The 72,089-nt window shown below is 39.5% G+C and overlaps 1 protein-coding gene across 2 annotated transcripts; it reads left to right on the top strand.

Annotated features, from left to right (window-relative positions):
* Positions 1-44,572: 44,572 nt before the first annotated feature.
* drd4-rs (dopamine receptor D4 related sequence) lies at positions 44,573-71,647 on the top strand. Of its 2 annotated transcripts, none has more exons than XM_084406275.1 (6): positions 44,573-45,183; positions 58,262-58,420; positions 58,762-59,036; positions 62,797-62,909; positions 65,608-66,311; positions 69,132-71,647. In XM_084406275.1, the coding sequence occupies exons 3-6, from the start codon at positions 58,800-58,802 to the stop codon at positions 69,332-69,334; spliced, it is 1,257 nt and encodes a 418-aa protein (XP_084262401.1). In that variant the 5' UTR covers positions 44,573-45,183; positions 58,262-58,420; positions 58,762-58,799; the 3' UTR covers positions 69,335-71,647. The 2 variants fall into 2 exon arrangements, with proteins under 2 accessions (XP_084262401.1, XP_084262402.1); XM_084406276.1 differs by lacking the exon at positions 44,573-45,183 and adding an exon at positions 54,458-54,529.
* Positions 71,648-72,089: the final 442 nt, after the last annotated feature.

Here is a 72,089-nt window from a genome sequence, read left to right as displayed (position 1 = left end):
TCTGCAAGCGTCATGAGACAGTGTTAAATTACCTCCTCTCAAAGGAGGTATGCAAAGACCTATGTTAACAGGCAGGACATCCTATTATTGCACTCGGACCGAATGCAATGATTGGACGAACATTTTTTAGTTCTGAGACTTCTAAAGAAGCTATATGTACACGTTTTAATATTTAGACCACTTCTAATATTGATTGCTGGGAAGGGAAGAGAGATCCACCCAATAAACAAAAAGTGTTTATGAAAAACATTGCTTTCACTACCTTTAAGTAGCTCATCTTCATCTCATCCTTAATATGATCTCAATCTAAATCTCAGTCAAATCTTATCCTCAGTTTCAACTCATCCTTAATTTCATCTCAATCTAAATATCAGTCATATCTCATCTCATTTCAACTTAATCTCATCTCTCTCTGTCATCTCACCTCATTCTCCATCTCATCTCATCACGTTTCAGTTCCATCTCATAACATCCTTCATCTTACTTCAACAATTCAGCTCCATATCATCATTCATTTTACTTCAATCTAAATCTCAGTGTTATCTCACCTCTTCCTTTATCTCATTTTTTTCAAACTAAATATAATCTCAACTCCACCTCATAATCTCATTCTTAATCTAAACTTTAGTCACATCTCATTCTCAGTCTCAACTCCTCCTCAGTCTAAATCTGTCACCTATCATTCTGTCTAATTAATCCTTAATCTCATTTCATTTTAATATAAAACTCAAAATCATCATATCTCATTTTAACTCCATCTCAACTCAGTCTAAATCTCAATGCAGTCTCGCCACATCCTCCATCTCATCTCAAGTGTTATTTCATTCAACTCTCCATCTCAACTAATCTCTCTCTCCATCTCAATTCATTCTCCTATCATTTCATTCAACTTCATCTCATCCTCAGTCTCAAATCATCTTCAATCTCATTTTATTTCACGAGTTCACACGTACATGAAATCTAATAGTATTATGCGTATTTGGCTTGCTGTCCAGGGGAGGACTCCGAGCTTGGAATTTTGCCCGAACCCAGAGTACTCCCCCTATACTGGGGTAGACCCAGCCGAGTGTGAGGTGATGGGGTGGTGGAGGGATGCTGAGAAACTTGTCGTGAGACAGAAGGTGAGGAAAAGCTTTATTTATACTGGCTTCCTCTTGAGTTGATTGGTTGATTACCTGAACGTGCTCCCGAACTTTGTTACATAAAACTTCATTTAAATTTAAAACTAATTAATCTTCAAATCTCATTTCAACTAACTTCAACTCCATTTCATTTGAACTAATTTCAGTCTAAATCTCAATGTTATCTCACCTCATAATACATTTCATATCAATACAATTTAATCTCATCTAATCTTTTGCCTCAAACTCATCTCATCTCAACTCCAATTTATCTGGTCCTTAATCCCATCAATCAATCTAAATCTCAGTCTGATCTCATCCTCAGTCTCAACTCATCAACAATCTCATCTCAATTGTTTTCTCACCCAACTTTCCATCTCAGCTATATCTTTCTCTCCATCTCATCTCACCTCACCTTGTTTCAATCTCAATTCAAGCTCATCTCATCTCATCCCAATCATCCTCAATCTCATCTTTTCATTGTCATCTCATCTCTTCCACGTCTCATCTTAACTGAAGCTCATCTTCATTACTTTAATTGCATGTACCCCCTTTGTTCTGTCTTAAACCTGGACTATCAGTGAGGTAATTATGTGAAATATGGAAACAAATTACAGTTCATTCCTGCAAATGATGGCACTGGCAGCTGGCTGTCGGCCACCCTGGCAATGATTCACACGGCTCACAATCAAATGACCAAATGCCTTCACACTCCCTACACACACATCCGTGCCAACCGAGCCTCCTCTGTATTTGAGATGTAGTCTCTCCCACATATGAAATATGGCAAACATTACACAGTGATAGAGGAGCGCCATATGCCCACAGAGATTGTTGAGGTGTTAAAGTCTCCGCCAACATGAGAGAGAGTTAACCAGAGAACTTATGATGACAGTTTTTAATGATGAGAAAATCACAAGAAACAAAATGTTAAATGAACCTGAATCCTTTTACAGGTTATTCGATATTAATTTAATACACAAATCTGATTTTAAAGTGCAAGCTTATATTAAGGAAAGGACAAATACTGGATCATGTCACCTTCAGAGGACAAGAGCTGCATGATGTAAAATGACTGCAAATTAGAAATCCTTATCAAGGCCATCAACTCCATAATACAAAATCCTTTTGTCAAAATCATATATTTTCCTCCCATTCATCTGTTTTTCACACATTATTGACTCATCTGCTTTAATACTCTGTTACAATCCCAAGGCTGAGATAGTGGCCTCTCTCCCATTCTCCATCTTTTGTGTGATGTCCCTGCAGAGCCCAGATGAATATGAATGTCAAATGTCAGGGTGTCACCTCTCAGCACATGTGATGGACAACTTTTGTCACTCTACACTGCCAGAGCAACATTCGCCTGCTCCCAGACAGATATTTCCCCTCACCGGGTGTTTACGGTCCTGCCAACAGAAGCACTGAAACCAGAGCCAACAAATGAATGTGGGCGCCGCGTGTTGGCCTGGTCGTCAGTTACATCCTTCAGTACACGAAAGCAGTATCTTCAAAAATCAAGAAAACGGCTACATTTTTTTATTATTATATAGGCTTATATCAAATATAGGCTATCCATCTTCACCCTGAACCAGAAGCCTCAAATTATGTTTTACAACAAACCAATATCAATTGAAGAACACACTGGCAAAATACAAACATTTTTTTAGTTAATTGTGTTCAAAAAATAAATATATATTGTTGATTAGTCTACAGCAGTTGTTTCAGTCCACAAATTTGATTGGGTGAGTGACATTATTAATGAGTTGGTGGCGACAAGTTGTATGAGTCACTGAATTCTGAATCACTGAATCACTGAATTCAAACGATTCGTTAAAAAACTCCGATTCATTCACAAACTAAACTACGAGAGTCTTTGTGAGTGAGTCGAATCATTCACTCAACGGATTCATTTAACACATTGATTCATTCAAGAGCTAAACACTGAAGGCAGTGTGATGCTCGGAGACGAAGGACTATTGATACTCCTCCTGCGGTTTCGTTTGGAGCTGTTTGAGTGAAAATAGACTATCTGGCATGTTATCTGACATTTTAAAAGGTAAGTTACTCAATTTCTTGTTTTTTTTGTTAACTGTTGTTTGAAAGCAATATCACACTCGCAGAGTCGCATTTGTTCTGATGATATGCTTATCAGAATTCAAGCACTTACGCATGTAGTTTGATTTAAAGATGTCGTGTATATGAAATAGCAAACGCTGTTACATTTGGTTACATCTAAATAGTTATTCTAGGTGAATAAATTTACGTTCGTTGAGTAGTTACTGAAATGTAGCCTATAACGTTCTGGCAAAGTTCTCTCGGAGTAATGAACAAACGTTTTTTCAGTAACGGTAATAATTTGTTCAGAGTTCTCGGGTCTTTAATAATGTTCTCAAAAAGTTAGCAAAAACAAATACAATTGTCACAACGTTATCGTTCATCGTTTATTTCTAAAAAGTTGTTGGGTGTTCATCTAACGTTTTTTAAATGTTAACTACCTGTTTCAGGACACTCAGAGAACATTAAAAAGTAACATTCTCATAAATGTCGGAAAAAATATAAAATGCAATCTTCCCTTAACGTTCCCATAACCAAAAAAAAAAAAAAAAAAGAGAAAAGAAAAGAAAAAAGAAAGAAAACAAAAGAAGAAGAAAGGTTTTAACATAATGAAATGATTCAGAAATCATTTTTTTCCCCCATAAATTATTAATGGGAACATTGGCAAAATATTCTTTGAACATATTTTAGTTAGCTTGGATTAGTGAAACTTTTTTTGAAATTTCTAAGTAGACTATTATATTGGCCAATGCTGCAATTTTGCTGGTTCACAGTTTAACAAGCTTGAATTTGATTCAATCCATGCATGGAGAAATGTTTGCCTTTTGCCAGGATGTTCAAAATTTTGCTTGGTGAAATTTTGTGAGTAAAATCCAGGCATTTCAATAGGAATCTGCGCGCTCAAGATTTTTGCATTAGGGACGAAAAGTTCTCCACACAGATTGCTTGGTTTGAAAGTGACTTCTATTGCTGCGTCCCAATTCAGAGGCTGCATCTTTCGAAGGCCGCATTCAAAGGCCGATTGCGTCACCACGGCACGAAGAAGGCTGTCGCAAATCGAAAGGCTCCTTCAAATTTGGCCTCCAAATGAGTTCTTCGTTTCGCAGTAAATGAAGGATACAACAGATCCTTTGCAGCCCCAGAATTCATTGGAGAGAGAGCAAGCGCAAAATGCGGCATCGGCATCTCGAAGCGGCACTTCCGGCGGCATCTCCAGCTGCCATCAGTGAGCGGCATGTCCAGCCATTATGTCTATGTGTCCAGCGGCCAAAGGCGGGAGCGGCATCTCCAGCGGCCACCAGTGAGCGGCACTTCCGGCGGCATCTCCAGCGGCCATCAGTCAATTATGATTTTAACATGATAAAAAAAATCAGAGATTGCAAGTATTCTAATTATTTATAATAGTCCAACATAACATGTATGTGGCAGATTTAATACACCAAGGAAAATGATTAAATAGCATATTCCTTATTAATTATAATATAAAAGACACATTTATTAAAAACATACGTTGTTCAGTTGTAGGCTACAGTAGGCCTACAACAGATATGTTTTTAATAAATGTGTACTAGGCTACTAATATTGTTAATATTTATAATATTATTATTATTATTAATAATAATAATAATAATAATAATAATAGTATATTGATTAGTTGAATATAGCTCATATAGCCTATGTTTGTAAAGACAATTTAATTTGAAGAATAACAAATGTTAAATAAAATTACAATTAGGATATATTTTGGTGTGTTTCTAATTAATTAGCTACAGTTCTCTATGTAAAAACCTTTAAAATTAGTAATTATAATTTTTCACATGAATAGCCTAGGCTACATGATGTTCAGTTAGCCTACTTTTTTATGAAAAAATGGGATTTAATAATTTCCTCTGCGCAGAAACATAACTAATTAATTAGAAAGTGGTATCATCACACTTAGGCCTACTTTGGCAGCAGCCACAGCTGGACAAAGTATTGGCTGCTGGAGATGCCGCTACGAGATGCGGCTGGAGCGACAGCTGGCTGTTGGAGATGCCGCCGCAATTTCAGCTTTGTAGGCCTACAGCTTTTTTGAATTAATATCAGAATTGTGCAGCACATCAGAAACTCATTTCTGTATTAACTGAACTCATTTCTGTATTAACGGAATAACCGTTTATATCATATTTAATGACATTTCAAATTAATATTTAATAAACAGCATTTTCTGAAACATAAAAGTGATATTGACACTTCTTGCTGGAAACTTAAAACGTTACATAGCCTGTATCAATAGGCTACTCAGAACAATTGCAGCTTTCTCTGATGTAGGCCTAACGGAGAATCAGAAACTCAAAACTTTATTTACAAAGGATATGCTTACACATGATATAGCTATATGCTACTCTGTGGTAGCTACATAATGTTATTTAGTTAAAATGCAGTTAATAAAATAAAAAATATTGATTGCTGGAGATGCCGCTGCACCGGAAAGTCCTGCCCGCTGGAGATGCCATCAGTGAGCGGCATCTCCACCGGCCATCAGTGTGCGGCATCTCCAGCGGCATCTCCAGCGGCCATCAGTGTGCGGCATCTCCAGCGGCATCAGTGAGCGGCATCTCCAGCGGCATCTCCAGCGGCCATCAGTGTGCGGCATCTCCAGCGGCATCTCCAGCGGCCATCAGTGAGCGGCATCTCCAGCGGCATCTCCAGCGGCCATCAGTGAGCGGCATCTCCAGCGGCATCTCCAGCGGCCATCAGTGTGCGACATCTCCAGCGGCATCAGTGAGCGGCATCTCCAGCGGCATCTCCAGCGGCCATCAGTGTGCGGCATCTCCAGCGGCATCTCCAGCGGCCATCAGTGAGCGGCATCTCCAGCGGCATCTCCAGCGGCCATCAGTGTGCGGCATCTCCAGCGGCATCTCCAGCGGCCATCAGTGAGCGGCATCTCCAGCGGCCATCAGTGTGCGGCATCTCCAGCGGCCATCAGTGAGCGGCATCTCCAGCGGCCATCAGTGAGCGGCATCTCCAGCGGCATCTCCAGCGGCATCAGTGAGCGGCATCTCCAGCGGCCATCAGTGAGCGGCATCTCCAGCGGCCATCAGTGTGCGGCATCTCCAGCGGCCATCAGTGAGCGGCATCTCCAGCGGCCATCAGTGAGCGGCATCTCCAGCGGCCATCAGTGTGCGGCATCTCCAGCGGCATCTCCAGCGGCATCAGTGAGCGGCATCTCCAGCAGCATCTCCAGCGGCCATCAGTGAGCGGCATCTCCAGCGGCATCTCCAGCGGCCATCAGTGTGCGGCATCTCCAGCGGCATCTCCAGCGGCCATCAGTGTGCGGCATCTCCAGCGGCATCAGTGTGCGGCATCTCCAGCGGCATCTCCAGCGGCCATCAGTGAGCGGCATCTCCAGCGGCATCTCCAGCGGCCATCAGTGTGCGGCATCTCCAGCGGCCATCAGTGTGCGGCATCTCCAGCGGCATCTCCAGCGGCCATCAGTGAGCGGCATCTCCAGCGGCCATCAGTGAGCGGCATCTCCAGCGCCCATCAGTGTGCGGCATCTCCAGCGGCATCTCCAGCGGCATCTCCAGCGGCATCTCCAGCGGCATCAGTGAGCGGCATCTCCAGCGGCCATCAGTGAGCGGCATCTCCAGCGGCCATCAGTGTGCGGCATCTCCAGCGGCCATCAGTGAGCGGCATCTCCAGCGGCATCTCCAGCGGCCATCAGTGTGCGGCATCTCCAGCAGCCATCAGTGTGCGGCATCTCCAGCGGCATCTCCAGCGGCCATCAGTGAGCGGCATCTCCAGCGGCATCTCCAGCGGCCATCAGTGTGCGGCATCTCCAGCGGCCATCAGTGTGCGGCATCTCCAGCGGCATCTCCAGCGGCATCAGTGAGCGGCATCTCCAGCGGCATCTCCAGCGGCCATCAGTGAGCGGCATCTCCAGCGGCATCTCCAGCGGCCATCAGTGTGCGGCATCTCCAGCGGCATCTCCAGCGGCCATCAGTGTGCGGCATCTCCAGCGGCATCTCCAGCGGCCATCAGTGAGCGGCATCTCCAGCGGCCATCAGTGAGCGGCATCTCCAGCGCCCATCAGTGTGCGGCATCTCCAGCGGCATCTCCAGCGGCATCAGTGAGCGGCATCTCCAGCGGCCATCAGTGAGCGGCATCTCCAGCGGCCATCAGTGTGCGGCATCTCCAACGGCCATCAGTGAGCGGCATCTCCAGCGGCATCTCCAGCGGCCATCAGTGTGCGGCATCTCCAGCGGCCATCAGTGAGCGGCATCTCCAGCGGCCATCAGTGAGCGGCATCTCCAGCGGCCATCAGTGAGCGGCATCTCCAGCGGCCATCAGTGTGCGGCATCTCCAGCGGCCATCAGTGAGCGGCATCTCCAGCGGCCATCAGTGTGCGGCATCTCCAGCGGCCATCAGTGAGCGGCATCTCCAGCGGCCATCAGTGAGTGGCATCTTCAGCAGGCAGGACTTTCCGGTGCAGCGGCATCTCCAGCAATCAATATTTTTTATTTTATTAACTTTATTAATTATTTTATTGTCCAGCTGTGGCTGCTGCCAAAGTAGCCTAGGCCTAAGTGTGATGATACCACTTTCTGATTAATTAGTTATGTTTCTGCGCAGAGGAAATGATTAAATCCAATTTTTTCATAAAAAAGTAGGCTAACTGAACATCATGTAGCCTAGGTGTCAGGCTTCCTGGGTGGGATGAAGTAGGAGGCGAACTCGAAGATGAAGTATTCCAAGGTTTTAATTCTCAAATATAACAGATACACAAAAAACAGGGAGCGTGTGCTCAGAACAGGAACCTAACATTCAACAAACCTAACATAAGCATTGACCGACAAGTGATGAGTGAACAGAAGGAACTTAAATACACAGACAGATGAACACAAGACAGGTGACGCAGATGATGATGATGACGAACAGGCGGGTAATGAAGGGAGTGAGAACAGGTGTGGAAACAAGGAGGATTCTGGGAACTGTAGTGCAGACAGGACGATGACAGACGGTGAATGTGACATTACTCCCCCCTCCCGGTAGGCGCGTCCTCGCGCCGTAGAAAGACCAAAGGGGTGGGAGGGTGGGCGCCCTGGAGGCTGACGGGGAAGACAAGGCAAGGGAGACAAGGCAGGAAGCCTCCAGGGCGGAGCAGACTGTGGGTGTGGTCACGGTGGAGCAGGCTGTGGGCGTGGCCAGGACAGAGACGACCCCTCGGGCGGCCACGGCGGTGAGGACCCTTCGGGTGGCCACGGCGGAGAGGACCCTTCGGGTGGCCAGGGCGGTGATGTCCCCTCAGGCGACCACGGCAGTGAGGACCCTTCGGGTGGCCATGGCGGTCCGGACCCTTCGGGTGGCCAAGGCGGTGCGGACCCTTCGGGTGGCCATGGCGGAGAAGACCCTTCGGGTGGCCATGGCGGAGAAGACCCTTCGGGTGGCCATGGCGGAGAAGACCCTTTGGGTGGCCACGGCGGAGAAGACCCTTCAGGTGGCCACGGCGGTGAAGACCCTTCAGGTGGCCACGGCGGTGAAGACCCTTCAGGTGGCCACGGCGGAGAAGACCCTTCAGGTGGCCATGGCGGAGAAGACCCTTCAGGTGGCCACGGCGGTGAAGACCCTTCAGGTGGCCATGGTGGTGAAGACCCTTCAGGTGGCCATGGTGGTGAAGACCCTTCAGGTGGCCATGGCGGAGCCCTATGGCCCCCCCCCAAAAAATACTTGGGAAAAGTCCCGGGTACTAGAGAGGGCTCGGTGCTGGGCAGATCCAGCGACGAGGGCTCGGTGCTGGGCAGATCCAGCGACGAGGGCTCGGTGCTGGGCAGATCCAGCGACGAGGGCTTTGTGCTGGGCAGATCCAGCGACGAGGGCTTTGTGCTGGGCAGATCCAGCGATGAGGGCTTTGTGCTGGGCAGATCCAGCGATGAGGGCTTTGTGCTGGGCAGATCCAGCGATGAGGGCTTTGTGCTGGGCAGATCCAGCGATGAAGAAGGCTCTGAGCTGGACAGCGGCGAAGAAGGCTCTGAGCTGGGCAGGACCAGCGGCGAAGAGGGCTCTGAGCTGGGCAGGACCAGCGGTGAAGAGGGCTCTGAGCTGGACAGCGGCGAAGAAGGCTCTGAGCTGGGCAGGACCAGCGGCGAAGAGGGCTCTGAGCTGGGCAGGACCAGCGGCGAAGAGGGCTCTGAGCTGGGCGGAACCAGCGGCGAAGAGGGCTCTGAGCTGGGCGGAACCAGCGGCGAAGAGGGCTCTGAGCTGGGCGGAACCAGCGGCGAAGAGGGCTCTGAGCTGGGCGGAACCAGCGGCGAAGAGGGCTCTGAGCTGGGCGGAACCAGCGGCGAAGAGGGCTCTGAGCTGGGCGGAACCAGCGGCGAAGAGGGCTCTGAGCTGGGCGGAACCAGCGGCGAAGAGGGCTTTGAGCTGGGCGGGACCAGCGGCGAAGAGGGCTTTGAGCTGGGCGGGACCAGCGGCGAAGGGGGCTCTGAGCTGGGCGGGACCAGCGGCGAAGGGGGCTCTGAACTGGGCGGGACCAGCGGCGAAGGGGGCTCTGAGCTGGGCAGGACCAGCGGCGAAGGGGGCTCTGAGCTGGGCGGAACCAGCGGCGAAGAGGGCTCTGAGCTGGGCGGGACCAGCGGCGAAGGGGGCTCTGAGCTGGGCGGGACCAGCGGCGAAGGGGGCTCTGAGCTGGGCGGGACCAGCGGCGAAGGGGGCTCTGAGCTGGGCGGGACCAGCGGCGAAGGGGGCTCTGAGCTGGGCGGGACCAGCGGCGAAGGGGGCTCTGAGCTGGGCGGGACCAGCGGCGAAGGGGGCTCTGAGCTGGGCGGGACCAGCGGCGAAGAGGGCTTTAAGCTGGACAGGACCAGCGGTGAAGAGGGCTCTGTGCTGGACGGGACCAGCGGTGAAGGAAGCTTCAAGGTCAGCGGAATAAAAGAAAACAAAAGCTCTGCAGGCATGACGCTGTCTGTCACAGGCGCAGCGGGCATAACGCTCACAGTCTCAGGGGCGGCGGGCATGACGCATACTGCCTTGGCTTCGGCAGATCTGGCGTGAAGTGCAGGCTCGGCTGGACTGGCGTTAAGTGCAGGCTCGGCTGGACCGGCGTGAAGTGCAGGCTCGGCTGGACCGGCGTGAAGTGCAGGCTCGGCTGGACCGGCGTGAAGTGCAGGCTCGGCTGGACCGGCGTGAAGTGCAGGCTCGGCTGGACCGGCGTGAAGTGCAGGCTCGGCTGGACCGGCGTGAAGTGCAGGCTCGACTGGACCAGCGTGTTCAATGGCTTTTCTGACTGACATGAAGGCTGGGTCGAACATCTTCAATGCCAGGTCTGCACTGTTCGACACCAGCTTACGAGCTCGGGGCCAGAGGATCCCCGCAATCAATCTCCCCATCTTCTTTCTTCTTTACGGTCGGTCAATCTGTCAGGCTTCTTGGGTGGGATGAAGTAGGAGGCGAACTCGAAGATGAAGTATTCCAAGGTTTTAATTCTCAAATATAACAGATACACAAAAAACAGGGAGCGTGTGCTCAGAACAGGAACCTAACATTCAACAAACCTAACATAAGCATTGACCGACAAGTGATGAGTGAACAGAAGGAACTTAAATACACAGACAGATGAACACAAGACAGGTGACGCAGATGATGATGATGACGAACAGGCGGGTAATGAAGGGAGTGAGAACAGGTGTGGAAACAAGGAGGATTCTGGGAACTGTAGTGCAGACAGGACGATGACAGACGGTGAATGTGACACTAGGCTATTCATGTGAAAAATTATAATTACTAATTTTAAAGGTTTTTACATAGAGAACTGTAGCTAATTAATTAGAAACACACCAAAATATATCCTAATTGTAATTTTATTTAACATTTGTTATTCTTCAAATTAAATCGTCTTTACAAACATAGGCTATATGAGCTAGATTCAACTAATCAATATACTATTATTATTATTAGTATTAATAATAATAATATTATAAATATTAACAATATTAGTAGCCTAGTACTAGTACACATTTATTAAAAACATATCTGTTGTAGGCCTACTGTAGCCTACAACTGAACAACGTATGTTTTTAATAAATGTGTCTTTTATATTATAATTAATAAGGAATATGCTATTTAATCATTTTCCTTGGTGTATTAAATCTGCCACATACATGTTATGTTGGACTATTATAAATAATTAGAATACTTGCAATCTCTGATTTTTTTTATCATGTTAAAATCATAATTGACTGATGGCCGCTGGAGATGCCGCCGGAAGTGCCGCTCACTGGTGGCCGCTGGAGATGCCGCTCCCGCATTTGGCCGCTGGACATGCCGCTCACTGATGGCAGCTGGAGATGCCGCCGGAAGTGCCGCTTCGAGATGCCGATGCCGCATTTTGCGCTAGCCCTTACTGATTCATTGTGCGCCTCTGATGACACATTGGTTTTTAGAGAATTTGTCGAATTACACTTACTGAAATATCTAATGATACAAATGTAAAAATAAAGAAAAACCTTTAAAGTGGTTCAAATGTTTACTTGTAGCTTAAGATGCGATTATATATAGTATATTCTTTATTACAGAAATGGACCATGGTGAACATAATAGAAAGTTTGTGAACCCTGTTTTGTTTTCAGACAGGTAAATATAACTTTTAAAAAAGTCTAGTACAAATGCTACTGCCGCTCATCAGCGGCAGCTGTCACAGTTGCTAGGCGACAAGAACAATCTTCCGTAGGGCTATAACGTCCCATTTAACAACTCTTGGGCTGAATCCAAAATCGCCCCCCTAAACCCTCATTCGCTATTCCCTACGCTAGTCCACTAATACTGTTCACTTTGAAGGAGTGAATGAAAAGGAGTGAGCAAATTCGGACGGTCGTTGAGTGTACATTGGCCGTACTCTCATTATTGCAGTGCAATGTGGGATTGAATAAGTGCACTCAATAACGTCCACTATGGTTTCGGACACCACTACAAGTTACTGGGTTCTCACTTTTCACGTTTTCTGGGTTGGTAGATGCACCGGGGACCCGATTATAGCACTTAAACACGGAAAATTCAGATTTTCATGATATGTTCTCTTTAAAAGGGAAAAGAACAAGTAGGGACCTGTCATGGCAGTGCTGAATGACTGTTTAAGAAAGATGTCGATTTTGTAAAGACCTCAAGTTAGATGAATAAAAAATGGCGTAAACAATCCAAGCCCTTTAAGTAGTAATATGAACAGTTTCCCAATATCATAAGAGTTTCCAGCCGTCTCACCAGCATCACTTCTCATATACCCAGTCATGGTCTTCCTGTTTTAATTAGTGGTGCTGATGGCAGCTGCAGTGGGTACCTATGAACAGCGAGTGAGTCAGGGTGAAGGAGGGTTAACTGATTGGAAAAGCAATCACAGCCCACCGTAGCTGCCTGATTAGATGATTATCTGCAGGGGTTGGGAGCTCCAGGAGCAATCAGCCGTGGTTGAGGAGGAAACGGGAGCAGGTGCGAGGGAGTCGCTTTCATGGAAGATATGAACATGGAAGCTGACATGGCCTGGAATACCGAACATCAAAATTTGCCGTGATCCAGGGAACTGCCTCCAGCTGGCAGTGATGTAACAACTTGTTGGATTAGAACACTAATGGCAGGCAACCAGGCAGGAGAGGGTAACATGAACACGAGCACAAAAGACCAGATGGCATGTAGACAGCAAACAAACCACCTCAGCAACTTACCTTAAATTATTACGTTACACAAATTAACTACATCTTTATTAGCGGTACAGCAGTCGTTTTGAAAATGTGTAGCTTAACAAGCTATTTTTGGCATCACTGCTTTTTATGGCACATTATTAGGCTCATACAACCGGAGGAGTTTAGATAACGAAACACTCTCTCTTATTAGAATGTCTCAAAAAGCTTTGGAAAATAGGCTACAGGTCATTCAATCAGATGGTTCATTTCAATGAAGCTGTTAAAAAGTATTTTTTTCCCCCCAGTATTTTCCGACTCGTTCTTCTGAACATCAGTGTAATAAAGTGCCTGCAGAGGATTTTGCATTATTAAGCAAGAATAATATTTTGATAAATCCTTTTGAACAATATTTTAATGATGGCAGTTTCCTTTAATAATGCTATAGGCTATCTTCCAATGATACAGACTACTACTATAATCATTCAGATCCCTAATTTAATTAGTTGAAACTAATTTGTCAGTGAACATGTGAATGAGCATGAATGTGCAGTTGATAGATACCAGATTCCATAAGAACAAATATATAGCTGGATTCATTTTAACACTGAAATTGAGACGGCTGTGTCACTACTGAGAAATACGAGGAAACGTGAGGTTCCAACGGTCACTTCTAAATGGATTGGCTGGGGAAGCCATTGACTGACACCAGAGGATTTTTTAAATGCCTGTCTATCTCCACCACAGGAGGATGACTAATGGACATTGTGGGGTGCAAACACCATTTAGAAACTCATAAAATGTATTCTGCTACAGTAATGATTGGAAAGAACCCCCCCCCCCCCCCCCCCCGCACTTTAATGACCAGACTGCCATGATTGACATTTTTTGTGCTAGTAATGAATGGACTAAATGCTAAACCCCTTGGACCGCTGAGGGTCATACAGCCTCTTATTAGAGGTATCGCTGAATAGGAATAGTGAGATACAAGTAGATTAAATTATACTCATCATAACCGAAAGGCACTCTCTTGGGGCCAACAGCAATTATCATTCACAGCCATCAGTGTATCTCAGCTTAGTTGAAAAGTACTTACAATAACTTTTACAATAACACAGTTTTTAAAAGTGAATAGATGGTCGTTAAACAGAACTAATGTTTAATCGTTTGAAGGCGCTGTGCACAGTAAACATGAAACCAGCTGCATTTGTGTGCAGATACTGCAATGAGCCCCTGCATTAAATGCAATGTTAAGTCATCATTAGAAGCTTATTTTATACATGCAGTGTTAATGGGATGATGATTACTTGCATGTCTGAAAAGGAGAGTCAAGCTTATCAAAGTCCCTCCTGCTGGTTTAACTCGAGTTGGTCTGTAATGTAATCTGCTCTGGGCTTTTGTTCTCTTAGCAGGAGCTTCGGCAGCATCTGCCAGACAGCTTTCTTCCTCTTATGAATAGTATATTCAGTTTCAGTTGCACACATTTTCAGTTGCAGGAAAGAGTATGTTCAATAGAGAAATTAAAATGTATAATTGTAGAGTAGACCGTTGATAGATCCTTCGTGTTACTTATTTGAAGAGCAGAGGGAAAGTTAGCATAAATTTGTGATTAAAACCAGTGTGGTTCACATTTTTCCTTTAACTTTTTATGCATTTGGCAAATGCTTTTGTCCAGAGCACTTTTATAGTTGACACGAAACAGAAGTTCTTTTCTTTCCTATTGTGACGTATATCCGAGTGAAATGGCTTCTCGAACAAGAAAATAAAATAGTGCAAGACTTGATTTTGTCCATCGGAAATTGATTGGATTCGTTGTGGTATGCTATTGTTGCTGCCAGTAATTGGACTAAAAAGCCCATTTAAGGAAAATATATGTCCCATAATTTATGATAATGATTCAGCCACATAATAAGGTGGCAATAGAGACACTCTATGTAGTAGCCTATATGTATATTATAGTTCAAAACGTAATTTATTCCTGTGATGGCAAAGCTGAATTTTTAGCATCATGACCTCACTCTTCAGTGTTATATGATCCAAAAAATATGCTGATATGCTTATCAATGTTGAAAACATTGTGCTGCTTAATGCTTTTGTGTTTTTTCAGAATTCTTTGCTGAACAGAAATAAAAATCTTTGGTAACATTTTAAATTTCTTTACTATAACTTTTGATCATTGCATTTTTCCAGAATAAAAGTACTCATATCTTTAAAAAACAAACAAACAAACAAAAAAGTACCCCAAAATATTGAACTGTAGTGTATTTAATATATGAATCTTCACAAATCCTAACAGTGGGTCTTTTCACAGGCGGCTTTTAACCCTATAATATGATCCTATCCGTTACTGAAAAACTGGTGATTTATTGACCTTCAGCAAAATGAAATTCACACATGGAACAGGCTGGGAAAGTCCTTTTCCTTAAATTATTTCATTATCTACATAAACCAGAAACATAAAAAAAAAAAGATCTTAAACAACAACAACAACAACAAAAACTCATACATCTGGAACATTTCACATTACAGCAAAGCACAGGAGTTTAGTAAACTAAAGTTGATGTTTATTGCTTTGGAAGAAAATAAAATGAATTGGACTTTTATCTCAGAGACATTTTGCCCTGTTGTACCATAAGATTTTGGACTTTTTTTTTTTTTTTTTAAAGAAGAATTGGCTCAGGAAATTACAGCTGTCCCTTCTCTCTGAGCTCTAAAATTCCATTTCACAGTCCGAGTCTAATCCAGATGCCGTCATCCAAGGCCTAGTCAGGGTCTGAGTCACCGAGTTACCATGTCTTCGGCTGTTACCTATGTGTGAGTCTCTACTTGAGACCCACACAAATTGCACCTACTCTGAGCGATGAGAGCAGAGCTTTAGCAGGAACAGTGCTGTATCCAGCCATCGGCTTTAGCTACAAAGCTTTTAAACATCTTGGCTCCCAAAGTTCAGGCCAGTCGGTAAGTTTGTGAAGTTGTTTTTAGATCCATTGAGAGGTTGTGACATTTCTCCATTAACCTCTCTCTTGCTCTTTATCACCTTCACCGAAGCCATTTTTAATGTCACGCTGTCACATTTTGGATGACGGCATTTTTCCTTCCCTTCGCTTCACACACGCTCGGCTTAAAAGTGCACTAATTATTGCTATAGCACACCCTTTCCCTTGCTGAAAAATCAAATAAGCCCATCTGTGTGGTTTAACGGTATGGATAGGAGCCCAGTTTTGTATGAATGCTGAAACGCAGTGTTTTTTATTCATCAATTTGACTAATTCACAGCTGATCATCACACAAAAATGATGCAGTAATTTCCTTATTGCATGAATCAAAAAACTAAACAAACCTGCTGTGTTTTGCCAGAGATCAGTAAACGTCAAACATCTGTAGATGTGGCTCACATGCTCTAAAATAGAAGTCACATTGACTTTAAATAAAAGGAAGAAAAAAAGAGAAATCTAATGGCAAAGTGAGTAAAATGAATCTTTAACTGCTTTAGTCTTGAGCCTGCATTACAATAAGGATGGGTGAAGCCACTTTTCTTTTTAATCATACCAAAAGTACTATCAAAGCCAATATTGCAGATACTGATGCCAAAACGTTTATTTATTTGAACAAGATGGGTAGTCATTTAACATTAAAATCGTAAGTTGAATAATCGTAAATGGACAAGCAAAATATATGATTGTATATTATATTAATTAATATACACTACTCTCTGTTGGATTGTGTTGTGTTGTTTCAATGTTGGGTTGTTTCAACCGATGTTTGGATCAAATATGGACAAACCCAAACATTAGGACAAAAATGTAATTAAAAAAATGTAAACCAACAGCTGGGTTTGTCCATATTTGACCCAAACATGCTGAAACAACCCTGCATTTTTTAGAGTTTGGGGTCAGTAACATACACATGTATATGTGTATATACATACACATGACATGTGTATATATATATGTGTATTTGTGTGTGTGTATATACACTCACCTAAAGGATTATTAGGAACACCATACTAATACTGTGTTTGACCCCCTTTCGCCTTCAGAACTGCCTTAATTCTACGTGGCATTGATTCAACAAGGTGCTGAAAGCATTCTTTAGAAATGTTGGCCCATATTGATAGGATAGCATCTTGCAGTTGATGGAGATTTGTGGGATGCACATCCAGGGCACGAAGCTCCCGTTCCACCACATCCCAAAGATGCTCTATTGGGTTGAGATCTGGTGACTGTGGGGGCCATTTTAGTACAGTGAACTCATTGTCATGTTCAAGAAACCAATTTGAAATGATTCGAGCTTTGTGACATGGTGCATTATCAGAGGATGGGTACATGGTGGTCATAAAGGGATGGACATGGTCAGAAACAATGCTCAGGTAGGCCGTGGCATTTAAACGATGCCCAATTGGCACTAAGGGGCCTAAAGTGTGCCAAGAAAACATCCCCCACACCATTACACCACCACCACCAGCCTGCACAGTGTAACAAGGCATGATGGATCCATGTTCTCATTCTGTTTACACCAACTTCTGACTCTACCATCTGAATGTCTCAACAGAAATCGAGACTTATCAGACCAGGCAACATTTTTCCAGTCTTCAACTGTCCAATTTTGGTGAGCTCGTGCAAATTTTAGCCTCTTTTTCCTATTTGTAGTGGAGATGAGTGGTACCCGGTGGGGTCTTCTGCTGTTGTAGCCCATCCGCCTCAAGCTTGTGCGTGTTGTGGCTTCACAAATGCTTTGCTGCATACCTCGGTTGTAACGAGTGGTTATTTCAGTCAAAGTTGCTCTTCTATCAGCTTGAATCAGTCGGCCCATTCTCCTCTGACCTCTAGCATCAACAAGGCATTTTCGCCCACAGGACTGCCGCATACTGGATGTTTTTCCCTTTTCACACCATTCTTTGTAAACCCTAGAAATGGTTGTGCGTGAAAATCCCAGTAACTGAGCAGATTGTGAAATACTCAGACCGGCCCGTCTGGCACCAACAACCATGCCACGCTCAAAATTGCTTAAATCACCTTTCTTTCCCATTCTGACATTCAGTTTGGAGTTCAGGAGATTGTCTTGACCAGGACCACACCCCTAAATGCATTGAAGCAACTGCCATGTGATTGGTTGATTAGATAATTGCATTAATGAGAAATTGAACAGGTGTTCCTAATAATCCTTTAGGTGAGTGTATATGTTACTACATAAAAAATAAAAGTTGTTGGTTGCTTCATGTCGTCAGATATTCTCTTCCTGTCTAAGTGTGCGGTCTTTGGCCAGAATAAGCTAACAGTCAAAGGCAAAAGTCTGGCAATGTGAAGCTCTATCAAACGGCACAAAAACCTATTATAATAAATGCCAGCATTTTGCATCCACCGATATTTAGTGGAGTGAAATACCTCAACTCGATGCTTCTTTTCTCTTTTGACTTGTGGCCTCTCTTTTCTCTGTTTGAATGCATGATGTGATTGAACGTTGTTTGTAACTACTAAGTGTCGAGATGCTATGTGAGGATCGATTCTGTTGACACGACTGCAGTATTGTTTATTTCAGGATTCATCCACCATCCCTACATCAAAATTGGTGTGTCTTTTTGAGATGGGTTCAATACAAGTTAAGCTCAATCAACAGCACTTGTGACAATGTTTAGTATATCACAAAATAAATTGTATGTGTCCCTCCATTGAAACACAAGGCACTTACAGTGGAAGTGAATGGGGCCAATCTGTAAACATTAAAATACTCACTGTTTCAATTGTATAGCCTCAAGATGTAAAGAATATGCATGTTAATTTAGTGTAAAAAAGATCACATAGTAACCTTTCTGTACTAAAGTTATATCTCATTTTAGACTTTTTTGCATGACAATTTGACACATAAAACCCTAAAACGACTGACCTAAAAGGACAAGAACAACTTTACATCTTTAAACAAGTTTTAAAAATATAATGCAAATGCTTGCATAAAATTAGAACCTTAATATTTTTTTCATTTAAATCCTCCAAAAATCTGTTTTAAATTTGTTTTTTAAAGATGATTTATTTTTGTGGTAGCTAAAGTTGTTTATTGAGCTTAGCTTGTACCGAACCAGAAATATTCCTTTAAATAAACATAAATTGCAGATGAGAAAGTCCAGAATCATGTAATGTCCTCTTTTGGTCATGGCACACATATATTAATATGATGAAATGGTAAGATAAGAGTCATGGTAAACCATTAGAGGTTGGTCTTTATGAGGGTCAAGCTATTAAAAGGTAATTTTTTTTTCACAGCCTATTGCTGAGGGCAGTAAAACCCGCTGTGTTTTTTCTCTTTTCTTTTAGTGAGGCTGGAGTTAAGTGCCAGATGTTCCCACTTAATGACGACTAAAGTGGCAACCTGTTTTTGACTGAATGCACATCTTGCCTGTGCACTTTATGGCTTTTCTGTATATGCGCATACCGAGTTGTTCACAGATGACATTTTGTGTCCTCTCTGTATGTGTGTGTGTGTGTTTCTCAAACTTGAAAACTGCTTTCTGTGTTGCGAGAGCCACCTGCTCATCTACTTTCCCCCCTCAGTGCTGCTGATAGTCTTGGCTGGGTGTCTTGAAGGGATAAGTACATTTCCAGTCCACAGTCGTCTAAATCTTTCCATTTACTCTCTCCATTTCACACCATCAGTCCAAATATGCTGTTTGGAAAGCAAGTCCCTGGGCAGTCACAGCTACAGGGATGCAGTGTTACATTTAGCAATGTTATATCAGCCTAATCTTGAGAATTTGCTATTCGAACGTATTTCGGGCATTTGGATCTGCCAAGATGCAGTCAATGAATAACACTTAAATGTAGATATATGTACGCACAGTTTTAGAATCATAATTTTAACAAATTTGTTATATTGTATTAATATTATAGGAATTATGTATGCACAGTTTTAGAAACAAACATTGTTACAAAATCTTTACAAATTCTTCATTATTGTATTACAGTTTTTCTCGATTGCTTAAACACATTTCTTGAAACCATGCCTCGTATTCTCAAAACTATAAACACAAATCCATAACGTCTCACCCAATTCCCCAAACATCCTATTTTCAAGTCAAAATTAAGCTCTACACTCAAAACCATTCACTTTTGCTGAAAAACCAAACTTTGCCCTCAGACAGGACACACAAGCCCTCAAAAGCACACACACTACAACATTGTCTAAGACACTGGTGCAATAAATTCAAAACAACATTTCCAAAACTGGTAAGTTATATTGCTTGTGGTTCCCCCCCCATCACAAACCTTTTCACATGATGAACACAAAAGACACAACCAATGGATACATTGGCACATTTTTATTCATTCATGTACTACACAGTACAACACACACACACACAAATTTTTTTTTTTTTACTCCTCTAAATTTGTTTTTATATTTACTTACAGTAAGATGTGTGTGACCATCATATGACAGTAAAAGAGCACACAAAAACCATATTCTAATATGGAATTGTATTGGAATGGTAAAGAGTGTTGTTACGTGACAGGAGGGCCTCCACTCAAGGAGACAATATGATGAACAAGTCTAAGAATGTTCCACATATGGTTGAAATACCATCATTGGCCTAGAAAGATAACATTCTGGGAGTCAAGACTATAAAGGATGAAGGATGCCCTCCCTTCAATGTCACACTCTGCAACCACTCTGTGTGACTGTATGACTGCTGACCTTTTCTTGCAAGAAAATACACCTCATCAAAGACTATTGGAAATGTTTGTCTCTTATTCAGTGATAGAATTTTGTTTGCCACCACTCCTCCCTGAAGGTTCTCGAGGCGACGGTAAAGCGACTCAAATTTGGCCTTACTCGTAGCCCAGCTTTGTCTTCTTGTCCTTGCCCTTCCTCCTCCTCATTCTTATCCCTCTTCCTTCATGTCTTTCTGGGTCCATTGTTCCAAAACTCAATAAACTGATTTGGGGCCTTTTATATATCTATTGAAGGTTCTGATTGATGTGTGTTAAATTTTGACTCTTAGTGTTTCCACGTGGGTAATTGTGTGCTAACTGAGCTGAAGCTGTGCTGACTTGAGTGAACAATTTTGAATGCTAGTGCTTTCTAAATGACAACATGGTCTAGGCAATGAGAAACGAAGGGATTTGTGTGTAGAGTTTTGCAGTGACAGTTCAACAAATCTGACTCATGTGTCAAAACAGGGAATAGTGTTTATAGTTTAGGGAAATGGGTGTGCTTTTTGATAAATGGCATTATGGTTTTGAAATTTTTGTTCAAAAGCCTGGTTATAGTGTTTAAGCAATCGAGAAAAACTGTAATATATATATATAAAAAATGTGTGCACTATAGGTACATGTTACAATTGTACATTTTATATACACAATATAGGTATTTTCTTATATCCCATGGCAAACAAAATAAAAATGAAGTGAAGTAGCTAAATACATAATGTCTAAATGATGATAGAATTGTCATTTATATGAACATTTTAAAATAAAGCCAGAGTGATGGAATCCTTTGAAACGAGTTGAATGCTGCAACTAAAATCAAACAGAACAGAATGAAATAATGAAGGTTATTGAAATAAATGTGATGCAATGAAACTTACATAATATTATTGATTAATTACAATCAAGTTATTAATTCCATGAATTTAGTGTTCTACGAACCTAACAGGTTACATTTGTAAATCTCTAAAGTTCAGATTTAAAATGATCTCATTGGTATTTCCTAGATATAATGATGTAAATAAGAGCTGTGAGAGGAAACCTCATTCCCTTGTCATCGAGAGGTGCATTCGTTTTAGAGGCTGCAGTTTTTAGTGCCATTACAATTAGATGGATGAATAGATGCTCCTCAGAGTTTTCTCCAAGTTGAATTTTCTCTATTATACTGTAGTTTTTAAACGAGATTACAACAGTGTCACAAACTCAGATTTGTTAAGTTTGAAGCACTAAAGTAGCGATTTCACGGTGAGCAGGACACGAATGTCAGACATGTTTTCAGACATGCTTTCAAACCCATACTCTAAAAACCTGTCTTTTTGTGAGAGTGCTTAAAAATCCATAAGAGATCAGTGCATGTTTTCCTTTGATTCTGAAACTCCAACCTCTCCGCTCATGTAGAGAATAAAAAAAAAAATCAATTTGCTTGCTTTGCAGTCATCGCTGGTGTGCAACAATTTCAGTCTGTAGCATTTCGAAGATCAAAGCGGAGGATTGAGATTCTTTTGTTTGAGTGTTTCATGGCTGCTCTGTGATCTTCAGAAGGGGCTGTTAGTTCAGCTCACACAGAGTGTTCCCGCTGAGCGTTCTCATCATCTTCTCGAATCATCTTAATTTACTGTGCAGGGGAACCACGAAGAGCTCTAAGGCTTCCAGGCTGAATGAAGTTAAAGGGTCAGAAGAGGCCCTTCGGAACAGACGTGAAGGATAATAATGCGATTACCATTGAATGCTTCTCAGAAATGACTCGCGCATTTATTGTCTTTAATGTTTTGTATGTCAGTTGTGTAACCTTTTATCTTTTATTGAAGCGGTAAATCTTTGTGTTGTCCATTCTACTTTTGCTGGAACAGTTTGTAGACTCTATGGCTAAATGAATAGTCAATACAGGTTTAACTCAATCAGCGGTATTTGTGGCGTGATGCTTCTACAAAAATCATTTCGTTTTCATTTGAATGATTATGAATATGCCCCATTCTCTTGCATTTTAAGTGTCTTGTTTTTTAAGAACAGGCGAGAAGAGTCTGAATATTTTTTTCAAAACAATTTGCATTATGCTGCATAAGTGCTATTGATTGTGCTTAACTTTATTCAAAAATTCATTTATCAAAATGTAAACTTGTTATATAACAGGACTTATTACAGACTTCTTTCTGTAAAATGCATGTCATCATTTACACACCCTCATGTCATCCCAAACCTATCTGACTTTCTTTCTTCTATTGAACACAAAAGGCAAGATGATGTGAGGATAAGGAAATGATGATATTATTTTTTTGCACCTCATATTATTTTGTAAGTCATCTGCAATACTCAAGATGATATTTAAAACCCAGGTAAACACTAGATGAACATTGCACATAATTAGGCTTCCTGCAGAACCGACTTCCTCTATCTTGAAAGGCTCCTGAAGTGCAATAAACAAACCTTAACGCACACCCTACAGACATTATAAAAATTTCAGTTGAAAACTTGTATCTCTGCTCTTGTGCAGACTGTTAGTGCCTTCATTAAAGGTTTTATGAGTTAGCCTGCTGTTTGGCACTAGATTCAGACTGTTTTCTTCCTCTGCATCAGAGGATAAACTCCAGTAAACTTCCATTTGAGCAGCGTTCATTCCTTTCAAAACATTTCTGAGATGTGAAAAAGATGTCTTTTCCATTTTTGCTCTTTTATTCTCCAAACTTGTATTCTTTTTACTGATGTTTGCCTTAGCCTTTGAGCAGTCGTTTAATCAGAAGCTGTTTTCATCATGAGACAAGTTTGCTTTGGGGGATCCTAGCGGGCTTGTATATCTTAGCGCAGAAGTAAACTAATGACTTGCTTATAAATACCTGCACAGTGATCATTAATTGAGTTTGTGTGTGTGTATGTGAGAGTGAGCTTTGCACAAACCTGCCCTTGCTTTTAGTATTGTAACTATAATTGAATTGTTTCACTAAAACAAATAGGGTGGAATTAAGCACTGATTTGATGCAAATGTTGCATCATTTTCAAATGTTTCTTTTCATAAATGAAAGTGTGGCCTAGTTGTTAATGTGACACATTGAGTTTTTATTATTATTATTTTTTAACTACCTTGCTAAAAATTCCAGCATAAACCAGCTTGAATTCCATATTGGTCCAGGCTGGTTTATTCTGGTTAGAGCTGATATAGTGCTGATCTAGCTGGTGGACCAGCATAGTCATGCTTTTCTAAAAACAAAACTGAGCTGGCGTACCTGGTCCACCAGCTCTCCCGCTTCTCATGCTGGTCCCAGAATTCAAAACAAAGCTACCTTATGCTGGTGACCAGCAATGCTGAATTTTTCAGAAGGTATTGAGTCGCCTCTGGTGTTTTTGTTTTACATTGCCCTTTATGTGGTAGATATACTTCACATGATTCATTTCTGATTGTTTGTTTGTACAATATGTTTTAAGAAATATTCTGGATTTTGTAAGGTTGACTAATCTGATGCTAATCATGAGTTAGCATGCAGCTAGCAACTAAGTTAGATTGAAATTGGTGTTGAAACCTATTAGCATTATCAATATGGGCCATCACACGTTTTAGCTGCGTTCACATGGACCCTAATAATCCGATTGTAATCGGACTAGTATACAGTCGGGATAAAAAAGTCATGTAAGGGGTGTTTTAAACCTCACCTTGACCTTGCTTCAGAAATACTGCCACAGTGTGTTTTTGTGAGGATCATAATTTGTTGCTCCAATATATAATATGAGTCTCAGATATTATTTCATTACTCTCACAGTGAGTGTCATTTGATCTTATGAGGCCCTGATGAACCTCATTAACTAATTGTCTTCGTCAGGGGGACTACATGCCGTTTCAGATAGTAGAAGTGCCCTCTCAAATCCTGAAAGATTATTTTAATGCATCCATCCATCAGTGCTCTCAAAGTCTCAATGCATTTAATTTGATGCTCAATAAAAATAAATTGCAGCTCATAGCTGTTTTAGAGAATGTTGTTTTATCTACAGCTGTATTTAAATGTTGCGTTTGGGAAGCCCCTATAACTTTCACAATTAATTTCCTCATCTGTAGGCTGTTGGTAAAATTTAGAAAGACAAACACTGTTGGCCAGATGTGAAACCAGAAAACAACTTGAAATGTTACTAACCTCTTTATTTTCTTCCGCCAGGTGTAGCATGAAATGGCAGATATGAATTCTGAATCTTCTTTGTGATGAATGCCAACATCATTTACTGCTCTTCGTCTCATTGTTGCATATCAGAGGGTTGTGATTCAAAGCGCCCCTTGAGGTATGTTTTTGTTCCCCAACCTGGAGTAAACCAGAGGCTCTAAGCATTCTGGGAAATGTTTTGCTTTCACATAAAGGACTTATTCAGAATACGTTATGATGAGGAACAATGTGTCTTCAGGTGCAAATCATCCTACAAAATGTCTGGTTTGCATTGATATTGAACACACAGCAGACACAAAATGCTGGTTAACACTGAATAAAATGGAATAGCTTTCCAGTTGCCTGGAATTTTATTATTGCAATTTGCAACATTACATTAAATCATATTATACTGTATTTAATAATAGTTTGACCCTGCAAGCACCAACTAAACTAGACTAAAACAAAACAATGAAGCTAGAATCCACACATTTAAATTCGAAACGCTATATAACTGAATATAACTGCAAGTCACTTATGATGGTCATGGACTGCATGGAACTGGCTGTGATTGGAGATCAAGGTTATCAATTCCCTGTGGATACTTGCGACATATATGCAGGTGAGAGATGAACTCAGATATGCTGAATTCCACACTGTCTGGATGAGTATGGCAGATGAGATGGTGAAAGGCTGACAGCTGAGATGAGCAATGCCTTATATGACAGCAAGTGACTTTAAAACCTCAGATGTAGTGTTTCTGAGCTGTTGTATAGGTTTTTACATAAAATCAAAGCTTTAAGCTTTGAACAGTCAATTTGGTAATTATATATACATAAGTGTATTATTTTCTTAATGTGTGTGTGGGTATGTAAGATTTTTTGTAAAGAAATTCATTTAATTCAGCATGTGTTAATGTTAATATTAACATTCATGTGTTCATGATGTTACAAAACATTTCTATTTCAAACAAATGCTGCTCTTTTTAAACTTTCTATTCATCAAAGATTCCTGAAAAAGGATAGGCTATTATAAAAATATTAAGCAGCACAACTGTTTTTAACATTGATGAATGTTATATATGTATATATATATATATATATATGTGTGTGTGTGTGTGTGTGTGTGTGTGTGTGTGTGTGTGTGTGTGTGTGTGTGTGTGTGTGTATATATAATTTGCAATTACCAATTGGTGACCAAGAAAAAAAATTCTTACAGATCTATTTTATTTTTTAAATATCTCATAATAGGAAAATGAAAAGAGAACAAAGGTGCAGGAGAAACTGCAAAAACCTCAGCATCATGTGACATTTTTGCGTGAGACAACTTAAAGTTCAGGTACTAACTACCAGGTGGTGCATGTAGGCCCGGCCGCCTCTAAATCACACGGATGATTTCATTGAGAAGACGTCATTAGCAGGCTTATTTTTAACTCCCCTATCTGAAGTTTAGGCTCTCACATCATTGTCAGAAAAAGAGACAGCACGAGGCGGGAACATCTATTCCTGTGTGCCAGAGAGAACAGCTGTTTCATCCACATTCCAACAACGCTGGTCTCTTTATAACATCACATACAGCTCTGGACCAACAGGAATACAAATCCTTGACAAACAAAAGGCAGTTAGTTCATGTCTTTATATTGATATTCAATACATATTCATATGTATATTGTACTTTGTAATGATCTTTGTAATGAATTCAAAATGATCAGTGTTTGTTAATCCACAAACCAGATGAAAAGGAGATTGCAGCATGAGCCTCTCTCTCTCTCTCTCTCTCTCTCTCTCTCTCTCTCTCTCTCACTTTATTTGTATGACTCTCAGTTCATTTTTGTGTCTGTACGAGTCACCATCTAGCCTGAATGTGATGTTACATGAGTACTTGTTGCTCTGGGGCTACTAATTATTTTTCTTCTTACAACTAAATTAAAAGAAACAAGTTTATATGAAACAATTCAGATTACTTAAAACAGTTTTGTGAACTCAAAAGAAATACAATTAATTATTTTGAGTGTTAGGGTTTACAGTGTAGTTTTTACAATAACTGGGTAATAAGTTATTACTACCCCTATAACCTTGACCCATGTAGTTACCTTATGTTAACCAGTACTTTCTTAGGTAAGTACACTGCAAGTACACATAAGTGTATTGTAAAATAAAGTGCAATCTTATTCTATAATTGATGAACATTACACAGTTATTGAACCAAACTAAATCAACACCGAACTGATTTAAACTGAATAATGGTGGTTTATTATTGTCTTTACTAGCTGCTTTACAGCATACTTGAAGTTTGTTTGCACCATTGATTGAATCATTATTGTCCTGTTTATTCCTGTAAAGCTGCTTTAATGCAGTCTGTATTGTGTATAAAGCGCTATGTAAATAAAGATGACTTGACTTAAAGGATCATGTTACTGAATATATGCAGCCTTGGTGAGCATAAGATGAAAACATTGACAAAAACAAATGTAAGAAAAACTGAGCTTTATGCAAAAGATTATGATTTACTAGTGCAGACAGTGATCAGCCACTGTATACAGTTGGATACCACATCAAAATAGAAACGCTTACTAGAATCAACAGCCCAGTGACTCAATTTCATCACTGTCAGTGTGAGTAGACAGATTTACTTTTTTCTCACTGCCTTATGTGATGTGGACATTTGGTGTATCTATTCCTTCTCTATTAAAACAGTCTGTCAAGATCACACACCAAGCAACAGCGTAGATAGCCATCATCTACTTAAGCCCCTTTCACACAGAGATTCCGGAAAATACACGGATAAAGTGACCCGAGATTTGACCCGGGTTCGTTTGATTTTGGTTCATTCACACTGCCAGTGATTTTCCGGAATCAGAGAGTGCGTTCACACACAAGCCGTAAAAATCCCGTAAAGACACGTGACATCGACGTGACATGTAATGTCTCAGCAGCGTCTTAAGTTTGCTGATGAGCTGCGATTTCTCCCTCGAGAAACCACGGTTATACATTTTTTTTCTCTGATTCGATCATAAACTTGTGCATTACGTACTGTTTCACTAGCTGGCGAACGATCCCGGCTTCAGCGCCATCACTACGACACGGCATTATTACGGCTTTTGTTCACACAGCGCGCGCTCCGGGACTGAACATGGCAATGTTACTAGGTCCCCAACCCGCATCTTAACACCCTGATTGGGTTTAATGTTGTATGTAATGAAGTGACTGAAAGGTTTTTGTCTTCCACCATTTTCTCAGCCTCCCACCTCTCTCCCTCTCCAGAGTGTAAAATCGTTGCAAAAGAGACGTTAAAACACCGGAAACGTGCTCAATGGATGGCTTGATATCTAGCATTAAGACAGTTATTCTGCCTGAGTGAAATATTGGCACACTGGGGCCACTTAAAATGCTTAAGCACCCCTCAGTATGCCGCAAAGTCTGCCTGCCAAATCCAGAGGAGCTGAGCTCCTTAATGCATCGCCTTTCTCATTGCACTCTCTGTGACTGCAGCCGTGTGACACGCGCTCTGCATGCATCACCTGCAAAGAATAAAAGCTTCCAGGGAGACATAACACTTCTTTAGCGAGCAATCATACATGTAGTCAGAGAAGGTGCAAACAACTTTTTGCTTATGTTGCAAACTTAAATGGCAACAATATTTAGTCTTGTAGTGTGCCTGCCTTATAGGAATATTCTGGGTTAAATTCAAGTTAATCTCATTCAACAACAGCATTTTTGACATAGGGATGTTGATTACCACGAAAACTATTTCGACTCGTCCCTAGTTTTCTTAAAAAAAAAGAAAGAAACAAAATCAAAGTTACAATAAGGCTTTTACAATGGAAGTGATTGGGGCCAAGTTTTAGGGTTTTAAATGCAGAAATGATAGATGGATGGATACATACACACATACTTTATGGATACTTTATGCATACTTTATACTTTAAATTGTTTGACCATAACAGCCATAGTTACAGGAAAGTCTTCAGACAAAAACATATAGTAGGCCTACCATATTTACACAATGACAAATATAGACACATACTGTTGTACACATATAACACATAGGACACATAAACACATATGCCTACAGTAAGTCCACTCATAGTACACATATCTTACAGTAGATACAGGACATTCAAATAGAATAAAAATGTGAAGCTTATTTTATAAAAAGACTTACATTAATTCTGTTAACGATTTTGTATTATTTGAGCTGTAAAGTTGTTTTAAGTTTAAAATTGGATATAAGGTTACACAGAAAATCTAAGTGATATTTTTCTCTCACACTAAAATCATCATAACATAACACACACACATATATATATATATATATATATATATATATATATACTCTGTAAAACAATTCTAACCTCCCCAACTCAAAATGTTCTAGTGACTGGTCACATCTACATTTTTCAGTTGGCCCAGGTGAAATTCTGTAAATTATAAAATTCAATTTACAGAATTTCACTTGGGCCAATTGAAAAATTTATATGTGACCAGTCACTAGAAAATTTTGAGTTGGGGAGGTTAGAAGTTTTATGTCTTGTGGCTGTTCTATTGAGTATTTTAAAGGTTGATGGACTGGCCCTATCCACTTCTATTGTAAGTGCCTCATTTTAACTCCAGTTTACTCAGAAAAGGACAAGTGGAAAGAAATCTTTGTGGTAATCAACATTATGCCCAAAATGCTGTCGATTGAGCTTAACTTTTACTGAATCCGGAGTATTCCTACCAGATCTACAGGATACATTTTCAGCTCTGCATCTTGTGGAGGACTGTTAAAATCTTAATGTCCAATTTGTGTATCTTTCAAGGGTTGTTGCGGGAACAAAATGCGAGAGAACATGATAAAGCTTATAACTGATAACTCCCATAAGGAGTTATAAGCTGATAACTCCCATAAGAAATAATTTTCACTGTAAATTATTAATTTCTCAAAATAGCTACTCACAAGAGCAATACAGAACAAGGGTGTGTGTGTGTGTGTGTGTGTGTGTGTGTGTGTGTGTGAGAGTATGTGAGGAATATAGCTCAAGACATTCATTCAAATCAGGAAAACACAGCTAAGAGCTGTTCAGCCTGGTGCAATTACTAATACCAGCAATGAAGGAACAAACTGAAAATTGGTGATGGAATTGTCTTTCCTCAACAAGTCACACATTTTGAGCTTTTATTCATGTCTGTGGCATGTAGCAAGTTCAAGAAATAGGATTGCAGTGTGCAGTTCAAGTTATTATTATAATCACTTCAGATGTTCAGAGTTGAGTTTCATCTTGCAGACTTGCACAGCTTGCCTCCCTATAGCCCAAGTGACTTGCCACCCTATATAGCTCAGTTAGATACTTGTATTAAAAATATACAAAAATACATTTTAAAATGCAGAATTGTCAGATGGGTTCTTTTTATGGGTTCTGTCTATAAAATAAAATAAAATAAATAAAATACATTAAATTAATTTAAATTAAATTAATCACACTTTTGATTAGGGTTATTAACTAACTATTAACTATGATTTTTGCCTCAATAAACTCTGAATTACTGATTATTAATAGTTTGTAAGGTAGTTGTTAAGTTTAGGTATTGGGTAGGATTAAGGGTAGAATATTCAGAATAATGCATTAATATGTAATGAAAGATTTAGATTTTTTTTTTTCAAATGTCAAACATCGCTTTCCCTCTTTTTTAATATGAGCATTCTTAATTTTTCCTCTCAGTATGACTAATGAGGCTTAACAAGAGCAAAACTTCTACTAATTTTTCAGTTTTCTTTTTCATATTTGAACCCTTTCCAGCAGTGCCTGTAGGATTTTGAGATTCATCTTTTCACACTGAGGACAATTGAAGTCACACATTTTGAGCTTTTATTCATGTCTGTGGCATGTGGCAAGATCAAGAAATAGGATTGCAGTGTGCAGTTCAAGTTAATATTAAAATCACTTCAGATGTTCAGAGTTGAGTTTCATCTTGCAGACTTGCACAGCTTGCCACCCTATAGCCCAAGTGACTTGTATTGTATATGACTAGTATAAAAATATACTAAAATACATTTTAAAATGCAGAATTGTCAGAACTTCTTATGGGTTCTGTCTATAAAATAAAATCGAATTAATTAAATACTATGTTTTTAAGCTTCCTTCCTTCCTTCCTTCCTTCCTTCCTTCCTTCCTTCCTTCCTTCCTTCCTTCCTTCCTTCCTTCCTTCCTTCCTTCCTTCCTTCCTTCCTTCCTTCCTTCCTTCCTTCCTTCCTTCCTTCCTTCCTTCCTTCCTCCCTTCCTCCCTTCCTCCCTTCCTTCCTCCCTCCCTCCCTCCCTCCCTCCCAGTCCCAGTCCCACTCCCACATTCTTCTTTCAAAAGATCTACAATCATGCTGATTGCGATTCAGAGAATGAAAGATTTCTGGCAATTTATATATATATATATATATATATATATATATGAACTTTTATAGCACTGTTACCTATTTATATTATCATATTATTTAATATATTAAATAAAAAAAATATTAAAATAAAGCAAAAATAATAGAAGTACAGTGATCATTTTTTAAAAATTATTAAATATGAACTCCTTTAGTTGCCAAAAGACCAATAAAAACGAATCCTCTTTGTAGTGCCTGCAGCAGTCATTTCCTTTTCCACTGAAAATAAAGCACAGTGTGCTCAACAGGAAGCAAACATTTGAGCAGAGAGTGTGCCTCTGGCCCGTATTAGGTCAGTATCCTCCTATGAAAATGGCAACAAGGTTTTAACCTTTACCTCTGCTGGGTTTTGCTGGAGCATATTGAATTAGAGAAGTCACATGGACATGGTCGAGCAGAAACATTGCACTTCCTGTCTGTTTGAGTGGCACCACACTGCCAGAAAACAGTCATACTGTGTGCCCGTATGACGGCTTTCTGGCAGTCTGGTGCCACTCAAACAGACAGGAAGTGCAATGTTTATGCTCGACCATGTCCATGTGACTTATGTAATTCACACTGGGAAAAATCTTTTCACTATAACCCCCCCCCAACAACAACCAAACAAAAAAAGCAAAAAACAAATGTTTGTATGTGTGTATATCAGGGTGTCCGAGGAATCAAAACAGGCTCAAACAATACTTTATATGAACACAAGTATTACATAACATCAGATAGCCTCTAAACCACTCGGTTTTTTCCCCCACATGAGTCGCCGGTAATCAGTTTCTATCACATGGTCTCCATACCGTGTTTATCTCTGAGCCCCAGCCATGAAGTCCGGATTAATCCGCCCCTGCTTTCCCCTGGAAACGGGAGTGCAAATAGGAAATAATGGGAATGGAGGGTATGTATGTGTGCATGTGTGACCGAGCGAGTAAGTGTTGGTGTGTGTAAAGAAGGGTCATGTGTTTTGAATCTCTTATTCACTCATGGAGTCCAAAATAGATGACACTTAAATACCATTAAGCACCCCCCCGCCGCACCGCCTTTCGAACGTCCTCGCCACGCTAACAAGGAACTCTGGAGGTCAGTCAAACCATGCTATGTGTGACAGCGAATGACAACCCCAATCTCAGCCTTGCATTCACATGCTGATCTTCTCTTGCGTGCAGGATTACGGGGTTTTGTTTTTTCAGTGACGTGGCAAATTTGCCATTTCCAGAAGGCTTGAAGAAGGAGAAAGGCCACGCCAGCAGGGCACCTGTGTAGAAAGAGACGTGTGCTTTTCACAAGGACCACTGATTGAAACACAATAGTCAGAGGGAGGTCGCACACACACACACACACACACACACACACACACACACACGAACACACACGCGCACACACAAAAACAACAGGGACAAAGGATGCAGGTTTATCTGTAGTGTCCTTCAGATACAAGGATTGAGTGAAAGATGACACACAGACAGGTGTGTGTGCATGTTTATGTGTCTTGACTTCTCCCAGTCTATTGTGTCCTTCAATAGTCATCAGTGAAAATGTGTGTGTGTGTGTGTGTGATCTCAGGCAGATCGAACAAACTGAAACAACCATTTCTTACTATGAAACTGTGTTTTTTGCATTCTAACATAAAAACGGATTCATTTAACTGATTCATATAATTTTATGGACACTTTTGATTAGGGTTATTAACTAACTATTAACTACTGTATGACTTTTGCCTTAATAAAATCCTAATTACTGATTATTAATAGTAAGGTAATTGTTAAGTTTAGGTATTGTGTAGGATTAAGGGTAGAATATGGTCATTCAGAATAATGCATTAATATGTGCTTTATAAGTACTAATAAACAGCCAATATAGTCATATGCATGCTAAACCGCAACTGTAATAGTGAGAATAGAACCTAAACTAAAGTGTTACCAATTTTATTATTTAATATAATATCTGTATGCAAGAAATGCCAAGGTCAGGGGTAATGGGATTTCGATTAGGTGTTATATAACACAAGTGGGTGACGATGGAATACTCAAAGTGCGACCAAAAGTCACCAAGAAATCAAAATTGACAACCTGTCGCTCACATGAGATCGCATCAATACCAAACGCCAACAATCCAATAAATCCCCTGGTATTTATATAAAATCAAATCCCGCATTTTTTTTTAGTTCAAAAAGTTGTTCAGATGTCGCAATGGGGGAAGAAAAACTTCTATTTCATGACTTTTTAACATACCTGTCTGTATGATGATAATGGGCACTGAGAGGCAGCAAAAATCAAAGCAAATCTAGGAAGTCTGCCAGTTTTTTTTTTTACAATTTTACTGCCAGTTTTTCTTCTGTCTTCACACAGATCACATCACTCTACCTCAGCCATTGTTTGACAGGAAGAGTGCAGTTGCATTGTTTCATCCATGAAGTGAGAGAAGTCATAAAAAGGACTGGAAGCGTCATGTCCCCTCAGATTTTTTGAGCTAAGTGTAATTTTAATCCAACATCCAAATACTGTATTATAATTATTTTAATCATTAAGGGTAACACTTTATTTCGATGGTCCACTTTAGACATTCTACTATTATAAGTAACTTTGCAACTACATGTCTACTTGCAATCATTAGAGAATTAGTAGACTGTCTGCTTAAAATCTGCTAACACTTTATTTTGATATAACATATTTTGGTCCCCCAACAGATATTCTACAGTAAGTAACTTTGCAAGTACGTCAACTACTAACCCGAACCCTAAGCTACTAAAACCCTGAGAGTAAATTGACAGGTAGTTGCGGTGATGATACACAGGGCAACTTTTTGAGCAATGTTGCTGGGCAATCTTGCCGAGCGATTGTTGCTTGGGCACTTTCCCATTGAAAGTGGGCAATACATTTCTATCTGGATAATTTTTATCGGTCGTGGGGCCTCTGCCCGTTGATGGTAACATTGCCCAGCAACATTGCTCAAAAAGTTGCCCTGTGTATCATCACCTTTAGTTGACATGTAGTTGCTTAGAGTTAGTAGAATGTCTAAAGTGGACTATTGAAATAAAGTGTTACCTTATATATATATATATATATATATATATATATATATATATATATATATATATATATATATATATATATATATATATATATATTTTTTTTTTTTTTTTTGTACAGTAGGTAAAAACATTTTGTTTTTGGATAGACCAGGCACACACACAACCTGTTCACCTGTAATGTTACATTCCAGCAAACTTTGTAGTTAAGTTTACAAGAATATAATTCAAAGCCAGTCACAAAAAACTCCCCTTTAAAATCCAATCAGAATCTATCCGACTGACTCTCAAACAAAACACACATACATGTGACCGCTGTTGTCTTTCCAGATAAATGAAGGAGTGAGCGAGTGATCTAAGTGAATAAAATGTGACATCGCTCTCCCCTAGCGCACTCTGCCTGCTGGGCTCTCAAAACCCAGTCACCCAATTAAGGCCTGGTGTGTGTGTGTGTGTGTGTGTGTGACTTAATGGTGGATGCTGAGAGCGTGTGTCACAGAGTGAGAGTGAGAAATGGTTGAATTCACTGGTCTTTTTTGGTCCCTGCCATTTTCAGTGTTAGGTCAAAGACAGAAAAAAGATGAGAAAAGAAAGAGGGAGCGAAATATGAAAGGACAGAGGGAGGACAAATGAAGGCGATCTCTGTGGTAACTGCCTGAGTGCACAGATGAAAGAGGAGAGTCAGAGACCGTCAAAATGAATGAGCATAGGTGAAGGTGAAGTGATCAAGCCCTCCTCTCGCCTCTCCTTTTTCTCTTTCTTCTTCTCTTCTTGCCTCCTTATCTCATATCCTCTCCTCTCATCATTTTGCCTGGTCTCCTTGTCTCATCAGTTCTCTTAATTTTACCTCTCCGCGTCTCTCCTATCCTCAGTTTTTCACCTCTCCTCCATCGCTGTCTCCTCCCCTCATCATTTCTCCTCACCTTCATCTCGGTCCTCTTCTTGTCTTTCTCTTTTCTCACTTTCTTGTCTCTCCTTATTACTCATCATCTCCTAATTTATCGCTCCTCTTTTTGTCATTTGTCTCATTGCTCCCCTCCTTGTCCTGTATTCTCTTTTCACCTAATCATTTCTCATTCTTCATCTCTGTTGTTCTCTATCTTGTCTCTCTCTCATTTTCTTGTATCTCCTCTCTTAGTCTCTCATCTCCTCATAATTTCTCTTCTCCTCCACCTTTGTCTGTCCTTGTCTCTCCTCACCCTGTCTTGTCTTTTTGTCTCAACTTTATCTCCTCTCTTAATCTATTCTCTCCTTTCTTCCATCCTCTCTCCATTTCTCTTCTCATCTCATCTCTCTACTCATAATTTCTCCTCTCCTCGAATCTCTGTCTCTCCTGGTCTTTTCTCCTTGTCTCACTTTCTTGTCTCTCCGCATTGCTCCTTTCATCATCTCTATTCAATTATCCTCTTCTCTTTAGTCTTTTCTCTCCTCTTCTCTTCATCTATCCTCAGCTCTCCTTTCCTTTTCTCTCATCATCTCCTTTCTCCTTGTCTTTCGTCCTCGTCTCTCTTCTCCTCGTATATCATCTCCTCTACTCTTCTCTACTCCTGCTTTCTCCTCACCTCTACTTTCCTCTCCACGTCTTTCTTTTTTTCTTCTCATCTACCCTCACCTCTTCTTTCCACTCCTTTCCTCTTCTCTTTGCTCCCCTCCTTGCCCCTTCTCTCATCATCTCTCTCCTCTGTCTTCTTTGGGTCTCTTCTCTCCTCAACACTTTTCCTCCATCTCTGTCTTCTCATTGTCTCTTCTCTATATTCTCCTCTCCCTGTGTCATTTTCTTGTTTCTCCTCATCATTTCTCCTCTATTTCCTTCTCTATCTCTCCTTGTCTTTCTTCTGTTTTCCTGTCGCTGTCTTATTATTATCTTATATCTCCTCTCATAATCTACGGTATGCTCTCCCTGTTTCGACTCTCTTTTCTCATTTCCTTTTCTCGCCTCATCTTCATGTTTCTTCTCTCTAATCTATCCTCTCGTCTCTCCTCTCCTTGTCATTTCTCCTCTCCTCTCCTCTCTCTTCTCCTCCCCTTAATTGTCATCTCATCATTTATCCTCTTCTCTCTTTGTAATTAGTCTCTTCTCTTTATCTATCCTCTTATCTTCTTTCCTTTTCTCCCCTCTTTTCTCCTTGTCTTATGCCCTTGTCTCTCTTGTCCTCATCTATTCTCTCCTCAACATGTCTTTCTTCTTTTTTTCTCTCTTCATCTCCTTTCTTCAATTTCTCCTCTCTTCTACTTTCCTCAACTCGTCTCTTTTGGCATTTTCAAACAGATGTTGAGAGGAAACAATGGGAGGAAAGAAGAAAAGAGGATAGACAAAGTGGACAGAATACGTGAAAAATACAATGAGGAGAGGAACCGAGTAGAATAGGACAGGAGAGGATAGATGAGAATGTTGTAGTTAACCACAAGACCAAATGAAAGATTTAGAAAATGTCTTTTTCCAAATGTCAAACGTCGCTTTCCCTCTTTTTTAATATGAGCATTATGAATTTTTCCTCTCAGTATGACTAATGAGGCTTAACAAGAGCAAAACTTCTCCACAAATGACACGTCCTTGCTGAGATTATAATGGTAGTTCCAAATCAAACAAGGCAAAAAGTGTGCAGGTAGTATTTGGAGTTTGACTGATTCAGCCTTCAAATGTCTGCTTAAAGAATGACATGCACCGCGGCATCTGACTGAGAGAGACCAACACAAACACATACAGTCGTGCTCAAAAGTTTACATACACCTTGCAGAATCATACAAAAGACATATTGAATTAAAAATAAAATGTATTAAAATGACACCGTACAAAAGCTTACATATTTGATTCTTAATACTGTCTCTCATGACCTGGATGATCCGGAAAATGTTTTTATTTTATTTTATTTTTTTATGGTTGTTCATGAGTCCCTTGTTTGTCATGAGCAGTCAAACTGTCCAACGTTCTTCAGAAAAATAATTCAGGTCCTGCTAATTTTTCAGTTTTCAAAATCTTTTTTCATATTAGAACCCTTTCCAACAGTGCCTGTAGGATTTTGAGATTCATCTTTTCACACTGAGGACAATTGAAGGACTCAAACAAAAATATTACAAAAGGTTCAAACAGGGCCGGAGTGGGGCCACTTTTCAGCCCGGGAGTTTCAGGCCCAAGACCGGCCCACTTTTTCCATGGTGGAATTCCAAATTAGCACTTTTTCCAAATTGGATAAATTAAGCAAAAGTTCAGCTTCCGTCCTTCGGATGAGACGTAAAACCGAGGTCCTGACTCTCTGTGGTCATTAAAAATCCCAGGATGTCCTTTGAAAAAAGAGTAGGGGTGCAACCCCGGCATCCTGGCCAAATTTGCCCCTTGGCCTCTGTCCATCTTGGCCTCCTAATCATCCCCATATACTGATTGGCTTCATCACTGTCTCCTCTCCACCAGTAAGCTGGTGTGTGGTGGGCGTTCTGGCGCAATATGGCTGCCGTCGCATCATCCAAGTGGATGCTGCACACTGGTGGTGGTTGAGGAGATTCCCCCTTCCATGTAAAGCGCTTTGAGGTCTCAGAAAAAGTGCTATATAAATGTAACGAATTATTATTATTATTATTAAATAATAATTCACTTAGACTTTATAAGAAGCAATTGCAACTTTATTTCATGCAATTCTGACTTTATATCTTTCAATTCTGACTTTATAACACGCAATTGCGACTTTATTTCACGCAATTCTGACTTTATATCTCGCAATTCTGAGAAATAAAGTCAGAATTGCGAGATGTAGCCTAAACTCGCAATTGTGAGATAAAGTCGCAATTATCTTTTAAAATGTTTTATTCTGTGGCGGAAACAAGCTTCCATACCTCCTGGCCTCTTCCTCCCATCCATCCTCCCTGACGCGTACTGTTACGGTAGGGTAGCCGCCTGAGAAAAAGTTTTAGAAAAGACGGGCTATGGACCCAACCAACTCTATAGGAGGGGAGGGGAGAACTCCCTCACATGGTACAACCCATGCAGAGGCTGCGCGCTGCGGTGTCAGAATGCGGAACGTGTGTAGCCTAATGTAACTAACGTGACAAATGTGAAAAAAATAAAATAAAATCCTCGACCGGCCCAAAAGTGAAGCGGCCCACAGGGAATTCTCCCGATTCTCCCGATTACCCACCCCGGGCCTGGGTTCAAACATTCAATGATGCTCCAGGAGGAAACACGATGCATTAAGAGCTGGGGGTGAAAACTTTTGAACAGGATGAAGACGTAAATTTTTCAACAAAAAAAAGTCATTTAGTACTGCCCTTTGGAAGCAACAGAAGATGCTTACATGTTTCCCAGAAGACAAATTAAGTACAATTTACCTTGATCTTCAAATTCAAAAAGTTTTCTGCAGGTCTTCCAGGTAACAGCAACAGAACGGGGTAATTTTTATAAATTCAGCTTTTTTTTTTTCTTGTGGACTATATGTAAACATCTTTTATGTAAAATGTCTTATTCAGGACATTACAAAATAAAAGACAAGATGCATTTTGTATGATCCCTCTTATTTGATCAGATTCTGCAAGGTGTATGTAAACTTTGGAGCACGACACGCACTCGAACTCTGTTACTGGTGTTTCTCATCATAAAACATAATTAAGCAACAAATAAACTGTGACCCTGGAAACAACATTATGGCACACATTATTGTCTCTTTCAGGTGTAGGATATGTAACTAAATGGAAAGGATGCTTAAGGTACAAGCAGCTTCACACTCGCTCTTCTTCACACATACCGAAATGGCAACAGCGTCAAAACCTCTGCCACATTTGAGGTTACGGGAAGAAAACTCAATTAATTTTTCACGAAAGAAGAGGGTGGAAGGAGTGAGAACTAAAGATGAGAGAGGTTAGATAAAAGTAGCTCTGTTAGGAGGTGTGTGCAGATGGCATGATGACTACTATCAGCTTTTTAGAGATCAAGAATGAGTCAAATGCTACAGAAAAGAGGCAAAGAAAGAAACAGCTTTATGTATATATTCTTATTCTTATTTTATTTTATTGTAAGTTATTATTATTTTGAATGACAAATGAGTATGTATAATACCTACAATAAATAAAGAAAAAAATATTTGAATCATTTTGGGGGACATACAGTAGAAGTGTTTCAAACGAAGACAAAAACCCTTGAAAAAACAATGAAATTCCTTACATGAAAATCTCGTAGTTTGGAATAATCATATCTCATATTTTTTTTTTTTCAAAACCATCTAAAACCAACATGACCATTGTCATTTCATTGTCTCTAATTTTATTCTTTACATTGATGCTTTGGTAATGTAAAGGTAATATAAAAGAAAGACTATACAAAAGAAAAATGTTACAATATGTTTTGCATGTTATGACAGAGATCAGACATCACACATCGGACACCTCTGTGCTGAGTGAAATCATAGTAACACAAACAGGAATATGTTTTGAAATTGTGTTTCCTAGATCATAACAAACTCTCTCCCTTCCTCTGCTAAAGCCTGGGCTCAGTTAGTCTCTCTCTAACAGTTGTTAACCAGGGAGGAGTGATTATCTAATCAGTGTAATTAGTGGGTAATTAAAGTTTGAAGATTTGCGCAAGTTGTTTACTGCAGTGGCTTAACTGAACTTGGGATGCTATCTCAAAGAAACAAATCACACAGTGCATTCTCTGCCTGTGTATTCAAATATATAGTCCGACCAAGGACGACAGGAAGAATATTTAATGCTCACAAGACATGGTGTTTTAGCTACCCATAATTAAGCTGTAATAAGGGGGGAAAAGACACTCAGTCCCTTAATATCTCTAAAAAGTTGTCTTTAAAATTTTTTATTAATACTTTACTATAAGTTTCATTCGTTAACATTAGTTATTAATCGTATCTGATGTTAATTTCAGCATTCACTAATACAATATACAATAAAATGTTGTATCTGTTAATATTATTTAAATTTATTGTAAATTAAATTTTTTAAATATGCATTATTATAAATACATTAATTATATGTATTATTAAATATAATAACATTTTTAATCACACACACACACACACACACACACACACACACACACACACACACACACACACACACACACACACACACTTAATCTATTTATTTTAAAATGTTAATAAAAATGTAATTATATTTAATTAATAATACATTTAAAAAATAATTTACTTCACAAACAAACAACCAAACGACTGTGAACATGGGAGATCTTGCAAAATCTCGTTCATGGACCTGAGCTAACATAAACGAACAATGATAAGTTGTATTTTTATTAACTAACTTTAACAAGGACTAATAAATATTGTAAAAAAAAATGTATTGCTCATTGTTAGTCAATGCATTAAGCAATGTTAACTAATTGTAAAGTGTTACCAAAATTTGATTTACCGAAATCCGTTTAATTTTTCATATTGTTTTGTTCATATTTTTTTCCTTTTATTACGTACAGTATTTTGCTATATTCTGTACTCTGCTGCTGTGTAAACATAACCGGCATCACACTCAGTCAGCCTTTCCAGAAAAAAAGGGTGACCTTAGCTTATAGGTAAGATTGACTGGTCAAAGTGCTGCCCTTTTTTATTTATTTGGGGTCTCGTGCAGCTCATATTTGATAGGATTCCTGTGCTTTATCAGCATGCAGCAAATGTTCAGCAATCCATGTTTTCCTTATCTGTGTTTAAAGAGGTTTAGCGAAGTTCCAAAAACGCTTGTAAATCTACACACACATGCGCAAAGTGGTCCTCACATGCGCAACCTGCAGGGTCTTTCACATTGCCAGCAAACTGTATGGCCAAAGGGGCCGGAAGTCATTTGAGGCAACAATAAGCGACTGTTTAATACAAAGTTAATACTTAATGCAGTGCAGTGGCTCTGAATGTAACACTGTCCAGTGGCAATAGCAGTGAGAAAAGTTCCAGAGGCAGTCAAAATGCTGGTGGAAAATCAAAAGAGGAGGCTCATTACCCAGTCAATTCAATAACTCCTTTCATGTTCACATACAGGCCACAAATCAGCCTGAATGGATCAAACTTTTGAAAACGGATGGACTAATTACAGAGTAAACAACTCACCCACTGAGATATTACCGCTTTCAGTCACGTCAGAAAAATGTACTTGACATGACTTGAAACGTGAAATGATCTGTAAGCGAGTCATTTTTCAGCGAGCTCTCAGCTCTTTCAAATTAAAGCTGCACCTCTGTGCCTGCAGTCATTGCAGTGTTTACAGAGGATTTGTTGACTAATGGTCTGACTTGACGAAAAACAGTTAGAAGCAACAAATAAAAACTACATTTATTAAAGATACTGCCAATATTGAAATATATAAAATGTTAAAATATATAAAATGTTTTAAATTCATACATTATAAGACTCTGATTTGATTTAAATTAATAGAAACTTACAAAAATATACCAAAATGATTGGCAACGTTTGGTGGTGTTAGGAAACGTTATCTAGGAAATGGTATAAACATCAAATCAAACAAGAAATGTATCTATAAGCACTACTGGGGTCAGTAAGATAAAAAAATTCAAAATAAATTCTGCAAGGACACAATAAATTGATCAAAATATTAAGCGGCACAACTGGTTTCAACATTGATAATAATAATGTTTCTTGAGCAGCACGAAAAAAATTCTAAAGGATCATGTGACACTGAAGACTGGAGTAATGATGCTGAAAATTCTGCTTTTTTTTATCACAGGAATAAATTCACTGAAGTCGTGTTATATTTCCGTTATCTGTCAGCTCGCTTTCTTTTTTTTTCTTTTTTTTTCTTTATTTATTTATTTATTTTGTATTATTATACAGTACATAAGGTAAACACAGAACACAACAACAGAACACAAAAACAACAATAAAACAGCAGTAATAATAACAGTAAAAAAAAAAAAAAACAGCAACGACAAATAATAATAGTAATATGTAGAAGTATTAAATAGTATTTAAATAGTAATAGCATGTATAATAATAATGATAATAATAATATTTTGTGGTGACGGTAACAGTAATATCAGTGATAGCAATGACAGTAATAATACAATAATGATAATAAGGATGGTGATAAGTTGTGTTGACGGCAATAGTAATATCAATAATAATAATATATAACATTGATAATGATAAAAAATAACAGTATTGGTATTCATACTAACACAAAAAAAAAAGATACTATTGATATTGATAAAATCAATAATAACAATAATAATAACAACATGTATATCAATAATAATAACAGTAATAATAGTAATACTAAATATGGCGATGATGATAATATTTTGTATTGCAATAGTTATATCAATAATAATATAACAACAACAACAACAATAGTAATAATAATAATAATAATAACAACAATAGTAATAATAAAGTTTTTTATTTTTATTTTATTTTATCTAATAATAGTAATGCTAAAGATGGCGATGATGATAACACTTTGCGATGACGGCGACAGTGATATCAATAATAATAATAGCAGTAATAATGATGATAATAATAATAACAATAATAATAACAATAATATTATGTCAATATTATATTAAAACAATAACAATAATGTCAGCTCGCTTTCTGATTGGGTATCGTTTCTTTTCACGTGACAATCTACAGAGTGCGTGCGCGTTTGTCCTCGGGGTTCCCCTCACAAAACAGGATTTCTGATCGTAAATATAACATGTTGGAAATTTACGATTCGTGATTGCTGCGGCCCCGATGTTATTCCGAGCAGATTCAATCACTCGTAACACACCTCACACCACAGGAAAATCTGATAAGATTATCCAGCCCGATCTCATCCCAAGGCGTCATATACTGACGCTTTTGACATTTCGTCTACATCCAATGCATATGGCACCCTTTAGCATCAATAGACGCAGATAGATAGGGGCCAGAAGGCGCCTCCTAGCGGTCTAACCCTAACCCTACCCCAGACCTAAACCTACCCATAACCGAACAAAGCTCTGTGCGTGTCATATTGACGCTAAAGGGTGCCATGTGCGTTGGATGTAGTCAAAAGTGTCAGTATATGACGCTCTAGGATGAGAATGCGTTGGATTATCCGTAGAACCATCAAGATAATCAGGACTTTACCTAGGATTGTCGGAAGGAGAGAATTGACCCTTCGCTAAGCCCCGCCCTCCTTAGTTACTGTTGCTACGCCTGACAAGCTCTCGCACCTGGCACGTCTATTACAGTATGTATGCACCGGTGTCAGACATTCCCAAGGAGATAATTAGTCATTTTTGGCGAACAGGTGAAAATCTGAGAGAGCAAGACAAAAGGGACTGCAGTATGCATTCGAGGGATTTATCCACGACATGATATGCAACCGATTAGAGAATAATTGTATCAATTTTTAAGCTAAAGCCTAGATCGTTATGTCCCAGCGCAAGCAGCAGCCGCCTCATAAGCTGACCATTCAAATGGGAAACACACAAATTGAGGAACAGCTATGTTCATGCACAGCAGGGTAAGTGATATAATTATAAATCAAACATCTTATCCATAAGTCTTGTGGAATAAACACAAGACATTAGCCTGACCACTTTGCAATGATAACATTCTCCAGCTTATATTTTTAGCGCGCCAGGCTACTGCTCACACGTCGTGGGTCTAATCTACAACATTTAGTTGTGAATGGGGCCTCCCACACTGCTTGATCCACGCCCGGCATTTCTTCGGGAAGGGAAAAAAATCCCCTCCCCCGTCCAAACTTTTAGGATACCTGGTATCAGATTTGCACAATCCATACGCACAACGCATTTTTCCCTCGCTCGAAAGCTTGCCAGACCTCCCGGCGCCTAGTTACGGTTGCTAAGCCACGATTGGCCTGTGGCGGTTTTCGGGCGTGGCTTAGCGAAGGGTCAATTGGGCCCACAATCGTGCCGATTATCTTGTAGTGTGTGGGTGCCTTAAGACATTTTGTTGGCAAAGATAAAGGTTGTGGGCTGAGTCTGGGCAGGTATTACCCTGACAAATGCATTTGTTGGAAGGCAATGGGTTCACCACCCACCCATCTGGTTTGTCAGATCCATATATCTCTCACTCTTACACAACATCCCACCCCACACACATACATTTTCATCTGTCCCTTAAAATATCCACTTAAGGGTAAATGAGCACAATTGTGTTTGCATTACAGGTCATACGCCAAGCTCAGGAACGTTTACTGTTCTAAAAGCTCAAACAGATCTATATAAAAGCAACCAAAAAGGGTCAGAGCAGGGCCGGCCGCCAGGACCAAAGCAAACAAAACCTAATTGGTTGTTATCAGATAGATAATGCAACTGAACACTGGAGTCAAAGAAGCCATCCCTGCCTCTTCCCTTTGAGCATATTTACCAGCGAGACATGAAGGACATGCCTCACATTTAGTACCCTCTGTCCTGGGCTCAAATTGAGCAGTTTTGCGTGTCAGAACCCGAAGCTCACACTGGGTCAGTGATTGGTCAACAGCTGTTCTGAGACACACATCACAGAGAGGGAGCTCAAATTATTCATCTGTCAACCAATCACAGCCACAAGTGCACCACGGCCAATTAAACGTTGGGAGAGAGAAAGAGAGACAGACAGAAAGCACGAGACCGAGTGAGAAAAACTGAAGAAAAAGAAAGAGAGAGAGAGAGACATGTGTAAAGAGGACCGATGAGAGAAAGAAGAAAAAGATACACATAAATAGACCAAGAAAGGAGTCACAAGGTAAGAAGGAAGAGAGAGAGAGAGAATGTGAGAAAGAGAGAGGGAGTAACTGATAGAGAAGCAGAAAGCATGTGGCGCACAGACAGAAGAGCGGAGAGAATGAGAGCGCTCTCTCACCCCGTCTCCGCAGACAGCAGCTAATGAACTAAGAGAGCGAGAGACGGCACGTATAAAACTAGCGGATACGCTACCTGAGGAAACTTTCTGACACATAAGAGTCTGTCAGAAAAGATCACTGCGTTGCACACAGGAGAAAGAAAAAAAAGCTCAGCTGGAAGACGTGCTTCTCTCATGGAGAAAAACGTAAAAGCTGAGACAATGGGAGACTGAGAGGGACACTCTTTTGACCTCTGATGCGCTGACACCTTTGGGGACGGGAGAGTGCGTTTAATGGATTTCTGACATTTTCCTGTGACAGTTTTCTGTCCATTTTGAGTTTCAGGTAAGAACATTTGTCTCAAGTTTTTCTATTTACCTGAATGCTAGACTTAACCGTAATAACCTAAAGTGAGGCAAATAAACTAAATGAGGAAAACATGACAAGATAAATGGTGGTCTGTTCATGTTAGATTTTACATGTTCGTTTTGGGTGAACCAGAAACATTTGCCTTTTAAATTATGCAAATGACAAACAAAATTCATGAATATGAATGAACGCAGACTTATCTTCACAGAATTTAGACAGGGCTCAAGGTGTATCAGTACAAAGCTTTTCTGCTTGAGTGAATTCTCCCTTTTTTCTGCATTTGATCACAACTACAAATGAGACTAATAGACATGACCTGAACCAAAACGCTGGAAAAGTGACAACCAAAATATGATGAAATCCTCAGACTGCTCAAAGCTGCTATTTTGTTCATGCTTTCATTAATAATAACTATATATATATTTGAAAACATAAATGACAAACACTAAAATAATATACTGAGACACATTCACATAGATATTAACATGTGAAAAAAAGACAAAATGGGCCGTGTTTAAATTTAAGACAAATTTCAAACAAATTTAAGAAAACAACTACTAAAATAAGCAAAACATCTAAACCAAGTGAAGAGAGACAATAATTACATAATTACATGGATTAAAACAATTACAGGTGTGTTTTGAGAAAAGTAATTTAAACTAAAGCTAAAGGCAACCATCAGTACATTGAAAAACAGAAACTGGATGCTGGTGAAAGATTTGTCTTAATATTTTATGTCCAACTGTATTCACAAAAAATCAGAATATAGTGATTATTTTTGAGTAGTGACTCCTGGTCCCCAATGCCCTTTCACTAAATCTAAATCTCATCATTCATCCAACACAATCTCATGACAATTTGCAAGTATTTTATATTTTGATGAATTGGTGGCTAATTTGTAGGAATGAAGGTTGACCTTCATGATGCTTGCTTTTTTCTTCTTCTAAAAATCATAAGTTTTTGTACGAATCACATCGTACAAATTCATACAAATTTGTCAACTTGTAAAATACTTGTTTTCTCATGAGATTGGGTTGGGTCATTCACACTATTCACACACTCAAATTAAAGGTACAATATGTACAAATTTTGCATTAAAATATCCCATAATCTCAAGGCCAGTGTTATATATTTTGTTAAGTTGATTACTTACAATATCCCAAATGTTTCCAACTATTTTTAAATCGTGAGAAAATTGCGATTTTAACCACGGAAACGGGGCGTTAGAGCAGGGGGGAGCTGGGAGTCGCCAGTCAATTGCATCATATCCGCGTTACCCTCGGTTTCCGCTCGTACTGCGTGGAGTCCTAGACAAATGCGGAAGTTGTAGTTGTAGCGTCTATCAAGCAACAAGCGTTAGCTTGTTTCGTGCAGTCGTCATGGAGCACAATTATTCTTTACCGATTGCAGCTGGTTCTGTCGACAAAGCACGCTTAATTTTATATTTTCCAAATGTAGCATTCGGTAATAGTTATGTTTATGTAAGGAAAGTATTATTGCTTTAGATTTGTGTCTAGTTTATTGACATTGTTTATCACGTCTGGTGTTTATGTTATGCATAAAGATTAATCAGTATTTTGGCAAATGATGTGGGTATGTTCGAAATGTACTTTTACAACAATTGTTTAGAACACGTAAAACTGCGCCGCGTTATCACAACAATGAATTCGAAATACAGTAACATCTATGATAACCAGTTTAGTATTAAACCTTACTTTTCTTGCGGTTAATTCATTTTAATGAAATAAAAGTGTGATGAGGTTCAAGAGTCAGGAAGGAAGAAGACGGGTCGGCGTGACTGGGACTCGTACTTTATTAAAATAAAACAAAACAAACAAAAGTCGCACACAACGCGCATTCACCGTGGCAACCGCGACGGCACAAAACAGTTCAAAAATGAGAGCTCGGATCCACCGGTTTTCTTTCTCTGCGTCCAATTTTCTCTCCAGTCTCTCTCTCGTTCCAGCGAGCGGCTTATAAGCGGTCTCTCCACGCGGATCACTGCAATAAGACACAGGTGTTCGTCATTTGCACTTGACCTACTTGCTCGTCTCTTCTCTCTCCCATTACAGACCGCGCTGAACCACGCCCCCCTCGCCACAAAAAGCATGTCATTATAAAAATAAAACTTAACCTCATCCATGAACATGATTTTTCGATTCCCGTCTGACTGATTTACATCCACGGTGGAGTTTAAAACGACAGTTCCCATCATTCCACGCTCCTTCACATCGTCGTCAAGCTACGCCGTTGTTGTTGTTTGGAATGTAGCGCCCTCTAGAGGACAAAAATTCTTGCATATTGTACCTTTAAGTACAAATTTAAGCTCTGATATGAGCATCAGTTTTTAGAAACCATAGCAACTAACTCAACACACACACACACACACACACACACACACACAGTGCCCGACCGTGGGTCCGGTGCCAGATCAATCTTTCCCCTCCACCCCCCACCACTGTCACGCTGTTGTTGCTGTGCACACAGCTGGTCAGAAAGACACATTAGGTTGTCGTTTCCTCTGGTGATAGACATTCAGTGAAGCGGGTCCAACAGCACCATTCTGTGTTCTGCTGCATTCAGACAGGTGGCTGTAATGCAGTCCGGGCTGTTTAGCACCTGTTGCTCAGTACGTACGAACTGCCTTCAAAGAAACACACTCTGACAACATGTCAGCATTCACACAACTCTCACGCCTCCGCTCGGCATCTGCAGAACATTGATCAAGTCTATTGCACTTGCCCAAACGTTCATCCAATGACCCCATCAGCCCCTTAAAGGAAACCTGTGGCTTTTAATTGCATCTATGGTCTTGCAATGCCACCGCCCTGAGATGTTATGGTTCTCTACATGATTGGTAAGAAACACAGGGAATTAAATTATTTATGCGATCTGGCTCTAAAATCCATAGGTTGGTTGCTATGGTACTGCGGAGCGCAAGTGGGCGGACTTTTTATTTATTGCCCAACCTAGTCCCATAGCAGCCTCTTCCTCCCATTGTTCAGTGTAATATACACAATTATGCTACATGTCTGAAGAATCTCTTGAGAGGTGCAGGAAGTAGATCAGTATGCTATTTAAGGCCCTTGGTGATGACTGTCAAACACCTCTCAGCACTGAGGGTTGAGAATAGATTATATCATTACCATATGCTTGAGGAGGAAATGCATTGGTTGCATTCAGTATGTAAAAACACACATGAAACTTGCGGAGAGACTGAGGTCAGGAGTAGAATGATTCTTTGGCTGATTTTTCTAAGAACAATGTGGTCCTGGAAAAACACTGCTGTCGAACACTGTCCAATACTCAAATTGGATTCTTAATAATTAATTTTGGGGAACTCTCTTTGAAATTGTAGCTTGCTAAGCTCATAATTTGAAGTAGTTAAGCTACATTTAAGGAAATTAAGATGACAGCATGTTTTTTATAAATAAAAATATAACTTGTAATTTATGATTGAATAAAATCTGTATTTTTGAATAATTCAAAATTAATTTGAATGAATGAATGAATAACTGAATCTCAATAAGGGTAACACTATCAAACTTGAACAGAAAAATTTACAAAGAGTCGTATCATTTTTGGAATCTGTTGATTCAATAGAATGAATCAGACTTTCCAGTTCTACATAAGAGAGAGGATCACTAAGGATACAATTTCTCACCTTCTCACCTTGAGAAAGAAAGGTGAGAAAGAAAAGGTGAGAAATCAGACTTTCCAGTTCTACATAAGAGAGAGGATCACTAAGGATACAATGATTCACTATAATGAATTCCAGTGCTATATATGACAGAGAGAGAATCATTCATTTGGAATGAATCAGATTCACTACAAATCAGACCTTTCTAGATTAGAGAGAGAGAGAGAAGATCATTTAGGATTCACTAGAATGAATAAGATTCAGTACAATGAATCAGACCTTTTAGTGCTAAATATGAGAGAGAGGGGATTCATGTAGGGTTCACTACAATGAATCAGCCATTCTAGTACATATGAGAGAGAAGATCATTTAGATTTCACTTAAATTAATCAGATTCACTACATTGAATCAGACCTTTCAGTGCTACATATGAGATAGAAAGGGGGAACATTTAGGATTCACTAAAATGAATCAGATTAAATTAGTATATATATATATATACACACACAACACTTTTGTTTTTGCCCCCGGGTTTCATGAGCTGAACTCAAAGATTTAAGACTTTTTCTATGTACACAAAAGGCCTATTTCTCTCAAATATTGTTCACAAATCTGTCTAAATCTGTGTTACTGAGCACTTCTCCTTTGCCAAGATAATCCATCCACCTCACAGCTGTGGCATATCAAGATGCTGATTAGACAGCAGGATTATTGCACAGGTGTGCCTTAGGCTGGCCACAATAAAAGGCCACTCTAAAATGTGCAGTTTTATCACACAGCACAATGCCACAGATGTCGTAAGTTTTGAGGGAGTTTGCAATTGGCATGCTGACTGCAGGAATGTCCACCAAAGCTGTTGCCCGTGAATTGAATGTTCATTTCTCTACCATAAGTCGTCTCCAAAGGCGTTTCAGAGAATTTGGCAGTCCAACTGGCCACACAACCGCAGACCACGTGTAACCACACCAGCCCAGTCAGAAACCATCTCAGGGAAGCTCATCTGCATGCTCGTCATCCTCATCGGGGTCTCGACCTGATTGCAGTTCGTCATCGTAACCGACTTGAGTGGGCAAATGCTCACATTCGATGGCGTCTGGCACTTTGGAGAGGTGTTCTCTCTTCACGGATGAATCTCGGTTTTCACTGTAAAGGGCAGATTGCAGACAGTGTGTATGGCGTCGTTTGGGTGAGTGCTGATGTCAACGTTGTGGATCGACTGGCCCATGGTGACGATGGGGTTATGGTATGGGCAGGCGTATGTTATGGACAATGAACACAGGTGCATTTTATTGATGGCATTTTGAATGCACAGAGATACCATGACGAGATCCTGAGGCCCATTGTTGTGCCATTCATCCACGACCATCACCTCATGTTGCAGCATGATAATGCACGACCCCATGTTGTAAGGATGTACACAATTCCTGGAAGCTGAAAACATCCCAGTTCTTGCATGGCTAGCATACTCACCGGACATGTCACCCATTGAGCATGTTTGGGATGCTCTGGATCGGCGTATACGACAGCGTGTTCCAGGTCCTGCCAATATCCAGCAACTTCACACAACCATTGAAGAGGAGTGGACCAACATTCCACAGGCCACAATCAACAACCTGATCAACTCTATGCGAAGGAGATGTGTTGCACTGCGTGAGGCAAATGGTGGTCACTGACTGACTGGTTTTCGGAACCCCCCTAATACAGTAAAACTGCACATTTTAAAGTGGCCTTTTATTGTGGCCACACAATATATATATAATGTGTGTGTGTGTGTGTGTGTGTGTGTGTGTGTGTGTGTGTATAATGTGTGTGTTAGAGAGAAAAAAGATAATAATTTATGATTCACTACAATCAGATTCACTAAAATGAATCAGACTTTCCAATATATTAGAGAGTGAACCACATAGATGAGCACGTTTGATTATTCCCTCAGTTTACACAAATTAGAAAATTAGTACAGGCAGGAGCGGGTGAGTTTAAACTGGGGATCTTGACTGGGTGCTTCTTCTGAACTTACTTAGAGATAAAACAGAGCTGAATCTAAATCCTGGTTAAAAGGGCAACCCACATTGTTGGATGCCAGGTCTGTAAATCCATTGAGAAGCTGAGATCAAGCAGGAAAAGGTCAATCATATCTTGTACTTATATAGGCCACTTGGCTCCGTCTGGCACAAAGCCGACGGGGACGTAAATACCTGGCACTGAGAAACATTGAAGCTGGGGTATTTCGAAGATAATCTGACCATGGAGAAGAGAGTCTGATGTGAGTGTTTGAGTGTGATAGAGATAAGTTCACTCATTGAAGAGCCATCCAGGCAGATGGTCCCTAGATCACAGCAGGGGCCACTCTCATGGAGTAAAGCAAGGCTTGGTCGTGACGAAAAAGAGGAAAGAGAGAAAAAGAGAAAAACGAGATGCGTTAAAGAAACAGAAGGAATTCATCAATATGATGATCCACTTCATTTTTTACTATATTGCTGTCTATGTTCAAAGACTTCCATTTATACTGTATTAGAAAAACTGCAAGCTTGATTTGCAATTCAATTCAATTCACATTTATTTGTATAGCGCTTTTTACAATACACATCATTTCAAAGCAGCTTTAAAGAAAATGCATGTCTACATTACAATTAAGAGTGATGTTATCAATTTTTAGACAACATAGGCAACATGCCCCCCCCCCCCCCCCCAAAAGGCTTTTTATAAGCTATTAAAATATTATCTAGATTATCAAATGAATTAATAACCAAAAGCCACTATGATCCAGAGCCCTCTGTTCCTCAGACTGATTCCAACCCATATTATATCTAATCTGCTTCTGCCATCGGAATAATTATTTCACTTTAAAATTGCTTTGTCCCATAATTTCATAATTTCTTTTTCTCCATCTCAGACCTTCTAATTGACAGTCCGAGGGCGGCGCTTATTAGAGTGTGACCTCACATTAATCGCAGCTGTGCTGGGTCCACCGAACCGTTGAGTTTATTCACAGCTCTAATGATATTTCACCATGTTGGGTGCCTACAAAATGTCCCTAACTGGAATAGAGGAGATCTCAGTTAACTTTTGTGAAAAGGTTCACAAAATATAAAGCGTGGGTTATCTCCGTAATGCCACACCCTTCACACACACAGCACAGCAAAACCTATTTTGAATTGTTCGGAATTGTTTGATTGTGTGTCGAATGCTAATTGGCCACACGAGAGAGTGAGATTGTGAGAGGGACTCTAGATAAGCCAGCAGTTGATCTAAAACATGAAAATCAATGACCAAGATCTCACTGCAGGGCAATTGTCATGACACACATGTAGTGGATGAAATACATTTGACAGTTTTTGTTCATATATCTGTCAGCTTGAAATGAATTGAAGCTGAAATCTTATCAGGATCTGTCTTAGGATGACGCCATTTGACAAAGTGAATGCCCATCGACAGCTTTTGTCGATTACATCAGAAGCATGTTTAATTAACCCCTGATATTTCACAGTGATTAGCTCATTATTAGCTTAATGCATGGACTCACATACACATATCAGTTTGTGGGAAATAAAGTACCAGTGTTAGCACAGCTGAGAAAAATAAAACATTTCCATGTAAGAGAAAGACGTCCAGGATTTCATGCGCCACCCGCTAATGCTGCTACAGTATATGTATATAATACCTAATCTTTAATTTTTATCAGTTGTTAAGGCTACCATTTCAATGGCCTCAGTGCTAGAATTAGGCTGGTAAGCATGGCCTATCCCTAGCTGGAATGCCATATCTACACCATTAAGGTGTGGTCAAATTAGCCAAATTTTGGATAAAATTTGGAGGACAAAAAATGTCCATTGTCCGTAGTGTAGCAATGCATGAAGCACAGCTCACACAGAAGTCATTTTAAAACCAAGCAGCTTGGCTGTTGTTTAACATGGCAAATCCACGAGACCAGCAAAATCTGTGTGGGAAAATGTTTCGCCCTTGCGTGGAACTTAATTTTTAAACTTAATTTTAAATTTCCCAAACTTTATTGGGATATAATTTTCTTGTGGATCCTGACTGATGAGTCAAATGACATATATGGCTCAGCTGAATGTCTAAAACATTGACAAAGACAGCAGACACATACGTGCCTGCCAAGAAGTACCATTGAGATGAATGCTAATGCTAACAGATAGCCTAACTTCCATCAGATATTATAGATCCCTTTGCTCAAAGCTACCTGTAATAAACTAAAAAAGTACTAAATTCTAATTTTGATTCGAAGTGAAATATTTTCAAATGCAGATTATTTTCGTAACCTATACACACATGTTGTGTTTTCATGTTTCATGGGGACTTCTCATACATAATGACTTTTATACTATACAAACTGTGTATTCCGTCCTCTAACCCTAAACCTACTTTCTGCATTTTTACATTTTCAAAGAAACAAGACTTAGTATGATTAATAAACTGTTTTCTTCCATAAAATTTTAGGGTTTACCAGCAGTCAAAAAATAAATTTTTGCCTCTTGATAAATTTAATGAATTAAAATAAGCTAAAGTAACACGATTGTTTAATATTTTGTCACAACTTAATTGAATTGTGTTCAATCAACCTAATATATTTAAAACTGAAGTTTACTTAATTAATTTGTGTGAAAACTACATGAATCATTTTTGTTGATAACTAACTGGGCAGTGGATCTGTAGTTCCCAGCATGCTTTGCAAGGGACTGCATTAGGAGGGTAAATTTAGGGATTAAAGTGTTATTTTATGTGTTTTTCTGTAAATGGAAAGATGTTGTTTGTTAATGTTAGTGTTTAATATTCAGTTATGTTAGAAACTTAGAGGACTTTCTGTAATGTTTTTGAATTTTGTGGTTACCATTATGCAGAAGAGTGGCGACTGTGTTTAGTGTTCAGCATACACTGTACATGCATTAAACTTCTTTCACAGACCTGCATAAGTAATATTCAATATTACTCTGTAAAAAGTGGTTTTAATTTAATTGAACACTTGTAGCTTCTATCATTGGAAATAACTGCAGAGTCAAATTAGCTAAAATTATAATGTTGGTGATTTTAGGCAGAGCAAAAATTAAATGTAGTCAACCTGACTAAACTTTATCTAGCAGGAATGACTAAATGAATTTAAGGTCATACAACAAGATTACAATAAATCATTTCAAACAAATTAGATTTTGTTGGAAAAATGTAATTCATTTTCGTGGAAAAGTTTTCCTTAATTTTAATCAAGTTCGTTCAACAGCTTATTTTTTTGAGTGAGGACACACACAAGCAGGCGCACACACACGCACACAGTTAAACAACTGTAGCCATTTGCTACCTTGTGACCTTATCCTCTTGTTTTCGCACTTTCCCTTCACACAAAAAAACACATACTTTAATACGCCATCCCTTCCCTTAACACAGATCATTGCCTCGCCTCCCTCTGGAGCTTTTATTGTCGCGGTGAATATCTCCACATTTATCTCTCCTCTTGCTCCCTCAGTGTTTTCCTGTAGAGCCTCATGGCTATAAATCTTCAAAAAGACATCCAGCCACACAAAGGAAATACCACAGGCCATCACCTGATCTGTCGCCTCTCAAGACGTCTCATGAATCAAACCATTTAAGGGTGAAAAACACTTTCTGTCAAGATTTTTCCTGAACCGTGACATAAAAAGATGACCAACTCAAATAGAGAGGCATTGACAGGTGAGATGCCTCAGGTTCACTCTCTTCTTTTCTCTGCTGTAATTTAAAAATAATGAAATCAGTAAAAGACACTTTACAAACCTTCAATAATAAGGCAACACTTATACTATGCAAACATTATTATTGGACTGAATGATCACAATGACAGTACAAAAGTTTTTGAACACCTATGAAAAGACTGGTGCTCTCTGATTAGCTTAGAAAAAATAACTATAATAAAGAGAGAGGAAAGGCAGTAATTAACTTGATCACTATTCATTGTCCCCGTTAGAGGAATGTAGCTGCTCTGAAATTCCTTGTCTATAATTAAAACCGGCTGCCATCGCTGGTGACGGAACCTTATTGGAGGTGAGGACGATATCTCAATACTAAAAGACGCTTTTAATTGAGCATAACTGAGAAAGGGAAAGCAGTAATGGTTCGGAAGTCCAAAACAATAGTAAGAGAGAAATGAATGCAACATATGGCCATAAATACATATTTCCCTAACAGAAAACATTATATATATCGTGTTTTTTTTGTTTTTTTTAAACAAAGGAGGACGTCCTTTGAATATCCCTAAATTTCATGTTAACAGGGTTGTACGCAAAGTGTGGGACAGAGCTAAATATTACCATTTTGATTATAAAAATAAGTTCATTCATTTATATAATCTACTTGCTATAATGAATTAAATATCAATATTCTGTACAGACAGGATAGGATTCAGAAATGTTATGTTTAAAACATGGTAGTTTTCATAGTAGCATTATCTAACATGTAACATCTTAAAAACAGAGTTTGCAATTCCAATGCTCTTAAGAGAAGTAATTGGAAATAGAAATGTACAGTTACACTTTATTTTAAGGTGTCATTGTTACAGTGTAATTATATATTTATTAATTAACATCATGTACTTACTCTAGGGTTAGGATAGGATTAGGATTTGGTTGAGGGTTAGTTGCATGTAATTTTGCGTAATTTACTGTTATTATTACTGTGGTAAGTACATGTAACATATGTAACAAGGACACTGTAAAATAAGGTGTTACCAAATGTACATTGAAAGTTGCTGCCTTAAATTTTTAAGTACAACCAACTTGGATGTCATTTATAAGTTGAATCTTGTATAACCTATAACATTTTTAAAAATGCTTAACTTTTTTTGATGAGTTAAAGCAAATTTAAAAACATATGTTGTCATAATGTATTGATCATATAATTTTTTACATTGCACTGTGCTCTTGGAAAGTGCAGAACATGAACGTTCTCAGAAGGTCAGAGAATGTGAAGCCTCTAAATGGCGCTTCTGCTAAAGAGACTAATTCTTAAATCATTCCACCTGTAATGAAACGACCTTTCTGCATGAACTTAATCCCAATAAAGTGTCTCATATTGGCCTCATATGTGGAAAATCAAACAGTTCATGCTTAAAGGTGGAACGTAATGAGATGCAACCTTCCGAGTCCTTCTGCTCTAGGGCGGATGTCAATGTGACATTGGCATTTTAAACTTTCTAATGAAATTATTTTAGGTCTCCTCTGGCAACAAGACAGATGGAAGCTATTTGTGCTTTGACGACTCTCGGGGAGAGACGTTCTGGGACAGGGATGAGATGGCTGTTGCAGGTTTTGTTATCCGTGTGCCTTGTCTGAAACGTTCCGGTCTGACAGACTTACACCAGGGTGTGTTAGTGACTTTTTCTTCTTTCCCCTGCTGTTCCCATTACCCAGGGATGTCACAGGATGACATTTACAGGCAGAACGCAAGGTACGAGAGGCATGGGGATAGATTACCAGATTGACAACTGCCAGTGGCACGCTGTGTTTGTTTACCTTGGTACTTTGGGAGAGATTAAAGAGTCATCACACAGTGCTTTTTAGATTTCTGTTAATACCCGCACAATACGGGCTACGTGATCCATGCAGTGAGAAAACTTTGTGGCGCATGGACACAAACTAAACAGCATATTAATCTGACACTTCTACAAATCAATTGACAGTTAAAGCAAAACTTACTTTCAAATCATAAATGTGAATTTTGAATTGAAATTGGCCACAACCCACTGCATGTTCACTCTCAGAAAAATTGGTACAAAAGCACTGGGATGGTACCCTTAAAAAGGTTCTAATATGTACTATTTAGGTACTGATATGTACACTTTTGGTACCAAAATGCACTCTTTAGGCACAAAGGTGTACCTTTTGAAAGTGACAGGTTTTGTACCTTTTCTTATGAGAGTTTTGAATACAGTGACGGGAAGAGGAATTTCTTAAATAAATAAATAAATAATCACAAAAATAATTCTGACTAATAATGCCAATATAATAATACAATTAATAATCATTAATTGATATGTAGAATTAAATAAAATTAAATTACACAATGTTATGGAAGCTTGTTTTGCTCACCATTGAGTGAAAAAGTCAGAATTGAGAGGTTTCAATTGTGAGAGTCTCACAATTGTGACTTTATTTCTCAGAATTCTGACTTAATTTCTCAGAATTGCGACGCTATATAACATAAACTTGCAATTGAAAGCCATGAAGTCTGAATTACGAGATATTACCACAATTTTAAGAAGAAGAAAAAAATCTGAATTGTGAGATAAAAAGCCCACTTTTTTGTTATTCCGTGGCGGAAACAAGCTATATAGACTATTAATCGATTATTATTATTGATAGGATAAATAAAGCATCTTCCACCATTTCCCATAAAATTCAATTGTATTAAATATAAAATATGTATTAACTACCTAGAGGTGGCATTTAAAAAATGTGTCATTAATATCATCTAATATTTCTATAAATACCTCACACGTAATTCATGCTGATAATAAATGTAATAATTTTAAAAACTACATAATTTTTTTTTTCTTCCAGTTTCATTCAATTTAATTCTACTTCCTTGATTTCAAATTAGAATTACAAATAGGAATCATGTTTAGAGATTAAATTGGAATTTAAAAGGCGTTCTCAATTTAGTCCGCAATGGCACACAACCTCGCTAACTAGCTCTACTAGACCTCTATGAGAAGAAGCAAGAAATGATAACATCGACCCGAGAGGAGACTTCTCTAATTGAACATTTCTATTAGTTACCAAAGGGTGATGTGAACTGGAACGGTTTGATTGGTTTTTATTTATGTACATGCTCACAAGTGCCTCCCGTCTTTATTGTGGTACACACACACACACACACACACACACACACACACACACACACACACACACACACACACACACTGGAGGTTGTCATAGAAACCTTCACCTGTTGTTGCGAGAGGGGAGAATTTCAAACAGTCCGTTATCACAGAAGCAGAGCATCCTCTGATCCCATACTCCAACGTGTCTAACAGGGAATAAAGAAACCCAGAATTGGCCCAAAATTTTAATTAATGATACATATCATATGCCCTTGCACCTCTTTAAATACTAATTCCAGAATGACACAATGATATAATCAGCTTTTAAACCTGCATTTATAGGGACCAGACCAGAAAACGAGTTACTGTGACGTACGATAACAACTCAGTTTCGGCACATTTTAGCTTGTGCGTGAAACCACACAACCTTGTGACAGCAAAATGTGAAGTCTTCACAGATCTTCTGTAATTCAAGGGTGTCAAACTCCATCTTGCGTTCCTTTTTAGCTTGATTATCACATCTACGCCATGTGCATTGCTGATGATGCCTATATAAAGCATAAAAGAAAATTCAATTATCACATTTCTTCTCTTTCAACTCTTATCAGATCGCATGAATGAAGTGTTAATTCTTTCAACATGGCCCGTGTGTACCTTGACGGAGAGAAACGCCACTTCCAGAATGTGATTAGAACCCTCTCAGACGCCAGACATGTCGACAAAATCTACAATCCCCAACAGACCTGTCTGTTCGTGACAGTTTCAAGGTAAGAACTTTGCCTAGAATGAAAACGAACAAGGCGAAGCAAACATCAGAATGAATTTACACCATAAAATTACAATTGTGTTTGCAAAAAGATGACAAATGGAGAGGGAGTGTGTAACTGTCGAAAAAAAAGAAGACATATGACAGCATCTCCAAGCACTCTGCATATAAATGACTGTGAAATGAGGGCGCTTGTACATATTTACGGCTTCATCTTGTCATAATTCCTCTCCTCGTAACATATGGGCAAGAACGCAAACACGTATTAGCATACAATACACACGCAAATTCCCATTCATCTCCACAAACAGTCCACACTGTGTCGATCTTTCCCTCTTACAGATGTTGAATCCGGGTTGGCAGCTGAACTTCGGGGCACCATGGCCAATGTGACACCCAGTATAGACCCAGAGGTGGCCCACGAGGGGTACAACTACTTCGCGTTGATATGCGGCGTGCCTCTCATCCTCATCATCATCTTGGGGAACATCCTAGTGTGCCTCAGTGTGTTCACTGAACGCTCCCTCAAAACCGCAACTAACTACTTCATCGTCAGTCTGGCCGTTGCCGACCTCCTGCTGGCCGTGCTGGTCCTCCCGCTCTACGTCTACTCTGAGGTGAGTGCCGATGACAGGCGGTAGACGGTCTAAATCCCTCCTCTATATCTCAGACTACTGATTTACTGATGCTTGTGAACCTCACTCGCTCAAGGCAAATTGGATGTTATGGAGTATATTGTCCCCCAATCATCTGTCCTTTTTTTAAATCAATGTTGAAAAGATTTCAGTAGAAGACGCTGGTACATTAAGCATTGAGCGCTACAGAGTCAATCAGGTGATGTTGAACTTGTAATGATTGGTCGGTGAAGTGTCACTAGTGGACAAGCGGAAGGTTTAAGCTGAATGAGAACTGAATCAATAAATGAGTCACTCAAATATCTACATTGTACCAAACAACCAGACTTCTTCTCTAACATAATTGAAACTGAAAACAAGCTGTTGAACTCGTGGACGTGAGCTCAGCAATGTTCAAATGAAGCCTACGGCTCTGGCGATGGTTCACAGATCATCTGTTGTAGTAGCGCCGTATGCTTTGTTTCACTTGAAACGGGCCTCGCAACAGAAGGGGCCTCCGCTTGCTCTTGAAAAAAAGCCCCACCCCCCACCATCACGCAGCGCACACACCATGGTCGGAAATTAACTAGGGCTTGGGGCAAGAATGGCACCAAAATTAATAAAAATGCTTCCAAAAGCCAAGATATGGTGCAAAAAAAGAGTCTTCATATAAGTTCTTGTTTTTAATATTTACAAGCAATATCACACTATAGCCAAAGTGCTGTTTTCCCGAATATCAGCACATATTCTATTCTGATTTTATACAACAAATTCAGTAAACAACAAGTTTATAGGCTATTAGGTGACTTACATTTTAGACACAATATTGTCTGTTTTCCCTCTATTTTGTCAACGAAAATAGTTCCAAACAGTAGAGCCATTGCGCGTCTCCGAGCAACACAGTTTCAGTTTCGTTACTGAATGAATCCCCGTTTTTGAACAAAACGTTCTAATGAATGACTCGACGACTCACACAGGCTGAATCCGAAATCACCCCCTAAACCCTCAATCCCTATTCCCTACATTAGTGTCCACTAATACAGTTCACTTGAAGAACTGAATGAAAACGAGGGAGCGAATTCGGACGGTCGTTAGCTGTACACTCGCTGTTGCGGCGCAATGTGGGATTGGATGAGTGCACTCAATAACGTCCACTATGGTTTCGGACACCACTACAAATGGATGTTCCCTTGAATAATGCCCTAGGGTATAGGGGGCGATTTCGGATTCAGCCTCAGTCACTTCTGCTTTGTCCCTGAATGAATCAGCCGTTTTGAACCAATCGTTTGACTGAATGATTCAATGACTTCAGTGGCCTCCAACTGTTTCTTTGAAATGGGCTTCCGAATCGCAAAGGCCGCTTTTGATATGTTGTTAGGTTTGAACTTTCTGAATATCAGTAGATCTCATAAACTGCATCCTGTTTTACTTACTTAATTCATTGAGGAAAATAATGTATGCCATCATTTTGGCTTGATTTTATGCATCTGGAAATGATTTGACTGAAATGGACTCTGTGACAGGTTTGCATGGATGAGGTTAAAAGTAAGATGGCTTGACATCAACTGCAAAAGGAAAGTAATTTAAAAGGCAGTTATTCAAGTTATTCAAATGTTATACAATTTGTTTTTCTTTGGAATATTTGTGCATCAATGAAATGTTCACAATAACCCAAGGAACATTTATTAAGATGTGCAGGGTCAGTTTTCTTTTCATGCTGACTTTATGCCATACAGTGTACACTTTGTGCTTCAGGAAAATATTTCTAACGTCTGAGTTGCTGCCCTTGAAGTTTGTGTGTCTGTGAAGTGAATCTTGATGCAGTGAGTGATTTCCCTCAGAGACTTCTTCTCTTTATTGTATGGTTAGTGAGTGAATCAACAACGGATTTGGTTAATGCTTTGAATGAATTCAAGTGCAGTCAATCAAGACCATAGAGTGAAAAACATCTTCTTCCATATGATCCTAATGACTAATGTGACCTTGAATCTGACTTTATAGAATAGCCCATTCAAAATTGTTGCCATGTTGAAAAACAATCTTGATTATAATATTCATATTTTTATATGTAGTATTATAATTGAGTAGTGAGTATTGGTATTTACACTCACCTAAAGGATTATTAGGAACACCTGTTCAATTTCTCATTAATGCAATTATCTAATCAACCAATCACATGGCAGTTGCTTCAATGCATTTAGGGGTGTGGTCCTGGTCAAGACAATCTCCTGAACTCCAAACTGAATGTCAGAATGGGAAAGAAAGGTGATTTAAGCAATTTTGAGCATGGCATGGTTGTTGGTGCCAGACGGGCCGGTCTGAGTATTTCACAATCTGCTCAGTTACTGGGATTTTCACGCGCAACCATTTCTAGGGTTTACAAAGAATGGTGTGAAAAGGGAAAAACATCCAGTATGCGGCAGTCCTGTGGGCGAAAATGCCTTATTGATGCTAGAGGTCAGAGGAGAATGGGCCGACTGATTCAAGGTGATAGAAGAGCAACTTTGACTGAAATAACCACTCGTTACAACCGAGGTATGCAGCAAAGCATTTGTGAAGCCACAACACGCACAACCTTGAGGCGGATGGGCTACAACAGCAGAAGACCCCACCGGGTACCACTCATCTCCACTACAAATAGGAAAAAGAGGCTACAATTTGCACGAGCTCACCAAAATTGGACAGTTGAAGACTGGAAAAATGTTGCCTGGTCTGATGAGTCTCGATTTCTGTTGAGACATTCAGATGGTAGAGTCAGAATTTGGCGTAAACAGAATGAGAACATGGATCCATCATGCCTTGTTACCACTGTGCAGGCTGGTGGTGGTGGTGTAATGGTGTGGGGGATGTTTTCTTGGCACACTTTAGGCCCCTTAGTGCCAATTGGGCATCGTTTAAATGCCACGGCCTACCTGAGCATTGTTTCTGACCATGTCCATCCCTTTATGACCACCATGTACCCATCCTCTGATGGCTACTTCCAGCAGGATAATGCACCATGTCACAAAGCTCGAATCATTTCAAATTGGTTTCTTGAACATGACAATGAGTTCACTGTACTAAAATGGCCCCCACAGTCACCAGATCTCAACCCAATAGAGCATCTTTGGGATGTGGTGCAACGGGAGCTTCGTGCCCTGGATGTGCATCCCACAAATCTCCATCAACTACAAGATGCTATCCTATCAATATGGGCCAACATTTCTAAAGAATGCTTTCAGCACCTTGTTGAATCAATGCCACGTAGAATTAAGGCAGTTCTGAAGGCGAAAGGGGGTCAAACACAGTATTAGTATGGTGTTCCTAATAATCCTTTAGGGTGAGTGTATGTTGTGCATATATTTATTTATTTTATTCCTTTTTTATTGTATTATTATTTATAATAAACATGACTGTAAATGTGAATTAGCCAAAGGCTACTTTTAATCTATAGTCCCTGGACAGAATGTTATAGTAACTTTAGAGATAAAATCTAAAATTGAAATGACAAAATTATTAAAATTTTGTTATAAACATGCAAGAAATAAAGAGAAAACTATGAATGTTCTTTAATATCCCACTGTATTTTGTGCTAATACTTAAAATAAATAAATAATAAGAATTATATTTAAAACTAATTTAAGAAAATCACGTTTTGATTAAAAATAAATTATTTTCCATTTAACATGCATGCAGTTGACGCCCCTGACAGGTATGGATGAGTGTGTGTGTCCTGTTGTCTTACACTTCTCTGTCTATGCTTGTGTGTGTGGCTGTGTTTTAGTTCCTGGGAGGAATTTGGACCCTGAGTATGTACATCTGTGATGCCCTAATGACTATGGACGTGATGCTCTGCACTGCTTCCATTCTGAATCTATGTGCAATTAGTGTGGACAGGTGAGAGACGCAGCCCACACACACTCACACACCTGCTCACGACCACTTTCTAAAAATAGCACAAACTTTGACTCGAACTTGCTTGAAATGAGACCCAGTCACTCGTCAGCATTACAAATGCACTGGCAGCATGTACGCAAGCTGCAGAAATGATGAAAATATATAGAATGAACAGGGTAAAAAATTATTTACAGTGTGTTCTGTTGGAATTGTATTTGCCAATAAATACAACAAATATAAAGAGTGGCACATAAAAGAGTAATTTGCATATTATGGGGATAAATTGAACAAGTAACGCTTTACTTTTTATCTTTCTACATGTCACCTTTATGGAAGCCCATTTCATCCATATAAAAAAAGTTATGCTTTGACATAAAAAGTCGGAATTATGAGACAGAGGGCCCTATTTTAACGATCTGAAACGCAAGTGTCAAAGCGCAAAGCGCAAGTAACTTTGTGGGCGGGTCTCGGCGCTGTTGCTATTTTCCCGGCGGGATAAATGACTCTTGCGCCGGGCGCAAATCTAAAAGGGGTTGGTCTGAAGTAGCTTAATTATTCATAGGTGTGGTTTGGGCGTAACGTGAAATAAACCAATCAGAGCATCATCTCACATTCCCTTTAAGAGCAGACGCACTTTTTCCTTGGCGTATTGCTATTATAACGGCGGATTTGCCAGGCGCGCGTCAAGAGCGGTTCACAGCCGAGGAGACCAACGCTCTCGTCACGGCCGTAAAAGAGAGAGAAGTGACATTGGGGATGGGAGAAACACACCCAAATTAGCTTCGGTTAAACAGGCATATAATAATGTGGGTAAATGTGTAAGCTAGATGTATGCTTTTATAATAAATTATTATATTTATATTAAATTGTCTATCTATCTATCTATCTATCTATCTATCTATCTATCTATCTATCTATCTATCTATCTATCTATCTATCTATCTATCTATCTATCTATCTATCTATCTATCTATCTATCTATCTATCTATCTATCGTTTGTAATAATATGATTTGCAAAAATTAAAACTGCTGCTTCTGTGTAGATTAGAGAATCACAGTGTATGAGCTTTGTGCACTCTATACATTATGGTCAAGCATGCGCCCTTAAAATAGCATAATGAACAACGCGCAACGCGCCACTGACTTTAGACTAGGTTTTTTCTGGCCAGTGGCGCAATTGTTTTATGGAACAGTAAAATAGCACCAGGGAACGTTTGCGCCGGAACACGCCTCCTTTTTTGCGCTGAACCGCCCAGGGAGCGCAAGTTCATTCCCTAGTTTAGCGACGTGCTTCTGTGGAGGGAAAAGCGCGCTTTGCGCGGGTGCAAAATAGGAATGAAACATGCGTCGGTGAACAAAGTCAATTGCGCTGGGTGCAAGATAGGGCCCATAATGTTGAAAATATGAGATAAAAAGTCATAAATGTGGCATAAAAAGTTATAATTATGACATGAAAAGTCTAAATTTTGACAAAAACAATTATGACAAAAAGTAAAAATTTAGATAAAAGTAATAAAAAGTTAAAATATGTGATATTATGTGATCATTCAAAAATTCTGACTTTTTCTGCCATGGTTATGACTTTATATCAGTTATGACTTAGTATCTTATAACTTTGTTCTCTCATAATTATGCAAAACTTCAACCTTTTATCTCTTAGTATCTCATAATTTTGACTTTTTACGTCACAATTGCGCATTCAGATTATCTCCTCATCTCTTGCGGTGGTCCCTAATCTTTCGGATGAATTTGTAATGATTTTTTAACATTCAGCTGCTCTGTTCTATGCCTCTCTGAGCGCTCACACACTGAATCTTAACTCAGTGGTTATGTGTGTTTGGGTGTCCAGGGATGCTAATGAAACCACTGAATTTCAAATGAATTTCATTACTTACACAGCGCATCAAGCATCACTGCTTCACATTAACAATATGAAACAACTTCAAGAGCAAAACAGGGTCACTCCGTCTTTGACGCATAGGCTTCTAAAACAAAAGCGAGCTTGTCTCTGAAGATGAAAACAAAGGTTTAGGTCGAAAGGATGAATATGACTGAAAAGATGAATCAGACTTATGAGGTCTCATGCAATTTTAAATGATTGCACTAGAATCTTCCACTGTCTCAGCGGGTTTTTGAGATTAACGAACACGAAACAAAACATGCTTTATAGAGCTGTCAATCATGATTTTACGCATAAAAATAAGCTTTTAGAAGCAAGCTTAAGTAACTGCGGTAAAAGCAGATGTATGTAAAGGTAGTAATGTCTGATTGAATGTTTTATCAATCTCAACTGACTCTGTGTGCAATATGAACACGCCAAAACACTTTATCTACAATCCTGTCTTAAGGGGATAGTTCACCCAAAAATGAAACTACTGTTTTTGTTCATACAATGAACGTCAATGGGGACCAAAACAACGCTGGATATTACTATCCAGCAAAGCCTGAAGTATTCTTTCCATTTCCGTGTTACGCATGACGTAATTTTCGTCATCAGCACAGTCCTCTGATGTCAACAATACATGCGCAAGAGATCTGAGTGTTTAAAACAAAGGTCTACTAGGTAGTGCATGGGCCAAATGCATCAATCTGCGCTCATGGAGTGTACTTTGCTTTCTCAAATGTGCACTAGATGAAGTGGAACGTGAAAAGCGAAGTATATCCGGGCCTTTAACCTTCTCTGCATCTCTATTGCAGGTACATTGCAGTGGTGGTCCCTCTGAAGTACAACAGGAACCAGTTTAGTGTTCGTCAGTTGGTCTTGATCACAGCCACCTGGGTGCTTTCCTTTGGAGTAGCCAGTCCTGTCATATTCGGCTTGAATCGGGTTCCCAACAGGAACCCTCACGTGTGTAAGCTGGAGGACAACCAGTTTGTGGTCTACTCCTCCATCTGCTCCTTCTTCGTCCCCTGCCCTGTAATGCTCCTCTTGTACTACTGGATGTTCAGGGGACTAAAGCGATGGAGCTCTGGTCGTAGCCGCTCGCACCTCCGCCGGCCACCCAGAGGGCGTAGGAGCCTGTCTTTGCGTCTGGGAGCAGCTCTACAGAAGGAGAAGGGACGGGCGAGGGAGAAGGTGGTGTACCTCATGCCTGCAGGTCTCAGTCCGACATCTCTCACCACTACCCCGACTACTCCTGTCTCCTCAGCCAGTCCGGTTACCATTACCACAGACGAGCAGGCTGAAGGTCAGATGCCGGCAGCAGAGAGTGACCCCATGACCACTCAGATGGACAGTGTTTCGGACGCAGAGAACCCTGAGCGGGCCACAGAGGATGAGAGCGGCCGGGAGAACGGTGTGGGGAAGAACCATCGGTCTCACGCGGGACGTCGCCACAGCAAGAGCAACAGGGTGAGCGGACGGGAGCGGAAGGCAATGAAGGTGCTGCCCGTGGTTGTGGGTGAGTATCAATTCAGATTTCGACTTCAACTCACAACTTCTCTACAATAGACCGAGAGATCATCATTTAAATATACAGGTGCTGGTCATAAAATTAGAATATCATCAAAAAGTTGATTTATTTCAAGAATTCAACTTAACAGGTGAAATTAATATATTATATAGACTCATGACATGCAAACTGGGATATTTCAAGCCTTTATTTGTTATAATTTTGATGATTATGGCTTACAGCTTATGAAACCATGAAATCAAAATCCCAGAAAATTAGAATATTACATGAAATCACACAGTAATTACACAATAATATCATGGTTATTGAACCAGGTTTTGGTTCTTTTGGCAGTGTGGGCAGGTGCAAATCCTGCTGGAAAAAGAAGTCAGCATGAAGTGCTCTGAAAATGTCCTGGTAGACGGCTGCGTTGACTCTGGATTTAATAAAGCACAGTGGACCAAAGTCCTCTTTTCTGATGAGAGCAAATTTTGCATCTCATTTGGAAACCAAGGTCCCAGAGTCTGGAGGAAGAATGGAGAGGCACACAATCCAAGATGCTTGAAGTCCAGTGTGAAGTTTCCACAGTCTGTGATGGTTTAGGGTGCCATGTCATCGGCTGGTGTTGGTCCACTGTGTTTTCTGAGGTCCAAGGTCAACACAGCCGTCTACCAGGAAGTTTTAGAGCACTTCATGCTTCCTGCTGCTGACCAACTTTATGGAGATGCAGATTTCATTTTCCAACAGGACTTGGCAACTGCACACAGTGCCAAAGCTTCCAGTACCTGGTTTAAGGACCATGGTATCCCTGTTCTTAATTGGCCAGCAAACTCGCCTGACCATAACCCTATAGAAAATCTATGGGGTATTGTGAAGAGGAAGATGCGATACGCCAGACCCAACAATGCAGAAGAGCTGAAAGGCCCCAATCAGAGCAACCAGGGCTCTCACAACACCTGAGCACTGCCACAGACTGATCGACTCCATGCCACGCCGCATTGCTGCAGTAATTCAGGCAAAAGGAGCCCCAACTAAGTATTGAGTGCTGTACATGCTCATACTTTTCATGTTCATACTTTTCAGTTGGCCAGCATTTCTAAAAATCCTTTTTTTGTATTGGTCTTAAGTAATATTCAAATTTTCTGGGATTTTGATTTCTTGGTTTCATAAGCTGTAAGCCATAATCATCAAAATTATAACAAATAAAGGCTTGAAATATCTCAGTTTGCATGTAATGAGTCTATATAATATATTAGTTTCACCTGTTAAGTTGAATTCTTGAAATAAATCAACTTTTTGATGATATTCTAATTTTATGACCAGCACCTGTATATATATATATATTTAAATGATGATCTATTTTATATGTTATTAATAATATAAATATATTAATATATATTAACTAAAGCTTACATAAAAATATATTCATTTAAATGTATTATTAATTCTCAAAATATATTTGCTCAGGTTTAATTCTAACCTATGTCATAGGTAGATTGTCTCATGCACTATGGTACTGTATAGTCTAGCTTTCAAACAAACACAACAAACTAAAATCATTTTAATATGCAGCTTAAAATAATTATAATACTGTTTAAAAATCTAAATTATATATTATTTAATATAAATAAATTATCGTTACAGATAAAGTGCAAATAAATAGTACATTTTCAAATAAATATTAATATAAATAATAATAAAGAAATCTGAATAAATCATCGTCTCTAAAATCAGGGATATTTTGCTTAGGTGTTATTTCACCCTAAAATATAAATTCTGTAATCATTTACTCACCATTTAACCATTTACTGTTGTTCTACACCCAAAAAGATCAATTCAGCATATTTTTGGAATTGTCCTTGTGTTTGTAAACATTTTGGGGGCATCATGAACATTCTCCTAAACATCCCCACTTGTGTTCCACAAGTTCATATGATTTGAAATTAAACATACATAAATTATGACATACATTTTATTTTTTAGTGAATGGTCCCTTTAGGCAGGGGTGTCCAAACTCGCTCCTGGAGGGCCACTATCAAGCTCCAACTTGCCTCAATACACCTGCCTGGAAATTTCTACCATGTAAGACCTTGATTAGCTTCAGTTCACTTGTGTTTCATTGGGGTTGGAGCTGAACTTTGCGGGACAGTGGCCCTCCAGGAGCAGGATTGGGGTGCCTTTAAAGAACTCCAGCTTCCAAAACAAATGCTGGTGAGCTGCTATGCTGGTCTTTTCAAACACTCAAAGTGGCTTGCCATGATCTGAGGTTTTTGAAACCCAAACTATGCAGGTGTACATCAATGAACACAATGGGTGTTTGAATGTTCATTTATGTGAAAAATATTTAATGAAGTCATGAATAAATGCATGAGCAGAAACGAAACCCATGTCAATTATGATGAGGACACCGCTAGAACGGCAAGCTTGGCAATTTATAAAACCTTTCTATGGCTTAATGTGACACCTGCTGCTCTTGGATTATTGCTTTTCTATACATGACAATTGCTTTTCTAACAGAAGTCCTGTAAAATATAAAATATATAAGGCTGTTTCCAAGGCAATGAAAGCAGTGTGAAAGCAGTTTCTAATAGTTGACCATTGTTGTTCTCCGCACAACTTATACAGACTGAAAACATGGTGTTAGATCAGCTTGCAGCAACACAGTAGTATAAATGAAAAAATACAAAAGGTAACTGACACACCAAGGTGCCCAGAGAGAACAAAACAGACACATTGGGCAACTGTTGCTCTTTTTGCTGCCTGAAGCTTGTTTAATCATGTACCAATGTTAGAATATAAACTCCAATTTCTAACTTATCTCCTCCCCAGGTGTTTTTCTGGCCTGCTGGACTCCTTTCTTTGTGGTCCATGTGACTAAGGCGCTGTGCGAGTCATGTGACATTGGGCCAACGCTGATCAGTGTGGTCACATGGCTTGGTTACGTGAACAGTGCCGTCAACCCCATCATCTACACTGCCTTCAACGTGGAGTTCAGGAACGTCTTTCAAAAACTGCTCTTCTGTCGCTCCTGAGACCGAACGCATTTTGTAGCGCAAGGCTAAATTCATGATGATATTAAAGCACTCAAACAATGATGATTAAAAAAACACCAGGATGATCTGAGGACAAGCAAATGAATGCTCAAAGGAAATTGAACATTACAATGGATTACCGAAAGGAACGAATGGACGTAGACTGGAATGTACCTGGAATGAGGAAAACTTCTGATGCCTTAGTTAACCGAATATTTTTGTTTTGATTGCTTGAACACTACAGTAGATAACATAATACTGTTGATTTCATAGCCCAGAGGCATAAAATATGTGAAAACGTCCACATTGAAGATAGCAGTCGTCTGTGTTTAAGTGATTGGTATCTGTGTTGATTTGATTCTTTTTAAATGGATTTTCTTATCTTTTATTTCTAAGGTTTTGTTTGTTTTGAAAATATATGCAGATTGGACATCAGGCAGCTTTTTTCATTATTTAAGAGAAAGTTGACACATCCAAATGTGTTCACAAGCTATGTTTGGAATGATATACTAGCATACTGCATACTGAGCAGTGTATTGCCTACTGTTCTTAAAAATCGAATGCATTATGGAGCGCTTTATTTTTATGATCCCCTTTAGACATTCTATTGACTATGAGTAACGTTGCACCTACATGTCAACTAACTCTCATTAGAGTATTAGTTGAGTATTAGTAGACTGGTAGGGTTAGTAGAATAAGGGGTTATAGAATAAGTTGACGTTCTTGCAAAGTTACTTATAGTCAGTAAAATGTTGGGGGAGCATCAAAATAAAGTTAAGCAGACAGTCTTCAAAAATTCTAATGTCGGTGCAACATTACTTACAGTCAATAATGTCTAACGTGAACCATAAATTTTTTTTTTTTTTTTTTTTTTTTAAGTTGCACTCTACATTGTTGACTTTGACACAGTTTACTACAAGTGCAATTCAGTTATCATCTCGTGTACAGTCATTGTGCACATACATTTCAAGTAAATGTTAATGTATTTAAAGCACACAGTATGCATATATTATATTATATAATACTATAAACTAGAAATATGTTGTCTACTAGAAGTATGGTAGTATGCTTATGCTATTCTGAACACAGCCCTTGACTCTTAAATGTGCACATGGTGAGATTGTTTATTACGAATTTTTAAGCCCTGTAAAACCATGCAAACATAGCAAGTGAAAGAGTGTCCTGTTAATCAGAAATCTCATTTTCTTACCTAAATCACCTTTAAACTCTGTTAGGTAGAACAAATGACGTTAAGGAGTTAATCATGTGGCTTCATACAAAGAGGAAAATGCGCCAATTGTTGGGGGTGTATATACATTTGCCAAAATCAGTGGATGCATTTATTTGCCATCGTGCACACGGTCTGCCAATTTAGTTTTGTTGCAAGTGTGATTCACAAAATGTGTACATGTGCTCAACAGTGACTGATAATAAAACTGCATAGCATGGGGGGATTGTGGGTATTGTCTTCGGTGGATTCTAGTAAATGTGCTTCAAAGAATCAGTGTAAAGACACTTGTGGAATGAGTATTGCTGTTGTTGTACAGGATCATCAGTGCATCTGTCACATTGTATGTGTATTCCTGCTTAAATTGTACAAATACTATTGAGATATATATATATATATACTACTGTATAAATGTTTGGGGTCAGTAAGATTTCTTTTTAAATTAAATGAATACTTTTATTCAGCAAGGACATTAAATTGATCAAAAGTGATAGTAAAGTCATTTATAAAGTTACAAAATAATTATATTTCTATTTAAAATAAATGCTCATCGATCATCAATTTTCCTCAAAGAATCCTGAGAAAAAAATTATTTTAACATTGCAAAATCAGCATATTAGACTGATTTCTGAAGGATCGTGTGATACTGACACTCTTCATTTTACAATATACTAATATATGAAGCACTTTTTAAAAGTTTTTAGTTTTTACTATTTTTGATCAAATAAATGCAGCCCTTTAGAGCACGAGACTTTCAAAAATCATTCCGACCCCAAAATTTTGAACAATAACGTATATATATATACAATCATTAAAAGTTCTTCTTAATAAATGTGAATTTCATAAGGCAGGAATTTAAATTGCAATCAAAAAAGAAAAAAAAAATTAAGCGTTCCCATAAGTCTCCACAATCCGTGGAAATAGCCCTACTGCATGTTTACGATGATGATAACAATCACAGGATGACATTCTGAAAAGCCCTCCATAATTTTCACACCCTTTTGAGCTGAACACTGATTCATATCTATGAATCATAAATAGACTCGAGACACCATGTATCCTGTGATGTACAAATCGGTGCCCCAAGGAGCTACAGGTGGTGAACTACATCTGTAATCATCAAATAAATAGCCCTTCAAAATGAAAATTCGTCATTATTTACTCACCCTGATGTCGTTCTAAACCCATATGGAATACAATGTCAGTTCATAGAGACCAGGGGCCCCAAAAAGCACAAAATGATGATTTTAAGGATGAGTAATGATTACAGAACTTTAATTTTGGGTGAACTGTTTCTTTATAGTTGTCTCGTTTGTCAGCAGGAATGAATAAGGCACCATCCACAAGCAGATATACCATCAAATCAAACAATTCCCCGCTTTCCTCCTCTCTTTCTGCCCCATATAAACACAGCTGTCAAAGCCCAAATGAGAACACAAGAAAAAGTAGAGGAAATGAGGGCAATTTGTGTTCTGTATAGCGTCACTTGACAGGAAATTCAGATCAAGAAGTCTTCATAACCTTGGG

This window comes from Rutilus rutilus (assembly GCF_951802725.1).
Source record: "Rutilus rutilus genome assembly, chromosome: 4".
NCBI classification, from domain to species: Eukaryota; Metazoa; Chordata; class Actinopteri; order Cypriniformes; family Leuciscidae; genus Rutilus; species Rutilus rutilus.
Note: the sequence above shows the minus strand (reverse complement) of the source record. Positions and strands in the feature narration are given on the sequence as shown.

Bases quoted from the DNA above. Each gene is read 5' to 3' on its own strand.
- drd4-rs (XM_084406275.1), top strand. From the start codon at position 58,800: ATGGCCAATGTGACACCCAGTATAGACCCAGAGGTGGCCCACGAGGGG. The intron at 59,037-62,796 runs GTGAGTGCCGAT...GCTGTGTTTTAG, and splicing joins CGCTCTACGTCTACTCTGAG to TTCCTGGGAGGAATTTGGAC. The intron at 66,312-69,131 runs GTGAGTATCAAT...TCTCCTCCCCAG, and splicing joins GGTGCTGCCCGTGGTTGTGG to GTGTTTTTCTGGCCTGCTGG.